This window comes from Lycium ferocissimum, chromosome 11 (assembly GCF_029784015.1).
Source record: "Lycium ferocissimum isolate CSIRO_LF1 chromosome 11, AGI_CSIRO_Lferr_CH_V1, whole genome shotgun sequence".
Taxonomy (NCBI): Eukaryota; Viridiplantae; Streptophyta; class Magnoliopsida; order Solanales; family Solanaceae; genus Lycium; species Lycium ferocissimum.
Genome location: NC_081352.1, coordinates 64,927,079 through 64,999,167, shown reverse-complemented (window position 1 = coordinate 64,999,167; position 72,089 = coordinate 64,927,079). Strand labels below are relative to the sequence as shown.

The 72,089-nt window shown below is 40.0% G+C and overlaps 2 protein-coding genes across 2 annotated transcripts; both read left to right on the top strand.

The window, feature by feature from the left end:
• Positions 1-34,211: 34,211 nt before the first annotated feature.
• On the top strand, positions 34,212-34,847 carry LOC132038578 (uncharacterized). The gene has a single exon (XM_059429231.1). It carries the CDS (start codon positions 34,212-34,214, stop codon positions 34,845-34,847), a length of 636 nt encoding a protein of 211 aa, XP_059285214.1.
• A 22,808-nt stretch (positions 34,848-57,655) lies between these two features.
• LOC132038577 (uncharacterized) lies at positions 57,656-59,195 on the top strand. Its single transcript, XM_059429230.1, has 3 exons — positions 57,656-57,874; positions 58,513-58,743; positions 58,896-59,195. Exons 1-3 carry the CDS (start codon positions 57,656-57,658, stop codon positions 59,193-59,195), a joined length of 750 nt encoding a protein of 249 aa, XP_059285213.1.
• Positions 59,196-72,089: the final 12,894 nt, after the last annotated feature.

Genomic DNA, 72,089 nt, shown 5'->3' with positions numbered 1-72,089 from the left:
CCCAGCTTTTAAAAAACCAGCCCGCGCAACAAACGCAAATGATTATCAAGCCCCTTGGGCAACAGGAGTTCCAGTGACCCATCCCGTACAACCAAATGTCACTTTTCAAGATCATGTCACCCATATTGACTCTTCGCCAGAATTGAAAAACATGGAAATGTTCTTCGAAGCAAGAATAGACAAAATAGAGAAGGAGATGGGGAAGAAAATTACCGAGCTGGAGCATGGCTCTAAGAAGAAAGAAGGGTTGAGGTACTCTGACCTGTGCATCCATCTAGACTTAGGTCTGCCTGAAGGCTTCAAAATTCCCAAATTTGATCACTTCAATGGGTCGGCAACCCGCAGCCCACTTAAGGGCTTACTGCGACCAGTTGGATGGAAGTGGCGAAAATGAAGCCCCGCTTATGAGTTTGTTTAGTCAAAATCTGTCAGGAACGACTATGGAATGGTTCATCTCTCAAGATATTAGCCGGTGGAAAACATGGGAAGAAATGGCAAGTTCATTTATGGAAAGATTCCGCTTCAATGTGAAAAATGTACCTGATCGCTTCTCATTAGAAAAAATTCATCAGAAATTGACTAAAACCTACCGAGAATATGCTAGTCACTGGAGAGATAAAGCGGCACATTTACAACCTCCTATGACCGAAGCTGAGCTGGTAGCCTCATTCATAAGGTACCAAGAAGCTGATTGCTTTGACAAGATGATAACTATGAAAGGGAGTTCCTTCGCAGATATAGTTGTTGTAGGGGAAGATATCGAAGATGGCCTTAAAAATGGCAGGATTGTTAGTGTACTAAATAGATCAGGTGCGTCTGGCACCATGAGTGGCAAAAAGAAAAGAGAAGACGTAGCCTATGTTTCTAAAACTTCTAGTCCAAAAATCCAAGGAAAAGAGATGACCTATAAAAATTCAGATAGCTACCAATCACCTCCACCAACCAACTACACAACCATCTCGCCCCAATATAGCCCAATGACTCTGTGCTACGCATAACTCGGCTACCAAGCTCCACAACCAAACTATTAAATACTAGCACCAAGCAACCAAACCTTACGACCAAATTATCGAATGCCAACACCTAATAACTAAGCTCCGCAAAACCAAACTTTCAAGAACCAGCCGCCACCAGCAAACTACGAGGCACCCCAAATGAAACCTATGAGAGCATTCACTCCTTTGCCAGAATCAAGGACAAGTCTATTTTCTAAACTAAGGGATGACGGGCGAATAAGCGCTGTCCCACGAAAACCTGCTAACCCCATTGATCGATAATACAGGCCAGATCTCACTTGCGCCTACCATTCTAACCAAGTTGGCCATGCCACTGAATATTGCATAAACCTAAGGCACAAATTACAAGACATGATTTACAATCGTGAGCTCATCTTAGAGCCAACACCTCCAAATATGGACACAAATCCGCTCCCAAAGCATGGAGGAAATCAAATTCACATGATAGAGAGAGGTGATGAATGGGAAGATAGCCCGGCGATAATTTGTCCAGATATTAAAGGGTTAGAGAGCACTGTCACCTCATTATCATTACAAGAGCAAGAAGAAGTGATAGACCCTTTGACAAAGGGATCTGAGATATTTGCCACAGCTAAAAGAGAGCCTTTTGTGCTCAAATACCCCTCAACAGCCACTCAAATTCACAACTAACCATTCATGCTCAAAGTATCAGGATCAATTGAGAATGAACCCTTTATGATCAAACCACTGCACCAAATGATAATCAATAAATATAAAGAAATAGCTGCTGTGGTTCAGGGTATGACCATGTCAGGGAGGTGTTACGCCCCAGAAGAACCTGTGCCCGAAGCACCTTGTCGCGAAAACCCTCAGAAGATACCGATAACTGAAAGTGAAGTTAAAAATTTCTAGAGGCAAATGCCAGTCAAGGATTATTCGATTGTTGAGCACCTGCATAAGACTCCTGCAAGGATATCGGTAATGTCACTACTACTCAGTTCATCCCAACATCGTTTGGCCTTGATGAAAGCCTTGGATGAAGTCCAAGTACCTGCCGGCACTACAAGTGAAACATTGGCCGAAATTGTGGGGTATGTCATGTGAGCTCATAGGCTGTCATTCTCTGATGATGAATTACCAAGGGAGGGGAAGTCCCACAATAAAGCCCTGCACATAACAGTCAAATATCGTGACAAAGTTATTCCACAAGTACTGATTGATGGGGGAGCTGGGTTGAATGTATGCCCTGTGACAACTCTGAAACAGCTCGGGTATGATATTGGCAAGATCCGCCAGAGTCGGACCAATGTAAAAGCTTATGATAGTGCAACCAGCGACCCGATTGGAGAAATAGATTTACACATACAAATGGGCCCCGCAGAGTTCGTAGTGGAGTTTGTCATCATGGACATCAAAACAAGCTATAACCTGTTGTTGGGCCGACCTTGGTTGCACGCTGCTGGAGTTGTAGCATCCTCGTTACATCAATCTCTCAAATTCATATGGGATGATCAGGAAGTCATGATTTACGGCAAAGAAAGTGTCCACAATTATCCAGATAACTCTCTACCAGTCATAGAGAGATCACTAGCGGGTGCTGATTTTCACATTATTGAGCTAGCCATGATAGAATGTAGGGGAGATGATGAAGATATCTATATGCCGCCGATCCACAAAATGGTTGCTACCACTATGATAAGGAATGGGTTCGAACTCGGGAAAGGTCTGGGAAAAAACTTGCAAGGAATCAAAGAACCAGTGGGTATCAAACATGGGAAATACCGGTTTGGGGTTAGATATAAGCCATGTTACGCAGAAGAAGAGGAAACAAAGTATGGGCCGAGAGGTCCCGTTGAAATGAGAAAGCCATTCCCTCATCTCTACCAATCCTTCACAACATGCCCATTAGGCCACAACGGCGAAGATCCAGAAGAGGGTTTAAGGACGCTGTTTTTGGAAGGAGAATGCGCGACCATCATTGAAGAATGCTTTGAAGTATTAGAGATTCTCCCTGCTGAACTAGGAGAGACAATATGTGGATGGACTTCTACCCCGTTGTTCACTCTGCGGTAGAAAGAATGCTCATTTTCAGGAAAAAATGGCGAAAGTCGGCTTTAAGGCCCGACTTATCACCTTTTCATTTACGTGTTGTTTAATAATGGAAATGGTTCGATGTCCCATTCCGAACCAGGACCGTCGTTTGCACTGATCTTTTTAAGATTTCAATGAAAACGCCTCAAAATTTGCAATAAAACAAAATCGTTTTACTTCACCTATATAAGTATATATAATTTTAATGTGACTGTATATTAATACATAATTGAGATTGCTTTTACATAATTAACAACCATGCTATGTTTTACAGTAATAATACATAGGCCACAAATAATGTCATGACATGTTACAAAGCAAGTGAAAATGACGATGAATAAAATGACGATCAAGGAGAAGTGACAATTGAACTGGAGGGGTTAATAGATGTCGAAGAAGAATATGAGAACAGACCCACACCAAACCTAGAGGAAACAGAAGCAGTTAATCTAGGAAGTGAGGAGGTGGTACGGGAGACTAGAAATAATGTGCACTTGACGGAAGCTGAGAAAGAAGGGTATCGGAGCCTGCTGAAAGAGTATGAGGATGTTTTAACTTGGTCATACACGGATATGACAGGTTTGAGTATGAATATTGTTGCCCATAGGTTGCCAATCCTCGAAGGATTCGCCCCAAGAAACAGAAAATCAGGCAGCCTAAGCCCGATGTCAGCATTCGAATTAAAGAAGAAGTAGAAAAACAGATTCAGTCGGGGGTCGTTGAGGTGACACCATACCCGACATGGTTAGCAAACATAGTTCTGGTACCAAAGAAAGATGGAAAAATAAGGATTTGTGTAGACTACCATGATCTCATCAGCGCTAGCCCAACGGATAATTTCCCGCTCCCAAATATTCACATACTCATTGATAATTGCGCCAAGCATGAGGTGCAATCTTTTATGGATTGTACGCAGGCTATCATCAGATATTGATTGATGAAGAAGATGCTCAAAAGACGGCATTCATCACACCATGGGGAGTATATCCTTACCGGGTAATGCCTTTTGGTCTCAAGAATGCCGGTGCTACTTATATGAGGGCAATGACCGCCGTCTTTCATGATATGATGCACAAAGAAATTGAGGTGTATGTGGACGACGTTGTCATCAAATCCCAGGTAGGTGAGGACCACCTTGAGCATTTACGAAGATTCTTTGACAGACTCCGCAAGTACGATTTGAAGTTGAATCCTACAAAATGTGCATTTGGAGTGCCTGCTGGAAAATTACTAGGGTTTATAGTCAGTCGTCGTGGTATCGAGTTAGATCCCACCAAGATCACAGCAATCCAAGAGCTTCCACCGCCTGGAACGAAGAAAGAGGTTATGAGCTTCTTAGGAAGGTTGAATTACATTGGACGCATAATCGTCCAGTCCACAGTGAACATAGAACCGATCCTCAAGCTCCTTAAGAAAGATGCTCCAACCAAATGGATGAAAGATTGCCGTAAAAGCCTTTGACACAATTAAAAGATACCTGTCAAATCCACTTATTTTGGTCCCACCAAGGCCGGGAAATCCTTTGCTACTATATATGTCGGTATCAAAAAATGCTTTTGGATATATGTTAGCACAAAACGACGAGACAGGCAAGAAGGAAAGAGTCATATATTACATCAGTAAAAAGTTCACACCTTGCGAATCCAGATACTCCTTGGTGGAAAAGACGTGTTGCGCTCTAACCTAGGTATCTCAGAATCTGAGACATTATATGGCTGCCTACATAACTCATCTGATTTCAAGAATAGATCCACTAAGATACATCTTTCGCCAACCCATGCCCATAGGGAAGTTGGCCAAATGGCAAATGCTTTTAAGTGAGTTCGACATTCAAGACGTCCCGCACGTGCATAAGCGGTCAAAGGGAAGGCATTGCGTACCTATTGGCCAGTAGCCCGGTAGATGACAATCCCGTACCTTTATGGACTTACGTACCCCGTATGAAGAAATAATGACAATTGAAGGTGAGGAAGGTGAAGACGAATCAAAGATGGAAAGTGTACTTTGATAGAGCAGTCAATTTTAAAGGATTAGGGATTGGATCCGTCTTGGTTTCAGATCAGGCCTATATTATCCAGTGGCGGCCAAGTTAAGTTTCAATTGCACTAACAACATGGCTGAATACGAAACCTGTGTCTTGGATCTATGTTTAGCTCTTGACATGAATGTGAAAGACCTTCAGGTAATTGGCAACTCAGATTTGCTAATCCATCAAGTTCGAGGTGTTACACTTCTCGTTTTTCGTCGTAGGGGAACCTATGGTTTCCTAGTCGGGTATGCCTCTGGAATAGAGATCCGAGCCTGAGTTTTGGAGGTAGAAAGTGTCTTACCCCATGTACAAAGGTAACAACAGGTACTCCTGGTGCAATTTACATGACTAGAAGTTGAACGAATCGAATCTATGCGATCTGAACTGAACCGGAGAAGTTTGCAGACACCAGTCATAGTCGATGGGGCCGTCGAAATATTGACGGGCTATTGTTAATACTGCATTGATGGGCTTCTGCAGCCCTGAATCTGTAGGTACAGGTCGTCGGAGCACGTTGACGGACCGTCGACACGTCGACGGGTCGTCGACTCGCTCGTCGAACCCCACCGCTGTAACTTTTTAACTTCCAAGTATAAATATATGACCCACGGCTTTATTTCTCATTTTCCTTTGTTCCAAATCAGAGAAACCCTAATATATATTCTCCTAACATTTCATATCATATTAGTGGAGATTTGGCAAGATCCGAACCCCGTAAACCCGAGCTTGTGAAGAAGAAGGTTGTTTCTAGGGTTTCTTCAAGTTGGAAAGCTTAGGAAGTTGGAGTTGAAGTTGATCCTTGGAATCTTAGGTCCGTCAAGGTATGCAAATGATTTCTACCCTTGTATTTAAGTTATTATCAGGAGTTTTAGTGATTTTAAGTAGAGAGAGGATACTTATGGAAGTGGCAAGTTGATGAAGGGTAAGATAGTGATTTGGGATTATTTTAAGAGATGATTGGAAATGGATTTAATTATATTTTGATATATATATGTGTTATCATTGTTGTTGTGGGTATTGTGGTTGATGTTAGATTTAATGGGTGGTTGAAGAGTTGTAAGCTTACAAGGAAATTATTGTCTACAATCGTTAAGCTCTATATGTATCTAAAGATGGTTATTAAGTGAGGTAAATAGTCTAATTAAGGCCTATGTTATTTTAATTGTAGACTTACAAGTTCAAGAGGTAGAATTTGGACGATTGGATATACTTCAAGGTATGTTCAGGCTATCTTTTCTTTCCTTTGGCATGATCCTATGATATGAGCCAACAAGCGAGTAAGCGAGCTTCCATATTACTCTACTCTTAGAAGCATTAGGAGTACCTCAGTCTTTGATGTTCATGTACCCCGTTTATGACTATTCCTTCTGTTCATGGGTCCAGTTTTATGTATCCAGCTCTATGTATACAGTTTATTCATGCATTACATTCATTATTTATCTATGTACATTGACCCGTGATTAGAAAGCGTTATATACGCGAATATTAGATATATGTGGGGTATGAGAAGAGGGATAGGCATTATACACGTATTACCACCTGATCAGCTGGTGCACTATGATGCTGATATAGGGATCGGGCTGCACGTACCACAGCCATGTATATGATGATGGCCGCAGAGAGGCCGATATGCTATGATGGGATGCCATAGAGGCTTGACAAGTGTTATACACGCACATATATCAGGCGTTATACACGTGCATATATATAGATGTATGACCTTCATTGATAGGCATGAGCATGCAGATTATGCACCCACAGTGGCATTGTCAGGTACACAGATTTATGCAGATACACGCAGATACGAGTTCATACAAGTACATGCAGATAGTTATTTCAGCTTATGAGTTCAGATCTTATTCATGATTCTTACATATATATGTTGTTCTTATGCCTTTCATACTCAGTACATTATCCGTACTGACGCCCCGTTGCTCAGGGGGCTACGTTCATGCCCACAGGTTCGGGTAGACCGACAGGTGGTCCAGCTTAGTAGGACTTCTATCTAGCAGTGGTCAGTGCGCTCCATTGTCAGGACCCGACTAGGGGACCATGACGGGTACCCGGTGCTGACTACCGAGCACCACTCATTATGCTAATCATCATACCCCACCTGAACACATATACTCTTCAAAGCAATATATATATATAGGCCCTTACGGTTGCAAAAACAATATGCAAGAATATATAATGTAGTCATCATAGGACATCTACTACCCACACATACGTATCTACGAGCCTGTACTAGAGTACTATGACATAAGGACGGGACAGGACCCCGTCGTGCCCATATGTATATATACAAAATAATGTATCAAAACAGGACCTCCGAAATAATGGAGTGCTCCTGTAAATCTGCTGATGACCTCCTATGAATCTGAGCCACCTCCTAGTTTACCTGTGGGCATGAACACATCATCCAAAAAGAAAGGACGTCGGTACGAAAAATGTACTGAGTATGTAAGGCATGAATAATACTAGCATAATAAAGAAATAATAAATCATGAGGTGAAGATATAACCTGCTTAACTTTTAAAGAAAACATACGTCATGCATATCAGATATACCGTCATCGTTAACCCGCGTCCGGGTAACTATTGCTGGCCGCCCACTAGTGGTGTCATGTCCGGCCCTCTAGGCACGGTGTAATCATAAGCAGCCCGCCTTAGCGGTGTCATGCCCAGCTATCTAGGCACGGTGTAATCATAAGCAGCCCGCCTTAGCGGTGTCATGTACGGCCATACAGGCACGGTGTAACCTCATTATCACGTACTTATCATAAAGCATACATTAGAACTCAAATACAAACTATAACCCCCGATTCCATTATGGAATAATCATAATCATCATGTCCCACCTTGAAGGAACTAGCACTATAAGGTGAGGGCATCAACAATGAATAGCGTCAAGGAATCATGTAAAGATCGTTAATATCATAATAGCATCATCTCATTATTGTGGAACATATCCCATCTATATCTCGTAGGAAACTTTTAATACTCTTTAGCTTTCATCCTTTTGAGATGTAAGAAGGTCGTGGAAATTATCGAAAGGAAGTCATAATAAATGAGTGAATCATGCCTTTGGAAAAGAAGGGACTAGCCTTACATACCTTTGTATCTCTTCAACTCTATCGTCTAATTGTGTGCCTCTCAAGCTTGCGATTCTACCTTCAAGGGAATTCGTACTACGATTAGATAATTGAAGACATACTTAGGCTAAATTCTAAAGATAACGAAAATTAGGTAACATCTCCTTTATTTCGATGACTTCCTCCACATAATAAAAAAACTCCCACAATATCTTAATCAATAACTTCATCAAGCTAGACATTATTAAATCCTCAACATTCCCTATCAAAGTCCTTCATTACTCTAGCTATGGCACTATACTGTATCCATCCTCATACAAGGCCTCTACAACATCTTTAATACTATTCATAGCAAAATTATACTCATTACATATCAAAAACTATGATTCAAGTCAATTCATGATTCAAGAATATTACTATTTTCATAATTGCACTCCATATTCTCCTCCCTTCCATAGTCTAAGTGTTTTAACCTCTCAGTACTCTCAATAACATGGAATAAATATAAAACTCACCTTAGTCACTTAGGAATAGGCCTTGAGTCAATCTACTCTGTTAGAATGAAATCCCCCACTTGAATACCCAAGAAATTCTTACTCTTCACAAATCCTAATAGGCTTCCTAGTACATGAATCTCTTAATATTGGCTTTTGATCTTGGTTTCTTGGTATAGATTTATTGTAGAAATAGAGGGAGGGTTTTGGATATTTCTAGAGAGATGTAGGATCTATTTTTGGGAGAATAATGGAATAAAAACATGGGATCTTATATTAATAATCAGGGCTGGAAAGTTCCAGATTCGCGGGTCGATGAGCAGGGTCGACGGTCCGTCGAACTGCCGCCTGAGATGTCTGATTGCGGAACCCTATCGACGGTGCTAGACGACGGCTTTTTGATGTGACGATGGCTCATCGACGTGTCGACGGTTGTCCTTTGGGCGGTCGACGCTGTCACACCCCGACCTCACTAGGGTGTGATGGGCACCCGACTCTCCTCAGAGTCGAGCGAACCCTTAAACATTCGCATAATAAAACCTGCCATTTCGAAAATTTTTAAGAAAACATGAAATTTTTCAAACAACAATCATTATCTGGAAATACAAACTCTTTTAACATTTACAATCTACTCGCACTTCCCGACGCACTATCCACAAAAGACACTGTCTGCAAAGTCTCTAACATATGCTAAAAATCATGACACGAACACTTGACTCGGCAACACTCCGAACTGAGGTGGAGCTCGCCAATTCCGCGGGAACAACTTCTAGCAAGTCTTCTCTTCATCTGGGTGTACCTGCGTGGCATGAAACGCAGCCCCCCGAAGAAGGAGGGTCAGTACGGAATATGTACTGAGTATGTAAAGCATTACTAAAGCGTAAATCAGGAAAAATACGACAAAAAGCAAGTTTAGGTCACCTGACATGAATTAGATATTTAAATAAAATAGTCCCTTCGGACGGCCGCTTCCGGCTAACAATAATAATGGTGGCCCTTGGGCATTGCCGCTTCCGGCATGATGATAATGATGATAATAATAATAATAATAATAATAATAATAATAATAATAATAATAATAATAATAATCCCCTTCGGGTGCGCCGGTCCAGCATACGTCTATCCTGGCCCCATCGGACATGCTGGTCCCGACGTAAAATGATGGCCCCTTCGGGCATGCCGGTCCGACATACGTCTATCCCGGCCCCATCGGACATGCTGGCCCCTAAGATAATCCTAGCCCCTTCGGGCATGTCACTCGCGGCATACGGCTACCCTGGCCCCATCGGGCATGCCACTCGCGACATAATACTAATCCTAGCCCCTTCGGGCATATTAATAATAGTAATAATAATAAAATATCGCACCCCCTTCGGAGTGGTTTTTAAAAATTTAAATAAAATACCACACTCCCCTTCGGAGTGGTTTTGTACGCACCCCTTCGGAGTGGTTTTAGAAAAGCCTTCGAAAATAATATATCACACCCCCCGGGGGTGGTTTAAGAAAGCTTTAGAAAATAATATATCACACCCCCTTCGGAGTGGTTTTGAAAAGTTTAAATAATAAAATGTCACACTCCCTTCGGAGTGGTTTTGAAAGATTTAAATAATAAAATATCATTTAATGGAGTCATCTATGAAGTTTCAAGACAATTCGATCACATCCCTGCAAGTTACGGGCGTTTGAACATTTTCCAACAAAATATAAAGATTCTAGTTCAATCGCACTGAATGAATAGTGCTCAATTTCAGAATCGACTTTCGATGGACAGAATAACCCCGAGGCTCAAATTCAAGCCTAGTATACCTAGGACATGCCAAAAGAAGGAGAGGGATAGCTTCACATACCTTTCGGACGTCTTATGCTCGTTCAATCTCGAATCCCGTTTCGCCCAGAATTTGCAAATGGTCATGTTTACCAATTTGTCAATAGTAGCCCTTTTTGCTTTCAACTCTTCCATTCTTCACTTGTCTACAAAAATTTGGGCAGCATCTCCTCTGTAAATACACCGTCCCGAGAATTATGGCTCGGCCCATATCAACGACAATCAAACCAACAACTACACCAACAATATCAATAAGCAATTCCAACTGCATTCTAACATTAATAACTCAATTCTACATAATTCGACGACGATCATGCATATTCAATTCAACTCCATATATTCAAACTCATATCAACAATCGCATTTCATTCCTTCCAAACTCATAGACTACATCGACAATCCGCATGTTTACAACATTCTTTCTATAAATTCAAGAAAGCATATTACGATCGCATTAGTTTCCAAACGGCTCATATGATTACAACTTTAATCTTGGATCATTAAGACTCCATTTTCCATCATAAAATTCACAATACCACAACAATTAAAATACTACATCAAATCAGCCCACCTTCGGCCATCACAACACCATATACGGCCACAACTTCAACATTATGCTACAACATTATATTTCATCCATGCAAATAAATTCTTGAGACATGCTTCCAACAAATTTCAATAATTTCAATCTAAACTAAAATCATTAAGCTTCCACTTCTCACCATCAATTTCGGTACAACAACAACCAAAACACAAGATAGAACTTGCTTACCATCCTTTTTACAATACAACACACACATGCACGGCCCTTCACACCACACACACCCCCACGGCTTCCACACAACTACACCCCATTTCCATGTTTTTCATGAATTTCACTCACTTCCACATTCTATAACATACACAAACACTAAATAAAATAATTACAACATAATTTCCACACACATATAGGCATGCACGGCTACACCTCTATAGTCTTGTTCTTGATGAATTTCATTCATTCTCATACTCTACAACCTCCACAACCATCCATAACATAAATAGAAAGGATGAATTCTTACCTTTTCCCTCCAACTTCTTCACTTCACCCAATTGTCCAAACGACGCAAAACGAACGACTTATCTTCCGAAATAATTATTCCACGTTGGAGAGGACCCTTGAATTAGTAGGAATACAACAAGAGAATAATTTTTGGGGACAAAGTTTGAAGAGGCAAAAGTTGAAGGCCATGGCCGAATGGCCATGGTTGTTGTCTTCTCTTTTTTTCTTTCTCCTTTCTCTCAAACTCTTGAAGTTTCTTGAATTGTTGAGTCAACATGGCCCTTCCTCTTTTTTTATTTACTCAATTTAGCCCCCCATGGGCCTTGGCCCAACCGGCCACCCTTGGGCCTCTTTTCATTTTCATTTTTTTTTTTGGCCCACTTTTATTTCATGACAATTTGTAACTCATGAAACTATTTTCCAAATTTCCAATTTTGCCCTTGGCCTTCCTCGATATTTCCACATCAATATTTTTCATGAACAACTTATGTAGTGAACACAATCAAAAAACATGGCCTCACTCTTAACTTCCCGCAATTATCTTGAATTCTCCAAATGCATAACATGCGGGATATAACAGACGCTGACTGGTTTCAGCAGTTTTTCTGAACTGCTCCGTCTTGCTCCGATTCGATTAGTTTCACTTCTAATTTCCTCGTAATGTCAAGAATGCATACTTACACTCCTGTACACATGCAAGTTAAAATATCTCATGTCCAAAACTCTGGTGCAGATTATCGAACCGAAGGTACACACAACCAATAAGCCAAAATCTCCTTACAACAAAGACGGAAGGTGTAACATTCTTCTCCCCTTAAGAACATTCGTCCTCGAATGTTAAGTTCTCGGGAATTCTACAGAAATTTCGCCAGAGTTTCCCCTGTAATAGGGCTCTACCATCTTGTCACAACAGCCCACAATAACAACGCCTCACAAGGCTACAACACAATAGCAAGCAATTATGGCTACACACGACCAAAAGCATGAAAGGAAAGCATACATACCTCATAACATTGATGTCTCATCTTGGATCTCTTCCGGGGGTTGAAATAAGTGCGAGTACTTGGATTTCACGTTTTCCTCTGCTTTCCAAGTCATTTTCTCTCGATTATTGTTCCACCACAAGACCTTAACTGAGGCTACCTCTTTATTTTTAAGCCTCCGTACTTGCCTATCTAGTATGGCTATATGCACCTCTTCATAAGCCAACTTTTCTGTAACTTGAATATCATTAACTGGCACGATTCTAGCTGGATCTCCAACACATTTGTGGAGCATTAACACATGAAAGACTAGGTGGACTGATTCAAGCTCTGGAGGTAAATCCAGTTCATAAGCTACTTGGCCCACCTTATGTACAATTTTATAAAGCTCAATATACCAGGGACTAAGTTTGCCCTTCTTGCCAAATCTCATCACACCTTTTATCGGTGACACTTTTAGAAGTACCCAATCATTAACTTGAAATTCTAAGTCTCACCTACGGTTGTCCGCATAAGATTTCTGGCTACTTTGGGCTGTCAATAATTGATCTCGCATAACCTTGATCTTTTCTAGTTCTTGTTGAATCAACTCCGAGCCTATTAATTGTATCTTTCCTACTTCAAACCACCCAATTGGGGATCTACACTTTATTTCATATAGAGCTTCATACGGAGCCATCTAAATACTAGAATGATAGTTGTTGTTATATGCGAACTCAATAAGAGGTAAGTGGTCATCCTAACTACCACCGAAATCTAGCACGCATGCCCGTAACATATCTTCCAGGGTTTGAATAGTGCGTTCGCCTTGCCCATCAATTTGTGGATGAAACGCTGTGCTAAGCCTTACCTGAGTACCCAAACCTTCTTGAAAGGATTTTTAGAATTTAGCTGTAAATTGTGCTCCTTTGCCAGTAATAATGGATTCCGGGACACCGTGAAGTCACACAATTTCTTTAAGATAAAACCGTGCATAATCTTTCGCCGAATATGTGGTTCTGACTGGAAGAAAATGAGCTGATTTCATGAGTCTGTCCACGATTACCCATATGGAGTCATACTTGCGTCGGGAACGAGATAACCCTACAATGTAATCCATGTTAATCACTTCCCATTTCCAAGTTCGAATTTCCATTGCTTGCAATAATCCTCCTAGCTTTTGATGCTCAGTTTTCACTTGTTGGCAATTTGGACATTGAGGTACAAATTGTGCTATGTCTTTCTTCATTCCATCCCACCAATACATTAACTTGAGATCGTGATACATCTTTATCGCTCCTGGGTGAATGGAATACCGAGAATAATGGGCTTCTTCTAGAATCCGACGATGTAGTTCTGCAACATTTGGAACACATAGCCTGTGTCGGTACCTAAGATCTCCATCTACAGAAATTTCAAATGGTGACTTCTCTTTTTCATGAAGTATATCTCTATAGTGACTCAACTGGGGATCTTCATATTGGTGCTCGCCCACCTCCATATCTAAGGATGAAACAGCTGGGTTGTGAATACCAATTCTTACAGCACCTGAATCAATTAGACGAACTCCGAGGCTGGCTAGTTGGTGGAGCTCATGAATTAATTCTTTCTTCTCCGAAGGAACCTCACATAGACTACCCATTGATTTGCGGCTAAGTTCATCAGCTACTACATTCGCTTTCCCGGGGTGGTATAAGATACTCACATCATAATCTTTCAGTAGCTCGAACCACCGCCTCTGTCGAAGATTCAACTCCTTCTGTTTAAAAATATATTGGATACTCTTGTGATCTGTATAAATATCAACATGAAAGCCATACAAATATTGTCTCCACATCATTAGTGCATGAATAACTGCAGCCTATTCGAGGTCATGAGTTGGGTAATTTTTCTCGTGTTTCTGCAACTGCCTTGAAGCGTAGGCAATGACTTTACCGTGTTACATCAACACACAGCCTAACCCAACACCAGAGGCATCACAATACACAACATAACCATCTGATCCTTCTGGAAGTGTCAGGTTCGGGGCTGAAGTTAATCTATCCTTCAATTCTTGGAAACTGCATTCACAAGCGTCAGTCCATTGAAATTTTGCTGATTTCTGAGTTAGCTTTGTCAATGGTGCTGAAATAGAGGAAAACCCTTCCATAAATCTTCTATAGTAACCTGCCAATCCCAGAAAGTTACGGACTTCTGTAGGCGTTGTAGGCCTCGGCCAAGTCTTCACAGCTTCTATTTTCTGATTATCAACTCGAACGCCGTCTGTTGAGACAATATGGCCCTGAAAAGTCACATAATTTAGCCAAAACTCGCATTTTGAAAATTTTGCATACAACTCTCGAGTCTAAAGAATTCCAAGGACAATACGCGAATGGTCTGTATGCTCCGCTTCTATTCGAGAGTATACTAGAATATTATCAATGAACACGATCACGAACAAATCTAAAAGAGGCCTGAATACATTATTCATCAAATTCATACACACCGTCGGAGCATTAGTCAACCCAAATGACATCACCCGAAATTCGTAGTGGCCATATTTCGTTCTGAAAGTTGTTTTGGGAATATCCTCTTCTCTAACTCTCACTTGGTGATACCCCGACCTTAGATCAATTTTGGAAAACCATTTGGCACCCTGCAATTGATCAAACAAATCATCGATTCTTGAAAGTGGATATCTATTCTTTATTGTCACCTTGTTCAACTGTCTATAGTCTATGCACATCCGTAGGGAACCATATTTCTTTCTCATAAATAGGATAGGTGCTCCCCACGGTGATGAATTGGGCCTAACAAATCCTTTCCCAAGCAAATCTTTCAATGGCGCCTTCAGCTCTTTCAACTCTGCAGGAGCCATTCGGTAAGGAGGAATAGATATATGCTTGGTGTCCGGCAATACATCGATAGCAAAATCAATCTCTCTTTTCGGAGAAAGGCCTAGAAGCTCATCGGGAAATACTTTTGAAAATTCATTCACTACCGGGATGGATTGAAAAGTCGGCGGCCTCGCTTCAGTGTCATGAACTCAGACTAGGTGATAAATATATCCCTTAGCTATCATCTTCCATGCCTTAAGGTAGGAAATAAACCTACCTTTTGGAGACACTGTATGACCTTTCCATTCAAGTACTGCTTCTCCTGGAAACTAAAATCGAACCATTTTTATTCTACAATCCACATTAGAATAACAAGAGGCCAACCAATCCATGCCCATAATTACATCAAAATCTAACATTTCCAGCTCAATTAAATCAGCAATAGTTTGACGATCGCATACCACAATTACACAATTTTTATACACTCGTCCAGTAACTACGGGATCACCAACCGGAGTAGATACCTCAAAAGGATTTATTGGCTCGGGTTGCACCCTAAATACGATCAGCAATATACAGAGTGATATAAGACAACGTGGAACTCGGATCAATCAGCGCATAAACATCATGAGAGAATATAGTCAATATACCTGTAACCACATCTGGGGATGACTCAAGATCCTGGCGTCCGGCTAAAATATAGATACGGGGCTGAGTACTCCCGGAACTGGATGCTCCCCCTCTGCCCCTACCATGACCTGCGGGAATCTGGGGAGTCTGCCCTGCGGGGCGCACAGACGAGGAAGAACCAGCTGCTGATCCTGTGGGCTGAGCCCCACCTCTACCGTACCTCGAGGGACAATCACGCATCAAGTGCCCAGTCTGTCCGCAAACATAACAAGCATCTGAACCTTGGCGACACGGGCCCGAATGTAACTTTCTGCATTGACTACATCGTAGAACCTGTGGTCTCTTCTGACTATAATCACCTCCAAACTGAGAAACCGAATCTCTCGAGCTCTGACCCTGTCCTGAATGAATGGGGCGGTCAAATCTCCCGCCCGCAAATCGAGGAGGTACACTAGTCGCCGACTGGCCTGAATATCTAGAATATGACTGCCTCGATCCCCCTCTGTAGTCGCTGCCGGCACCAACAGATCTGGCCCTCTTACTCTGCCTTCTATCAATATCGCGCTCCCTCTTTTGCGGATGTTGCTGATCTTCTATGTTCTGGGCGTGAGCCTGAATATGGGAAATATCTATCCCTTCTTGCAACGAAGCTGTCAAGAAGTCTTTGAACAAATGTGGCCCAAAGCCACTCACAAATCTGTGTACTCTATCTCCCATATCGGCCACTATAGTCGGAGCATATCTAGCCAATGAATTAAAGTGAAGGCTATCCTCCCGAGCACTCATATTCCCCTGCTTTAGATTTAAAAACCTGTCAGCACGGGCCCTTCGAACCTCAGGTGGCAAATATTAACGAAGGAAAGCATCTACAAATTCCTGCCAAACCGGGGGAGGTGCATTTTCCTTCCTCGAAGATGTCCAATTATTATACCATAGGACTGCTACATCCCGGAGTCTATAAGATGCCAACTCCACAGACTCAGTATCAGAGGCATGGATGATTCTCAACGTTCTCAGCATCTCATTAATAAAACCTTGTGGATCTTTATCCGACTTTGACCCGAAAAATTCTAGAGGATTTAAACTCATGAAATCACGGGCTCTAGCACTAGTCGCCCTGTCACCTGGTCGCAAACTCTACCGCTGAGCATGAGCGGCAACTAGCTGAGTAAATAACTGAATAGCTTCGGTCATTTGTTGACCCGAAGCACTCGGTGGAGGAGGAATTGGAGGCATAGGAGCCGGAGCTGAAGCCCCCTCTTGTTTTTCTTGAGTAGGCGGAGTGTGAGAAGTATTGGATGGAGCCTCATTATGAGATTCACCTTCTTCTATATTTATTGGTGGCTCCCTTTCCATCCGCCTTTCTGTCGTAGCCTTGCCCTTCTGGGCGGCGGTAGCTTTTCTCTTTACCGGCATCGCTAAAATCATAACACACAATTAAGGAAAAAGGAAATCTTATAACATGGCTCTATGGCACGATCTAATAAGAAGAAGAACGGTCATTTTTCCCTGCAGCCTCTCGTTTATAAGTGTGGCGCGCTTCACACCCATAAACAAGACTCCACTGGACACGGATCGTAGACACACCCTAGGACGGAACTGTTCTGATACCACTTTTGTCACGACCCGACTAGGGGACCATGACAGGTACCCCGAGCTGACTACCGAGCATCACTCATTATGCTAATCATCATACCCCACCTGAACACATATACTCTTCAAAGCAATATATATATATATATATATATATATATATATATATATATATATATATATATATATATATTGCAAAAACAATATGCAAGAACATACAATGTAGTCATCATGGGACATCTACCACCCACACATACGTATCTACGAGCCTTTACTAGAGTACCATGACATAAACGTATCTACGAGCCTCTACTAGAGTACCATGACATAAGGACGGGACAGGACCCCGTCGTGCCTATATGTATATACACAAAATAATGTATCAAAATGGCACCTCCGGAAAAATGGAGTTCTCCTGTAAATCTGCTGATGAACTCCTATGAATCTGAGCCACCTCCCTGTCTACCTGTTGGCATGAACACAGCGTCCAAAAAGAAAGGACGTCAGTACAAAAAATGTACTGAGTATGTAAGGCATGAATAATACTAGCATAATAAAGAAATAACATAGCATGAGGTGAAGATATAACCTGCTTAACTTTTAAAGAAAACACACGTCATGCATATCAGATATACCGTCATCGTTACCCCGCATCCGGGCAACTATCGCATGCCGCCTTAGCAGTGTAATCATAAGCAGCCCACCTTAGTGGTGTCATGTCCGGCCCACTAGGCACGGTGTAATCATAAGAAGCCCACCTTAGCAGTGTCATGTCCGGCCATCTAGGCACGGTATAATCATAAGCAGCCCGCCTTAGCGGTGTCATGTTCGGCTATCTCGGCACGGTGTAACCGTATGCAGCCCACCGTAGCGGTGTCATATCCGGCCATACAGGCACGGTGTAACCTCATTATTATGTACTTATCATAAAGCAGGCATTAGAACTCAAATACAAACTATAACTCTATCGGGTGACGTAAGGTCAAGAACCCCCAATTCCGTTATGGAATAATCATAATCATCATGTCCCACCATGAAGGAACAATCACTATAAGGTGAGGCCATCAACAATGAATAGCGTCAAGGAATTGTGTAAAGATCGTTAAAATCATAATAGCATCATCTCATTATTGTGGAACATATCCCATCTATATCTCGTAGGAAACTTTTAATACTCTTTACGTTTCATCCTTTTGGGATGTGAGAAGGTCATGGAAATTATTGAAAGGAAGTCACAATATATGAGAGAATCATGCCTTTGGAAAAGAAGGGACTAGCCTTATATAACTTTGTATCTCTTCAACTCTATCATCTAATTACGTGCCTCTCAAGCTTGCGATTCTACCGTCAAGGGAATTCGTACTAAGATTAGATAATTGAAGACATACTTAGGCTTAATGCTAAAGCTAACGAAAATTGGGTAACATCTCCTTTATTTCGATGACTTCCTCCACATAATAAACAACTCCCACAATATCTTAATCAATAACTTCATCAAGGTAGACATTATTAAATCCTCAACATTCCCTATCAAAATCCTTCATAACTCTAGCTATGGCACCATACCGTATCCATCCTCATACAAGGCCTCTACAACATCTTTAATACTATTCATAGCAAAATTATACTCATTACATATCAAGAACTATGATTCAAGTCAAGTCATGATTCAAGAATATTACTATTTTCGTATTTGCACTCCGTATTCTCCTCCCTTCCATAGTCTAAGTCTTTTAACCTCTCACTACTCTTAATAACATGGGATAAATGTAAAACTCACCTTAGTCACTTAGGAATAGGCCTTGATTCAATCTACTGTATTAGAATGAAATCCCCCACTTGAATACTAAAGAAATTCTTACTCTTCACAAACCCTAATAGGCTTCATAGTACATGAATCTCTTAAGCTTGGCTTTTGATCTTGGTTTCTTGTGTATAGATTTGTTGTAGAAATAGAGGGAGGGTTTTAGAGAGTTCTAGAGAGATGTAAGATTTGTTTTTGGGAGAATAATGGAATAAAAATGTGGGATCTTTTTATTTATAATCAGGGCTGGAAAGTTCCAGATCCGCGGGTCGACGAGCAAGGTCGACGGTCATCGACATGCCCCGTCGAACTGCCGCCTGAGATGTCTGATTGCGGAACTTTGTCGATGGTGCTAGACGACGGCTCGTCGAGGTGTCGACAGTCGTCCTTTGGGCCGTCGATGCTGAATGGTTTCAGCAGTTTTTCTAAACTACTCCGTCTTGCTCCGATTCGATTAGTTTCACTTCTAATTCCCTCGTAAGGTCAAGAATGCATACTTATTCGCTTGTATACATGCAAGGTAGAATATCTCATGTCCAAAACTCTGGTGCAAATTACTAACCGAAGGTACACGCCACCAACCCATGGGTAACCCGCGAAGTCTATGTACCAGTCACTCTTCACACAGCCCAGAGATGACTTCATTCCCACCTATACACCTCATATCAGTCATTCCACACACGGCCCAGAGATGACTCGATATACAATGTGTTTCAACACATTAGTATTTCCTTCTCACTTTCCATCCTCAGTACAATAACAATGCAATATCAATGTGTCATGGAAATGAGTATGAATACGATGCAATGTAATATGAATAACCAATTCAATCCCAAACAATACCGCATATGGAACACAAGTAATATCAATAATAATGCTACACAATAAGCCACAATGGAGTTACAATTCTCATCTCAATATCAAATCAAGTTAAGCACCGCAATATCATACTCATGATATATCACTAATCACCAATATCCGATGTCTCAATGTGGAAATGAGCGAATAAGTACATAGGACAAAATAAGTCAACAACGCAACGGGGTGTCTAGCCCCCAAATCATATAACAAGGCCCGACCTAAGACAATATTCAACCCAACTTCACACCCGAAGGTTTACATGCATTCTCCGACAATATCATCTAAACATTCGCTTCGCTAATGGAAGTCTCACCATAAGGTAAATCGCAACCTACTTGGAAAGCCGAACAGAAATGTCTCCAATAGTCAAACCTTAGTCTTTCCCTTCCTTTGAGCCTCGATATAAAGGAAATCTAATCACATTTGAATTATGAAATGAGAATCAAGAAGAAACATCATTCAATCCTTACTTCTATTCAAGACCCTAATCCCAACCTATGGAATGGGGTTTATGAAATAAAAAGATAAAATAAGGAATCTATAGGTCTCAACATGAAATTAATGTTCTAGGTGATCAATTCCCATCAATTATAAGCTAGAAGAACTAACAAATTATTTAGTTTCAGATTCTAGGCAAAACCCCAAAATTTTATGTATAAATCTTAACTTTCAATTCCCTAAATTAGCCACTAATTAGGAAGGAATCATGCAATAATAGTTTCTAAGAATAAATTCCATGCTTAATGAAGCTAACCCAATCAATAATTCAAGATGTAATAGCCTAGAATGAAGAACCCACAAAACCCTTTTTGAATCCACCATTTCTTAAGGGGACTAGCATTCTTAATGGATTCCTAAGGTGAATAATGTAACATGGAATGGAAAGGAAGGTGAAAGAACTTATCACAATTATTTTCTAGGAAGAACAACCTTGAATGCTCCCAAAAATCTCTAAAGTCGAAAAGGTATTGAATGAAAGACTTAGGGCTTTTAACACACATTTAATGAATCTAACTGCCCATCACCCGCTTCCGTGCTCACATTAGCACTTCCGCGGTCGCGTGACCGCTTCTGTGATCCATGTCGAAAGTACCAGACTGCTACAGCGGCAGGGTCACCGCTACCGCGGTCCTGCTGCCGCTAAATCGGGACACCGGACACCAGACACCAGAATTCCCCAAGTTTCACTAATTCAACCCAAAAATCCCGACTATCACCCAAGGCCATCTTCTTGCAAACCATATATGCAGACATACATAAAAATACGCTACAAATGCACTCGTGGCCTTGAAATTTCCAACGGAGGTCTCGTTGATCGAGTCAACCCCCGATACCTCAAAACTAACTTCCCAACCCAAGTCCCAAAATGCACCCGAATGCATTGGGAACCTGTCATGACCTAAACTAGCTAAGTCGCTTGGGCACTTACCTTTTCCACCTCGGTAGGAAAACCCTTATCCCAACAATATCAAAATACATGAATTAATAGATAAACAAGCAGAAGAGATAGAAATACGTAAGTCTGACATAATAATAGATAGAATACGCGGAATACATCAGACCTCCCTAGATATCTGTTGAATCATATAAGTGCAACTAACTAGATACTATAAGTCTGAAAATAACAAAATACATCAAATGTCTAAATGTGTCTTGGAATGTAAATAAGAAATAGAATAAGGACGAATCTCCAAGGCGGCGGACGTCCCCATGCTCACTCGGTAAGACTCTGAGCAGCAACTCTTGCACAAAAATCAGCCACGAGAAATAGAGGTCCATCCTACCTGGAACTTTTCATTCATAAAAGAATGCAGCAAGTGCAGGTCAGTACAAACAGCAAGTACTGGTAGGCATCACAGGTCGACTAAGTTTAGCTAACACATATCAAGTCAATAAGGCAAGATAAGCAGGTAATCAATCAAGGTATAAGTCAAACACAAGCCAGAAATCAAGTACACGTCATCACCTAGGTTATAGCATCTTAACCCAATTGTGTCAAGTCTCAAATACTCAGTCTAAATCTGTATATCACAAATACATCATAAGAATATTACAACAGAAGCCAAGTGCAATGCAATGCAATAATGTATGAAATGCATATGCAATGCATTGCTGTGTACATATGTACTTCGGATGGAAATATCGACCTCTCGGTAGCACAACCCGTGGGGAACCCACGGAGTCCATGTACTTCACGACTCCGGCACAAAACTCAGCAACCGCTACCCTATGATTTCGACAAAACCATGTGCAATCAATATGCAAAACCTCGATTGCGGGCATCGAATATCGATCCTTACGTCACTCTCATCCAACTGAGCCTAGCTCATCACAGTGTTTCCTCAGGTATCATCAGTGTGTCAACAGTATATCATGAAGGATGAGAATGCGTGTAATGTATGAGTTCAATGTCAATAATCAGATCAATATCACAAGTTCCAAGCATGGGTATGCAAACAATATCATGAAAAGGCTACACAAGCCATATAGAACACTATCCTCGTATCAAACGTCAACAAGTAAGATACTATAATATCATGATCAAGATATATCAATAGTCTCCAATATCTACTATCATCACGTGGAATCAAGCCAACAACAATAGAACAAATCAAATTACTACACAACGGGGTGGCTAGCCCCAATCACACAACAGGGCCCAACCTAAGACAATATCTAACCCAACTTCGCACCCGAAGGTTTACATGCTTTCTCTGACAATATCGTCTAAATATATGCTTCGCTAAATGAAGTCTCACCATAGGGTAAACCGTAACCTACCTGGAAGGCCGAATAACAATATCACCAACAATCACTCCTTAGCCTTTCCTTCCCTTTGAGCCTCCAGATCAAGAAAGTCTAAGCATATTCAAATCATGGAATTAGTATCAAGAATAATATCAAACAAACCCTACTTCTATTCAAGACCCAAATCCCCAACCTATGGAATAGGGTTTATGAACTAGAAGGGTGAAATTAAGAATCTAAAGGTCCCGACATGAAATTAAACCTCTAGGTGATCAATTCCTATCACTAGCAAGCTAGAATAATCAACAATTCACTCAATTTCGGATTCTAGGTAAAACCCCCAAATTTGGGTATAAGCCCTAATTTCTAATTTCACAAATTAGCCTCTAATTAGGAAGAAGTTATGAAATAAAGGATTCTAATCATCAATTCAATGCTTAAAGAAGCTAACCCAACCAACAAATCATGATTTAGAAGCCTAGAAAGAATATTCATTAAGCCCCTTCTTAATCTTCAATCACTTGATGAACTATCAAGATAAAGGGATTCTAAAATGATTAGGGATAATGGAATAGCAAAGGGATTAGAAGGACTTACCACCAAGAATCTTCTCCAAGAATACCCTGGTTTTGCTCCCAGTAGCTCAGATTTCGGAATAGTAATAAATGAGGGACTTTGGGCATTTAATCTATCATTTAATGAACTAACTGCCCGACACCCTCTTCCGCGATGAGCTTACCGCTCCAGCGGGCTAGCAGTCATGCCCAAATGGCACAGGCTGCTTCAGTGGCAGGGTGACCGCTATAGCGGTACCGCTGCTGCTGTGCTGGTGCCGCCAAAGCACGCACCAGACACTAGAATAATTCTAAGTTTTCAAAACTCAACCGAATTTTCGACTAGCTCCCGTGGCCATCTGCTCACAAACCACATACACAGACACATATAAAGACACGCTATGAACGCACTCGTGGCCTCAGAATTCCCAACGGAGGTCTCGTTGATCGAGTCAACCCCCGATACCTCAATTTCAACTTCTCAACCTAAGTCCCAAAATGCACCCGAGTGCATTGGGAACCGAACGTATATGCACACAAGTTCTAAATAACCATCCAGACCTCTCGAAATCGACGGATTTTCAAAAAATTTCTGTTTATCCAAAAGTAAACTTTGAGTCAATTTTTTCGCTTAAAGTCATTTTTAGCTAAAAAGTCACCAAAATCAACCCCGAATACCTCAGGAAGCGTGTCAACAGTCCTCTCAGGTCAAAAGTGAGCCAACCGAGCTTGGAGAAGGGTAAAAAGTGCTGAAAAGACTATAACGACCAAGCGGGTCATTACAGAATCGAACCGAATATACACCCGAGCTCCAAAAGATCATTCGAACCTCTTGAAATCAACAGATTCCCGAAAAAGGTCCATTTACCCAAAAGTCAACTTTGAGTTAACTCTTTTTTACTTTAACCCTAAATTTCCCACAAAGTCACCCAAATCATATCCAAAGATCTCGGGAAGCATGCCAACGGTACCCTCGGATAAAATGTGAGCTAAACAAGATCGGGAATGGTTCAAAAGCATCGAAAAGGCTATAACGACCAAACGGGCCGTTACATTGGGCCATCGCTAATCCTCGAGCGACGAAGTGAAAAGAGAGAAAAAGCACCTGAATCGGCAAATAACTGAGGGTATCGGCTGCACATGTCGGCCTCAGTCTCCCAAGTGGCCTCCTCAACTGGATGATGCTTCCATTGCACCTTCACATAAGCTATCTCCTTTGACCTCAACTTTCGAACCTGCCTATCCAAAATCGCAATAGGCTCCTCCTTGTAATTCAGATTCTCATCAAGCAACACCGAGTCCTAATGAAAAATATGAGTACCATCGGCATGATACTTCTTCAGCATGGATACATAGAAAACTGGATGAATGACTCGTAAACAACATCGCCCATACGATCAAGGACCTCAAATAGCCCAATATACCTCAGACTCAACTTACCTTTCTTACCAAATCTCATAACACCCTTAATGGGTGAAATCTTCAATAGAGCCTGATCATTAACGGCGAACTCTGAATCTCGGACCTTTCGATCCGCATACATCTTCTGTCGACTCTGAGCTGCCAAAAGCATAGCCTGAATCACCATCACCTTCTCAATAGACTCTCTCAATAGATACGTACCCTAAGGTCGAACCTTAAATGCATCAGACCAACCAACCAGAGATCTACATCTCCCATCATACAAAGCCTCAAAAGTCGCCATGTCGATACCCAAGTGATAATTGTTATACGCAAACTCTGCCAACGGCAAGAACTGATCCCAATGAACACCAAAGTCTATAAGGCAAGCCCTCAACATATCCTCAAGCACCTGAATGATCCACTCAGATGGCCCATTGGTCTAGGTGTGGAGAGTTGTACTAATATCCACTCGGGTATCCAACTCATCATAAAAAACTCTATAGAAATGGGAAGTGAAGAAGCACCCCAATCTGTTATGATAGAAATGGGAACCCCATGCAATCTCATAATGTCACAAATATACAACTTGGCTAACTTCTCCGCAGAATAAGAAACCTGAACTAGAATGAAATGAGCGAACTTAGTCAACCGATCAACTATCACCCAAATCGAATCAAACTTACGTAGGGTCTTTGAAAACCCACAATCAAATCCATGGTAATCCTTGTCACGACCCAAGCTAGATGGGCTGTGACGAGCGGCCGGAGCTAACTTATCGCGCACCTCAAAATGTACATCTCCTAGTCATATTTGAGTGGGCATAATACTGACTCATAGTGTTGTATAGGACACGAGCTCAGAGATAATATACATCGTCAAGCTGAAACCAAGTATAAAAGCTGGACTAGACTGTCACATACATCTTACTGTACATACAACCTACAAGCCTTTACTGGAGTACATGACATAACTTGGCCGTGACAGGGCCCCACCATACCCCTGCAAATGCATATGCAACCATGCTTACTCACAGAAAAACTCCGGAGCAAGTGGTGTGCCATGACACTGCCTGCAGAGCTGGTATCCTATTGAGAGATCCGTCAACCTATATCTCAAGACCTAAGGGCATGAAACGCAGCGCCCCCAGTAAAGGGATGTCAGTACGGATAATGTACTAAGTATGTAAAGCATGAAAAATAACATAATAGAGACATGAGAGCAGTATGAAACATGAGAGAGAAAATAAACCTGTACATTTGATCTATTTCTATTGATCAATGATATGCATAAATACTGTGCTTCTGAACTGCCTTTGAGGGTTAATGATATGCGTAAATATTGTGCATGCATGCATGAGGTCATATATATATGCGTATATAACGCCTGTCTAGTCACTGTGGGCATCCCATCGTATCGTATCGGCCGACATCATCATCATCATTGTATCGTCATCATCATATCATCATATGACCAGCTGATCAGGTGGTAGTGCGTATATAATGTCGTCACCTTCCCCATACCCTATATATATATATATATATATATATATATATATATATATATATATATATATATATATAAATGCAATGCATAAAACATGATAAGGGAACAAGTTTTCGAAGATAGCAATATGGAGCATGATTCAAATGGATCATTCCTAACTCTAAGAGTAGAGTCTTTATGGATTAACGTTACGTGTATGTCTGGTTCACAAGGATCATGCCAAAAAGAAAGAAAGGGATAGCCTTTACGTACCTCGTCTCCTTAACTACTCAACGCCTATTCTCCCGAGCTTGTAAATCTACATTTAAGATGATTTGTACTAAGGGTAAGTCATTGAAATGCCAACAATCCCATAATCGAAAGATTACATTCAAATTATACTCAATTCAACCCCAAAACTTCTTTTCATAATCAATCCATAACAACAACTTCAACACAACCCCTTATACACTTGTATACAACACTTCCTCAACATCATTATTATCCCTCATAACAAGATTATACTCATAACATGCTAACAATTATAGCTCAAGTTAATTTACAACTCAAAATATCATCAAATTCATATTTGAACTTTTTCTTCAATTTCTTCTCCTCATTCCTTAACATATTTACCCCATGAATTCATAAACATGAAATAAAATGAAATATTACCTCAAAAGTTCTAATTCCAAGATCACTTCACTTTGAAATATCATCCAAAGCTTTTACAAGAACAAGAAACAAGTTCCAACCACACTTTCAAGCCCTAGGCACTTTGATTTTTGATTCATGCTTGGTGAAGTGTTTGAATGGGTTTGGAGAGGTCTCTAGAGCTTTGTAGGATTTGGGGTTATGCCTAAAATGATTAAAATGAAGAGGGGTCATCATTCTAAAATTCTAGAAAATTCCACTGACATTGTATTATACTGGCCGTATTTCTTGGTCGTATAAATTATATGGTCCGTATCTCCGATCGTATAATTTTATATGGGCCGTAACTTTAGCCGTATTTCTCAGATTTGCAATCTGTCAGTTGCATTTGAAATAAGACTTTGTGAACTTGAATTTACATAGGTTATGCACCCAGTAACTCCTCATATGCTAAGATATATACCTCTCTCAATTTGGACAAAAAATCTAGTCCAAAATTCTGTCAAGTTTTTCCAAAGTTTCGAAAAACTTAATTTCTTCGATTCGCTCGATTCCGAAATCTTTAGATACTTTTTGAACACTTTTTAAAAGTTTTCCTTACCCTTATAAAGGTTCCAGGCCTCTACGGCTTACTCTAGTTTACCTCTGACACAACCAACGCGAAAATTTACGAGGTGTAACATCATATATATATATATATATATATATATATATATATATCCTTGGCCGTATAACATTATACGGCCAATATCCTGGCCATATTAAATCATACGATTCGTATAGTGGCCGTATAATGCCACCTCCAAAACTGCCTTCTCTGGAAATTTTTAAAATCCTTAAATACGGTCCATATCTCAATATATGGACCATATATCAATTATACGGTCCATATTCTATATTTTCAAAAAACAACTTGTAACACCCCGTAAAATTGAACTAGGTATGAATGTGTAAAAATCTAGTGTTAAGACGATATTATATGTATATGAATCCATTCTTGATGAATTCGGGTGGAAGATGGTCGTTTTGAAGTCAAACCAACTAGTGAAGTTCTTAAGGGCTCTTAAATTCGCCTAAGTTTTGGTAGGTCTGTCTTCTGGGCGATTTTCATAAAAATGTGTTGCGAATTTGGAAAAACTTCCTTGATGAAATTGTAGATCTTTGAAATAGCTTTCCAATGGTAGGTCGCCCAGCCCAAGAAAAGTTATGTACAAAAAGTTATGCCCGTTTTACTGAAGCCTGTCTTCGCTGAAAATTTGGCCTGTGTTACGGTGAGACGTTACGGACCGTAACACGGAAAAAAACACCAGAACTCTCTGGAAATTTCCACTAAAGGACGGTCCAAAGGACGGTCCGTAACACGAAGGATGATTCGTCCTTCGGGGGCGTCCTTTGGCCCGTTTTCACCAAAAAAATATAAATAAGACACTTGTTTTGTTTATTCCTCCACTTTCTAAACAACGCTAAGGACGAAAATCATTCCTCCAAGTCTCCAAATCAAAGGTAAGAACACCCCTAGCATTACTAATCCATTCTAACATCAAACCCATGATTCTTTTGACCAAAACCTAGGGTTTGCAACATAATTCTTCCCAAAGTGATTCAAGCTAAGGTTTGAGTGTTCTTCATTAGAAAAGTGAATTGTTAAACTTTGTTTAACATATTAAGGTATGTCACTCTTTTGAAAACTTATTTTGAATGAAAATCACTTTTGAAACTATTATTGGAAATATAAATTTTATTCAAGATTCTCTAATGAATGAAAGGAAAAGTAATCTTTTCATGCTTCTTGAACTCCAATTCATGTGTAAATGGTGGTTAATGTGTGTGAGGGGACAAACCCATATTAAACCTAGGTTGTAATAAAACCCTATATATGTATGTGATATTATATATGTATAAGATATTAGAATGATGGCTTCTCAAAACATGAATAATATGGCATAATGAACCGTAATGGTTGTTGTGTTTTGCCTTGCTATTCGGGAGGAAGAGTAGCCCTAGCTACTCGGGAGGGATCCTATGGAAGTGTATTAATTGCCTTTCCATTTGGGGGGAAGAGTGGCCACTTCTGGGTTCGCTACCCGGGGTGTATTAATTGCCTTGCTATTCGGGAGGAAGAGTAGCCACCGTGAATCCATATTCCGATGTATTGTGCAGTGTTGTTGATGTTGAGTTGGGCCTATATGGGCGATTGTGATATCCATCTTTATTATGGAACTGGTATTTATGCCTGATTGATTTAAAGCATAATTGAAACTGGGATTTTGAAACGGCTTTGTAAACTGTTTAACAAATCATATTAAGAAGCACAAAGTGGAATAACTGTTTTATACTATCTTTTCAGAACTGATCTCTTTATGTATTATTGTACTTTATTTTCATATTACTTATTGTCCCCGAGGCACTCACTGAGTACGAAGTACTCCGGCATACCATTGTTGTCTTTGATGGTATGTTAGGTAACGGAGAAGAGCAGGTTCTTGATACTCCGAACGTTTAGGAAGGACTTGTTGTTGCTGCTGATTTGGTGAGCCCACACTTTCATTCGTGGGAAACCCTATTTATTTAATTTCATTTATTTATATTAGTTTTCGGGTTGCGTCCCGATGAGTTCGACACTTATTCCTTATTCCTAGAAGCTCCTTAGTATACATTCGAATGTAGGTAGAAGAGTTGTGGTTATTACGTTTTGACTAAGTATTTAAATTATAAAGACTTCCGCCGATTTAATTCATATATTCATGATTTGTTACATTTATTTTATAAACTATTGGAGTTGTACATTGAACGCGTGTTCAAGTATTGTTATTTTGCATTGTTTAGGTTCTTCGATGTTGTCATGACGTCGGATGGGTCCACGTCTTATGGGTTTTGAGGCGTGACAAGCTTGGTATTAGAGCCTAGGTTTAATTACGTCCTAGGATTGTTGCCGGTGTCTGTGGAGATGTGTCTAGTGGAGTTTTCCTTGTGCAGCCTGATCACCTGCATGATCGAGAAACTCCCAGGACATTTATAGGTGTTTCTTATTCTTCTTGATTCTAGATTGTGTTGTAGAGCTTGAAATCTTTTTAGGATCATTCTAATGCGTTCGTTAATTCGTGCCTATTACAGAAATGGTTCTGATGCGATCCAAAAACGATAATCGGACACAGCCTGCGAAAACTAACCGAAATCTTAGGGGAGCGGATGCTGGTAATGGAAATGATGCTGGAAATCAAGCATCACCTCAAGCACCGCCTGCTCCTGCTGTTCCTGTTGCAGGTGTGCCAGAGATTGGTACTATACAAATGGCTATTCAACTATTGACTGCATTGGTTGCGGCTCAGCAACAGCGTGGAGGTGTGGGACCTCAAAGTGGAGGCAGACTTAAGCAATTCCTCGACTTGAAGTCACTAGAGTTCTTTGGGTCATGAGAGGTGGATGACCCCCAACACTTTTTAGATGAGACCTTTAAGGCATTGAGGGCAATGGATGCCCAGGACTCTGAAGCTGTAAGGCTCGCTTCGTATCAGTTGAAGGATGTTGCTCACGTATGGTTTGAGATGTGGGAATCTGAGAGCGGTGATGTCGCTTTAGCTCCGACGTGGGCTGAATTTGAAGAGGCGTTCATGGAAAGGTTCTTGTCTGATGAGGAAAGAATTGCTATGGCTACGAAGTTTGAAAAGCTAGAGCAGGGTAACAAGTCGGTTCGTGAGTATAGTTTAGAGTTCACCGTCTGTCAAAGTATGCTTTATACATGATTCCGACTGAAAAGCATAAGTTGACTCGTTTTGTGAAAGGCTTGGTACCACGTATCAAGTGCGTATCTTGATGTTGCTATGTCTCCTATTTGCACTTTTTCATCTCTAGTTGGGTTTATTGAACAACAAGAGAGTTGGAAAAATGAAGAGAGGGTGGATCGAGATCAGAACAAGAAGGCCCGAACGGCGGGTGGTTTCAGTGGTAATAATTATAAGGGAGGTCAGAGTAAAGGGTATTCAACACCTGCTCAGTCTGGTGTATATTCAAATGCTAGTGTACCTTCTGGTAGGCAAGGTCAGAAGAATAATAACCAAAGCAGGTTCTCCCAAGGTAGTAGTCGGTCCGCTGTATGGGAGGATCGTATCTGTCATCACTGTGGTATTAGGGGGCATCTTAAGAGGGACTGCAGAAAGTGGCTACGTGAGATGGCTGCTATGAATAACCAAAAGAATGATTCGCCTGCTTCTGCATCTGCTAAAAATCGCACCGCCTGTTGGTAATGCTAACAATAATTATCAAAATGCTCGTAATAACGGCAAAGGAAAGGAAGTTACTAATACTTCTGGTGGAGAGATAGCTCGACTTTATGGGCTGACTCGTAGGGAGGCAGCTGAGGCTTTTGACGCTGTGGTTACAGGTATCCTTACCATCTATTCTCATGATGCTTACTCATTGATTGATCCGGGTTCAAATTTATCCTATGTGACCCCTTATTTTGCTCTTGATATGGGTATGAAACCCGAACCTTTGTTGGAACCTTTTTGTTATTGATACACCTTCTGGTGTTCCTGCTATTGCTTCTAGAGTGTATAGAAATTGTGTTGTTGTGATTAAAGGTCGTGAGACCATGGCTAATTTGTATGAACTTGAGATGGTGGATTTTGATGTAATTATGGGGATGGACTGGTTGTTCGCGTGTTATGCTAATATGGATTGTCACCGTAAGTTAGTTCGTTTCACCTTTCCCGATGAGCATGTTATCGTGTCGGAGGGTGAAATCGCTAAGCTAAGGGGTAGATTTATTTCTTATCTTAAGGCTCATAAGATGATTACTAAGGGGTGTGTTTACCATTTGGTTGCTGTTAATGATACAAAAGCCGTAGTACCTGAATTTGCATTTGTTCCCACAATTAGTGATTATCCCAAAGTGTTTCCCGAAGATCTCCCTGGTATTCCTCCGGATAGAGTTATTGATTTTGGGATTGATGTTATTCCTAACAGCCAACCTATTTCTATTCCACCTTATCGTATGGCTCCAGCGGAGCTAAGGGAATTAAAGGATCAGTTAAAGGACTTGTTGGACAAGGGTTTCATCCGACCAAGTTCCTCACCTTGGGGTGCTCCAGTATTGTTTGTTAGAAAGAAAGATGGTTCCCTTAGGATGTGCGTTGATTACCGTCAACTTAATAAAGTGACCATTAAGAATAAATATCCTTTGCCTAGGATAGATGATCTATTTGACCAACTTCGTGGTGCTAAGTACTTTTCAAAAATTGACTCCGAGGTCTGGGTATCACCAATTGAAAATTAAGGAAAAGGATATCCCGAAAACTGCTTTCCGTACTCATTATGGGCACTTTGAGTTTCTAGTCATGTCCTTTGGGTTGACTAATGCACCTGCTGCATTCATGGATTTTATGAATCGTGTGTTTAAGCCTTATCTAGACCGCTTCATTATTGTGTTTATTGGTGATATTTTAGTGCATTCTAAAAGTCATGAGGATCATGCAAATCACTTGAGGATAACTTTGACGACACTTGAGGAGAACGAGCGTTATGCAAAATTCTCTAAGTGTGAATTCTGGCTTGAGTCTGTGGCTTTCTTGGGTCGTGGTGATCGGTGACGACATTAAAGTAGGCCTCGAAAATTTCAGCGGTTAAGGATTGGCCTAGACCAACTAGTGCGACTAAAATTCGTAGTTTCTTGGGTTTTGCAAATTATTACCGAAAGTTTGTGGAAGGCTTTTCGTCAATAGCCTCTCCATTGACTAAGTTGACGCGAGATCGCTAAGTTTCTAAGTTTCGGTGGTTCGACGCTTATGAAAAGAGTTTCCAAGAACTTAAGACAAAGTTGACTTTGACTCCTATTTTGACTTTACCTTCTGGGTCTAGTGGATATGTGGTGTACTGTGATGCTTCCAGAATTGGTTTGGGTTGTGTATTGATGTAGAACAGTAAGGTGATTGCTTATGCTTCGCGACAGTTGAAGAAGCATGAGAAGAATTACCCCACTCATGACTTGGAGTTAGCTGTCGTGGTATTTGCCTTGAAAATTTGGCGTCATTATTTGTATGGTGAGCATTATGATGTTTATACTGACCATAAAAGCTTGAAATACATCTTTAAGCAGCGAGAGTTGAATCTTAGACAGAGGAAGTGGTTGGAGTTGTTAAAAGATTATGATCTGAATATTTTGTATTATCCTGGTAAGGCTAATGTGGTTGCTAATGCTTTGGGTAGAAAATCTATCGGCACGTTGGCTTATTTGCGCATTCATGACATGCCCATGGGGAAGAAAATTCGAAGACTTGCTAGTCTTAGGGTCAGACTCTATGAAACTGAAGATGGAGAGTTATTGGGGATCACACAGTCACGGTCTGACATTGTGGAAAGGATTAAATCCAAGCAATATCATGAGAAACTTTTGGCAAACCTGAGAGATGGAGTGGAAAGGGGTAAGTACACTTCATTTACTGTTGGTACTGGTGATAGTGTTCTGCGGTTGCAAGGACGATTATGTGTCCCTGATGTTGATGGTCTTCGACAAGAATTAATAATGGAAGCTCATAGTTCCAAGTATTCGGTTCATTCGGGATCCACCAAAATGTATAAGGACTTGAAGCAGCACTATTGGTGGAGAAACATGAAGGTCAATATTTCTAATTTTGTGGCTAAGTGTTTGAATTGTCAACAGGTGAAGGCTGAACATCAAAGACATTATGGTCTGGCTCAGAATATAGAGATTCCGCAGTGGAAGTGGGAGGTGATCAATATGGATTTCGTTGTGGGTTTACCCCACAAGGGCCAAATTTGATTCAATTTGGGTGATCGTGGATAGACTCATAAAGTCTGCCCATTTACTCCCAGTGAAGACATCATATACTGCGGCGGAGTACTCCAAGTTATATCTAAAAGAAATAGTTAGATTGCATAGTGTTCCGACATCGATTATATCTGACAGAGGTACGTAATTTACTGCTCACTTCTGGAAATCATTTAAGGAAGGTTTGGGTACTAGAGTGAATTTGAGCACCGCTTTTCATCCTCAAACTGATGGGCAAGCAGAGAGGACTATTCAGACTTTGGAGGATATATTGCGTGCTTGTGTAATTGATTTTGGAGGAAGTTGGGATGAACACCTACCTCTGGTGGAATTTGCTTACAAAAATAGTTATTAAGCGAGTATTCAGATGGCTCCTTATGAGGCTCTTTATGGGAGGCGTTGCAGATCTCCAATTAGGTGGTTTGAACCCACCAAAGTAGAATTATTGGGTCCTGATTCAGTTCATAAGGTGATTGAAAAGGTAAATCTTATTATGCAACGACTGAAGACCGCTCAGAGTAGACAAAAGTCTTATAAGGACATGAGGCGTAGGGAATTGAAATTTGCTGTTGGTGACAAGGTTTTCCTGAAAGTGTCACCTATGAAGGGGGTAATGCATTTTGGCAGAAAGGGCAAGCTTAGTCCTCGCTATATTGGTCCTTGTGAGATCATTAGAAGAGTTGAGAAGGTAGCTTATGAGTTGAGAATACCGGCTAAGATGTCCATGGTTTATCCTGTGGTTCACATTTTGATGTTAAGATTGTATAAACCTGATCCTTCCCATGTGTTGAACTATGAAGAATTTGAGATTGATGAATCTTTGTCTTATGAAGAAAAACCAGTTCAGATTTTGGATCGCCAAGTTAGAAGGTTGAGAACAAAGGATGTTGCGTTGGTTAAAGTGTTATGGCAAAATCATAATACTGAGGAAGCTACTCGGGAAACGGAAGGGGACATGAAGAAGAGATATCCTCACTTGTTCCCTATTTCAGGTATGAGTTAATTTTTGAGCTATTCGTTCGCAAGGTGATTGTGTGGTTAAAATTCGTGGGGGTTAATAACCTTCCTAGAATACGATTTTAATTCGAGGACGAATGATCTTAAGAAGGGGATAATGTAACACCCCGTAAACTTGAACTAGGTGTGAATGTGTAAAAATCTAGTGTTAAGATGATATTATATCTATATGAATCCATTCTTGATGAATTCGGGTGGAAGATGGTCGTTTTGAAGTCAAACCAACAATTGAAGTTCTTAAGGGCTCTTAAATTCGCCTAAGTTTTGGTAGGTCTGTCTTATGGGTGATTTTATGAAGATGTGTTGCGAATTTGGAAAAATTTCCCGGATGAAAGTTGTATATCTTTGAAATAGTTTTCCAATGGTAGGTCGCCCAGCCCAAGAAAAGTTATGTACAAAAGGTTATGCCCGTTTTACAGAATCCTGTCTTTGCTGAAAATTTGGCCTGTGTTACGGTGAGACGTTACGGACCGTAACACGAAACTGTAACACCTCAAAAATCACTAGAACTCTCTGAAAATTTCCACTAAAGGACGGTCCGTAACACGAAGGATGGTTCGTCCTTCGGGGCGCCCTTTGGTCCGTTTTCACCAGAAAAATATAAATAAGACATTTGTTTTGTTTATTCCTCCACTTTCTGAACAACCCTAAGGACGAAAATCATTCCTCCAAGTCTCCAAATCAAAGATAAGAACATCCTTAACATTACTAATCCATTCTAACATCAAACCCATGATTTTTAACATGATTCTTGTGACCAAAACCTAGGGTTTGCAACATAATTCTTCCCAAAGTGATTCAAGCTAGGGTTTGGGTGTTCTTCATTAGAAAAACGAATTGTTAAACTTTGTTTATTATATTAAGGTATGTCTCTCTTTTGAAAACTTATTTTGAATGAAAATCACTTTTGAAACTATTGTTGGAAGTATAAATTTTATTCAAGATTCTTTAATGAATGAAAGGAAAAGTAATCTTTTCATGTTTCTTGAACTCCAATTCATGTCTAAATGGTGGTTAATGTGTGTGAGGGGACAAATCCACATTAAACCTAGATTGTAACAAACCTTATATATGTATAAGATATTACGAATGTTTTCCTCTATGAGAGCTGCTTAATAATGATGGTTAAGAGTTGGTGACGACATTCTCATTGATGAATTGGGACATGGAAATCTTTCGTAAAGAAGTTATACGTTTTCAAAACATTGATTGGAATGACTTATTCTTTCGATATGGCATAATGAACCATAATGACAATTGATGATGTGACTACATTACAAATGAGTTATGAATTGGCTTCTATGCTATGAGAATTTGTTGTTGTGTTTTGCCTAGCTACTCGAGAGGAAGAGTAGCCACTATGGATCCTAGTGTATTAATTGCCTTGCTATTCGGGGGGAAGAATGGTCACTTCCGAGTTCGCTACCTGGGGTGTATTAATTGCCTTGCTATTCGGGAGGAAGAGTAGCCACCGTGAATCCATATTTCGATGTATTTAAAGCGTTGTTGATATTGAGTTGGGCCTATATGGGCGATTGTGATATCCATCTTTATTATGGAACTGGTATTTATGCCTGATTGATTTAAAGCATAATTGAAACTGGGATTTTGAAACGGCTTTGTAAACTGTTTAACAAATCATATTAAGAAGCACAAAGTGAAATAACTGTTTTATACTATCTTTTCAGAACTGATTTCTTTATGTATTATTGTACTTTATTTTCATATTACTTATTGTCCCCGAAGCACTCATTTAGTACGAAGTACTTAGGCATATCATTGTTGTCATTGATGGTATGTTAGGTAACGGAGAAGAGCAGGTTCTTGATACTCCGGGCGTTTAGGAAGGACTTGCTGTTGCTGCTGCTTTGGTGAGCCCACACATTCATTCGTGGGACACCCTATTTATTTGTTTATTCCATTTATTTATATTAGTTTTCAGGCTGCGTCCCGATGAGTCAAATTATTATTCCTTTATCTTAGAAGCTCCTTAGTATACATTCGAATGTGGGTAGAAGAGTTATTGATTAACTCTTTCGTGCACTACTATGTTTTGGTTGAATTATTTAAATTATAAAGACTTCCACTGATTTAATTCATATATTCATGATTTGTTACATTCATGATTTGTTACATTTATTTTATAAACTGTTGGAGGCGAATATTGAACCTGCCTGGTTCAAGTGTTATTATTGTGTCGTTTAGGCTCTTCCGATGTTGTTCATGACGTCGGATGCCGGTCACGTCTAGGGTGGGTTTTAGGGTGTGACAGTATCATATCACAATACCAACAGTGGTATGGCAACAGTATATCAATATCACAAGTACCAGCAACAGGTACGCCAAAAATGTATCATAGTTCAAATACTAACAACGGTATATCAATCCTATCTCAGTCAAGACAATAACACAGATTCTGATATCTACCAACTACACATGGCATCAAACCAACACAATGGAACAATCAAACGCACATAACGGGGTGGCTAGTCCCAACACACAATAGGCCTAACCTAAGGCAATATCCAACCCGACTTCATACCCGAAGGTTCACATGCTGTCTCCGACATCATAATCTAAATATTTGCTTCGCTATACAAAATCTCACAAAAGGTAAGCCATAACCTACCTGGACTGCCGAACTGCAACACCAACAACTCACTCATTTTTCTTGCCCTTCCGCTGAACCTCGAAATCAAAGTAGTCTAAGCATAATCAAATTCTGTGTTAGAAATCATGAAGAATGATACTAATATTGCTACTATTTCAATTCGGTCCATTTTAACCCTAGAAATTGGGGAAACGGGCCCATAAGGGCAAAACGGGAAATTTACGGGCAAAATACCAAATTAAGTACTAGGCAATCATAATACAACCATTAATTGTTGATTTAGCCCAAGGATTTGCCTAATTTCTGATTTCAAGCAAAACCTCCAATTTGGGTATAAACCCTAAGTGTTCAATTCCGAAATTCAATGTTAAAAGTGAAAGATATATGATTAATAAGCTTAGATTGGTCAATATCTAACATAAACATCACCAATTTTATCAATAATAATCTTAGGAATAACGTTCTTCCAAACCCTCTTTGAACTCTTATCACCAAGGGTTTATTAAGGGAATAGGGGAATCTTACATGATAATGGGTTAAAGGAAGAATGAAGAAATGATTAGGAATTACCTCCAAGATTTTCCTCCAAATATCCTTAAGAGCAGTTTCTTCAAGCTCAATTATCAAAATGGGACAAAATGAGGGTCTAGGGCTGTTTAACACTTCATTAATATTATTATCTGTCCGTCACCCGCTTTAGCGGTACAGGGACCGCCCCAGCGGTCAGCTGACCACTTCAGCGTTCAAGCCTAAATGGCTCGGACCGCTTCAGCGACAGGGCTACCGCTCCAGCGGAACGGGCACCAGACACCAGAAACTTAGCCTAAGTTTCACCTTTCGATCCAATTTTCCGACTAATTCCCGAGCCCATCTGCTCACATACTAAACACATAGTCCCACATAAAAACGTGCTATGAACGGGCCTGTGGCCTCAAAATTCCCAACGGAGGTCTCGTTGACCGAGTCAACCCCCAATGCCTTAATTCTAATTTTCCATCCCAAGTTCACAATGCATCCAAGTGCATTGGAAACCGAACCAAATACACATACAAGTCCTAAATGACCATGCAGACCTCTCGGAATCAACGGAATTTCGAAAAAGGTTCGTTTGCCCAAAAGTCAACTTTGGGTCAACTATTTTTCACTTTAAGCCTATATTTTCACAAAAGTTGCCCGAATCCGATCTAGATACCTTGGAAAGCATGTCAACAGTCCCTTCGGGTCACAAGTGAGATAATCAATGCTCGGGAACAAGCGAAAATGTCAAAAAGACTATAACATCGAAACAGGTCGTTACAACAGATACCAATTAGACCGTCGCTCGTCCTCGAGCGAAGAAAAGAAACGAAACAGGGAAAATACCTGAATCAGTAAACAGCTGAGGATATCGGCTATGCATGTCGGACTCGGTCTCCCAAGTAGCCTCCTCAACAGGACGGTGCTTCCATTGCCCCTTCACAGAAGCAATCTCTTTTGACCTCAACTTCCGAACCTGCATCCAAGATCGCGATAGGCTCCTCCTCATAAGTCAAATTCTCATCAAGCAATATAGAATCCCAATGGATAATGTAGGTACCGATGGTATGGTATTTCTTCAGCATCGAAACATGAAAGACCGGATGAAATCCCGCCAAGCCTGTCAGCAATGCTAACTCATAAGCTACATCACCGATACAATCCCCAATCTCGAACGGACGATGTGCACGGGGCTCAAATTTCCCCTCTTGCCAAACCTCATAACACCCTTCATAGGTGAAACCTTCAATAGAACCTTGTCACCAATAGCAAACTTCAAATCCCGGACTTTTCGGTCCGCATATATCTTTTACCGACTCTGAGCTGCCACAACCTTGGCCTAAATAACTCTAACTCTATTAAGGGACTCTCTCAATAGATCCGTGCTCCAAGGTTGAGCCTCGAACCCATCAAACCAACCTTTTGGAGATTTATATCTCCTACCATATAAGTCTCAAAAGGCGCCATACCAATACTCGAATGATAGCTGTTATTGTACGCAAACTCTACCAAGGGCAAATTTTGATCCCAATGACCACCAAAATCAATAACTCACGCTCTCAATATGTCCTCGAGCACCTGAATGGTCCGCTCAGACTGGCCATCGGTCTGGGGATGAAAAGCTGTACTGAGATCCAATCGGGTACCCAACTCCACATGAAATGCCCTCCAGAATCGGGAAATGAAAATAGTACCCGATCGGATATGACAGAAATAGGAACCCCATGTAATATCACAATATCCCAAATGTACATCTTGGCTAATTTCTCCGCGGTATAGGAAACCTGAACTGGAACAAAGTGAGCGGACTTAGTCAACCGATCCACTATCACCCAAATAGAATCAAACTTGCCAAGGGTCTTTGGAATACCCATGAGAAAATCCATGGTAATCCTCTCCCACTTCCACTCGGGAATGGGCATCCTCTGAAGCACCCCACTGAGTCGCTGGTGCTCATACTTTACCTGTTGACAATTTTCACACAGCCACAAAGTCAACTATATCTCTCTTCATTCGACGCCACCAATAGTGCTGTCTCAAGTCACAGTACATCTTAGTTGCCCCCGGATGAATGGAATAGCAAGAGCTATGAGGCTCAGACAAGATCAACTGAACCAAATCACCAACACGAGGAACGCACACGCGTCCTTTAATCCTCAAAATGCCCTCAGAATCAATCACGACCTCCTTGGCCTCACCTTTCGAAACCTTATCTTGGATCTTGCTCAACTGAGCATCCTCAAACTGGTGAGCCCTGATCCGATCCAATAAAGATGACCTCGCCTCTATACAAGCCAAAATCCTACCCGGAGCTGAAATATCAAGACGAACGGAACTGTTGGCCAGAGTTTGAACCTCCATGGCCAACGGACGCTCGGTAACAATCCATCGAGCTAAACTCCTCATACTCACTTCCTTGCGACTCAAGGCATCAGCCACTACATTGGCCTTTCCGGGATGATATAGAATAGAGATGTCATAGTCCTTCAGGAACTTCACCCATCGGCGCTTCCTGGAATTAAGATCTCTCTGGGTAAACACATGCTGAAGGCTATGGTGACCAGTAAAAAACCTCACAATGGACATCGTACGAGTAGTGCCTCCAAAGCTTCAAGGCGAAGACTACGGTCAACAACTTCAAATCATGGGTAGGGTAATTCTTCTCATGAACTTTTAACTTACGGGAAGCATAAGCTATCACTCTACCCTCCTGCATCAACACCGCACCCAAACCCATACAGGAAGCGCCGCAATAGACAGCAAAATCCTTAACTCCCATAAGAAAGGCTAGGATCGGGGCTGTAGTCAAAAGAAGCTTGCTCTTTTGAAAGCTCTTCTCACAATCATCCTTCCACTGGAAGTGAACATTCTTTTTAGTCAATCGGGTCAAGGATGAAGCAATGGCAGCGAAACCCTTCACAAAGCGACGATAATAACTGGCCAAACCCACAAAGCTACGAATCTCAGTAACAGTAGTGGGCCTCGCCCAATCTCTCACAACCTCAATCTTCGGTGGATCAACCATAATTCTTTCCTTAGACACCACATGGCCTAAGAATGCTACAGATGCCAACCAAAACTCGCACTTAGAAAATTTAGCGAACAAGCTATATTTCTTCAACAACGAAACGGTATAGAGATGGCTCTCATGCTCCACTCTACTCTTGGAATACACCAAGATATCATCGATATCACAAAGGAATCAAGGAACGGCGTGAAGATGCCATTCATCAAAGTCATAAATGCAGTCGGGGCATTGGTAAGCCCAAAAGACATCACTAAAGACTCATAGTGGCCATATCTCGTCCGGAATCTTTGTATTCGGAATATCCTCCGCCCTAATCTTCAATTGGTGATAGCCAGAACGCAAATCAATCTTCGAAAACACCGAAGCACCCTGAAATTGGTCAAACAGATCATCATTACAAGGCATAGGGCAATTGTTCCCAATAGTGACCTTGTTCAACAGGCGGTAATCACTACACATCCTCATGGTCCCATCTTTCTTCTTCACAAATAACACAGGAGCACCCGAAGGGGGGAGCTCAGTCTAATGAACCCCTTGCTCAATAAATCCTACAATTGTTCCTGAAGCTCTCTCAACGCGGAAGGTGCCATCCGATATGGTGGGATGGAAATGGGATGAGTGCCCGGGTTCACGCCGATACAGAAATCAATTCGCGATCAGGTGGCATACCCGGCAAATTCGACGGAAATACCTCGGCGAACTCGCTCACAATAGGGATAGACTCAAGGGGTGGAGATGCAACAGTCGTATCACGAATATGCGCCAAATACGCTAAACACCCCTTACTTACTAACTTCTTCGCCCGAAGGAAGGAAATGATCTTCTTCGGAGCGGGACTAGGAATAGCTCTCTACTCAAGTCTAGGAATGCCAGGCATGGCTAAGGTGACTGTCTTGGCGTGACAATCCAAGATCGCTTGATAAGGAGAAAGCCAGGACATACCCAATATAATATCAAAGTCCACCATATCAAGAATCATCAAATCTACCCAAGTCTATAAAATTAACCAAACAAGACCGGTAGACTCTATTGACAACCACAGAATCTCCGACCTGAGTAGACACATGAACAGGTATATCTATGCTGTCACAAGGCAAATCTCAAACAACGGCATGAAATGCAAACACATACGAGTAAGTGAATCCAGGATCAAATAACACTGATACTGCTCTATGACAGACATAAATGGTACCTGAGATCACAACATCTGAGGCCTCTGCCTCGGGCCTACCAGAAAATGAGTAACAATGGGCTCCACCACGCCCAGTCTTGGATCCCCCTCGTACTCTGAGTACCCCATCAAGCTAGCTGGGACCCGCCTCTAGATCTATGTGAATTACCGCGGCACCGAGCGAGCTCGCCTCTGAAGAGGTCAGTCCGCGCGACCACGGATGATACGAAGTCCTCGGCGGCGATAATCCGCCTAGGTCCGGGACATCTCTCTGGCCGCGCCCGACCTCTCTGCGAGTAACGAGTAAGAGGAGTCGAGTGCTGCGGCCACGAAGCGAAGGCCGTGTGCGAATGTACAGGATGATCGGAATAGGGCTGAGGTGGTCTCGAAAACTGACCGGTGCCTCTCGTACCAGAGCCCCAAAAACTGCCAGTCTGACGTGGCCTCTTGTCACCACCACCAAAAGAACGGGCCTTAGCGCCCTCAACCATAGAAGCATGCTCGATAATGGACTGGAAGGAAGCCCCCATTGACTCTATCTGAAGCTAAGGAATCTATAGAGAGCCCACTAGTCCTCCAACAAAGCGCCTGATCTTATCGACCTCAGTAGGGATTAACAGAGTAGAATAACGGGCGAAATAGAGGAAACGGGTCACATAGGACTCCAAGGACATGCCCTTCTGCTCACGGTGTAAAAATTGCTCCCTAAGCGCCTCTCTCAAAGACCGGGGCACATACTTCTAATGGAAGGCTCGACAAAACTGAGTCCAAGTTAAAGGAGGAGAACCCTCAGGTCTGCACGCTACAAAATACCTCCACCACGTCTTCGCGTCACCGCGAAACTGGTAGGACACATAATCAATGTCGTGGGTCTCCACTATCCTCATACGGTGCAGCAACTCATGCATATCAAGAATAAACTCATAGGCATCCTTAGACGAGGTACCAGCAAACCTCGGCCGCTTTAACTTCCGGAACCTCCCAACAGAACCTGGTCAGAAGCAGTCATAACAGTGCCCTCCATGGGCCTAATCTCATCACCGGGAGTGGGTATCATATCCATGCAACAAGCCATAGTAGGCAGCGGGATGTACTACCCTCGTAGGTCTCTGCTCAGGGGTCTGCACCCCATCCCTAGTCTGTGAACCCTCTCCGGGTGTAGTAACACCGCCTGCTGGGCATCAAGATGAAGAAATACTCTAGCCATAGTATCATGCATGGCCTGATCAGAAGTAACCTCAGGCTGTGTCCGAGCTGGAGCCACATCCTCGGGCTCGAGGGATGGAGTTCTCTCTCGGTGCTGTCCTACCGCAGGAGCTTTACCCCTGGCTAGGGCAGCCCCGCGGCCTTTCTCTCTGCCGCGCCCTCTGGCTGTCGCTCACCCTCGGGTGCTAGCCGTAGCCGCGGGCTCTGGTACCTAACCTCGGGCCATAGTAGCTCGAGTCCTCACCATATATGAGAGAAGAGATAAGAGTCAGATACTGTTGATCTTTCCAGATACCAATTTGAATAAAGCAGCACAACGGAAAGAAAGAAAGCGAGATTTTCGAAATGTCCCATAGCCTCCCGCAGATTAGTACGGAGCTCATCGTATCGATCCGCGAGACTCTACTAGACACGCTCTTGTATTAAAGATCGGGTAACCTAGGGCTACGATACCAACTTGTCCACGATCCGTTTAGCCCTTGGCCATGGGCACTTACCTTCCCGCCTTGGTAGCGAACCCTCGTCCCGACAATGAACGATACATAAATTGAAGAAAGTTAAGTAGCGGAAATCAACAAATATGTAAGTCCCACGATATATATATATATATATATATATATATATATAGATAGATAGATAGTAGTAAAAATGCGGAATATAGTAATACCCCCAGGGTCTAGTCTGAATAAGACAAGAGCATCTAAGGTGAATAGTACAGTCTAGAATACTAATACATAAATGTCTATGTCTCTGAAATTAAAGAAAGACATATGATAGGAAAGTCTTCAAGGTCAACGGACGCCATGCTCACCACAAACTCGAGAGGAAGGGGAAGAGTCGATCGACGGGGGGTCGAAAAAAGTAGATCGACCTGGTACTACTGCGCATTCATATAAAAGAATGCAGCAAGTGCGGGTCGGTACAAACAACGATCTTGGTAGGCATCGTCGGCCGACTAAGCATAGTTAACACAATTCAGAAAATAAAGCAGATAAGCAAGGAATCTAATAAGTATAAGACAATATGATCTGACCAAGTATCGTCATCCCCTTTATGTAAAGCATCTAAACCCAAATACGTCAAGTCTAAATATATCCGATCCAATCCAATCATCACAATCCAATCACCAAGAATCTCAATCAAGTCATAATGCAATGCAATGCAATGATGGAATGAATGCAATGTAATGCCATGCAGATGAGGTGTACATATGTACTCCGAACGAAAATATAAACGTCTCGGTAGCACAACCCAGCGTGACTCGCGAAGTCTAAGTGCCACCAGTCCCGGATCTTTGCCCAACAGACAGACGGGACCCTGGCTAATTGCTCACAGGGGAAGTCTCACCGGCACCACCCTGGGGGACCCGCGGAGTCCATGCACTAACAACGACTCCGGGATATCATCGGAATCATCCATGCATCAACGATGCCGGAATTGATCATCGGACATCGGCCATCTCACAATCACTCAAGTAAAAGAGTCTTCCAAATATAAATCTCACACAATCAACGATTCCGGAATTGATCTTCAGACATCGGTTTTTTCATAATCACTCAAGTAAAACAGTTTATCAAATATAAGTTTCATACAATCAACGATTCCAGAATTGATCTTCGTACATCGGCCTTTTCATAATCACTCAAGTAAAAAAGTTTATCAAATATCAGTTTCATACAATCAACGATACTGGATCATCACTGGTATCGGTCATGCATCATAAATGTGTGAGATTGCATGCAATGCGTATATAAATTATCCACAATCAAATTCAATATCACAAGTACCAACGAAAGGGTACGCCAACAATGTATCATATCATAGTACCAACAGTGATATGCCAACAGTATATCAATATCACAAGTACTGACAATGGCACGCCAACAATGTATCATAGTTCAAATACCAATAACGGTAGATCAATCCTATCTCAGTCAAGATAATAACACAGATTTCTGGCATCAAACCATCACAATGGAACAATCAAACGCACATAACGGGGTGGCTAGTCCCAACACACAACAGGGCCCAACCTAAGGCAATATCCAACCCGAATTCATACCCGAAGGTTCAGATGTTGTCTCCGACATCATAATCTAAATATGTGCTTCGCTATATGAAGTCTCACCAAAGGTAAGGCATAACCTACTGCAGATGCCGAACATGACATGACACCAACTACTCACTCCTTTGCTTTGCCCTTCCCTTTGAGACTCGAAGCCAAAGTAGTCTAAGTATAATCGAATTATATATTAGAAATCATGAAGAATGATACTAATATTGCTACTTTTTCAATTTGGTCCATTTTAACCCTAGAAAATGGGGAAACGGGCCCACAAGGGCAAAACGGGAAATTTGCGGGCAAAATACCAAATTAAGTACTAGGCAATCATAATACAACCATTAATTGTTTATTTAGCCTAACGATTAGCCTAATTTCTGATTTCAAGCAAAACCCCCTATTTGGGTATAAACCCTAAGTGTTCAATTCCGAAATTCAATGTTAAAAGTGAAAGATATATGATTAATAAGCTTAGATTGGTCAATATCTAACATAAACATCACCAATTTTATCATTAATAATCTTAGGAACAATGTTCTTCCAAACTCTCTTTGAACTCTTGTCACCAAGGGTTTATTAAGGGAATAGGGGAATCTAACATGATAATGGGTTAAAGGAAGAATGAAGAAATGAGTAGGAATTACCTCCAAGATTTTCTTCCAAATATCCTTAAGAGCAATTTCTTCAAGCTCAAATATCGAAATGGGACAAAATAAGGGTCTAGTGTTTTTTTAACATTTCATTAATACTATTAACTGCCTGTCACCCGCTTTAGCGGTACAAGGACCGCCCCAGCGGTCAAGCCTAAATGGCTTGGATCGCTTTAGCGGCAGGGCTACCGCTCCAGCGGTGCCGCTGCTACGGTGCTGGAGCTGCCAAAACGAGCAATAAACACCAGAAACATAGCCTAAGTTTCACCTTTCGATCCAATTTTTTGACTAATTCCCGAGGCCATCTGCTCGCATACCAAACACGTAGTCCCACATAAAAATTCGCTAAGAACGCGCTTGTGGCCTCGAAATTTCCAATGGAAGTCTCGTTGACCGAGTAACCCCCAATGCCTTAATTCCAATTTCCCATCCCAAGTCCCGAAATGCATCTAAGTGCATTTGGAACCAAACTAAATACACATAGAAGTTCTAAACGACCATCCAGACCTCTCAGAATAGACGGAATTCTGAAAAAGGTTTGTTTTCCCAAAAGTCAACTTTGCGTCAATCATTTTTCACTTTAAGCCTATATTTTAACAAAAGTTGCCCGAATCCGATCTAGACACCTCGAGAAGCATGTCAATGGTCCTTTCGGGTCACAAGTGAGCTATTCGATGCTCGGGAACGGGCGAATATGCCGAAAAGACTATAAAGACAAAACGGGTCGTTACATGCAACTCATGCATATCAAGAATAAACTGATTGGCATCCTCAAACGAAGTGCCAGGGAACTTCGGTGGCTCTAACTTCCTGAATCTCCCAACAAGGTCCTGATCAGAAACGGTCACAACGACGCCCTCCATTGGCCTAATCTCCTCACCAGGAGTGGGTATCACATCAATGCGAGGAGCTATAGCTGCAGCGGGATGTGCTACCCGCGTAGGTCCCTACCCAGGCGTACGTGCCCCCCGGACAGTGATCTATGAACCCCCACCGGTGTGGTAACCCGAGGGCGCCGCCTTAGGTATCAAGGTGAAGTAACACTCTGGCCATGGTGTCATGCATGGCCTGATCAGAGGTAACCTCAGGCTGTGTCTGAGCTGGAGCCATATCTCTCGGCGTTGTCCTACTACTGGAGCTCTACCCCTGGCTGGGGCAGCCCCGCGGCCTCTCACTCTACCGCTCCCTTTGGTTGTCGCCCCACCTCGGGTGCCAGCCGTAGCTGCAAGCTTTGGCACCTGACCGCGAGCCATAGTAGCTCGATTCCTCGCCATCTGTGAGAGAAGAGATAAGAGTCAGATACCAATTTGATCTTTCCAGATACCAATTAGAATAAAGTAGCACGAAGGAAGGAAAGAGTGAGATTTCCTAAATGTCCTATAGCCTCCCGCAGACAAGTACGGAGCTCATCGTACCGATCCAAGAGACTCTACTAGACACGCTCTTGTATTAAAGACTGGGTAACCTAGGGCTCAGCTACCAACTTGTCACGACCAATTTTGCCTAAGTAGTGCGGGCACTTACCTTTCCACCTCGGTAAGCGAACCCTCAACCCAACAATGAATAAATACATAAAAGTATAAAATTAAGCAATGGAATAAAATAAATACGTAAGTCTCACGACATATATATATATATATAAGTAGTAGAAAAGTGCGGAATGACGATAAACACCCCTAGGGTCTAGTCTGAATAACACAGGAGCATCTAAGGAGAAATAATACAATCTAGAATACTAATACATAAAGTGTCTATGTCTCCGAATAGAATAAGACATAAAGATAGAAAGTCTTCAAGGCAGCGGACGGCCATGTTCACCCTGGAAACTCAAGAAAAAGCTGAGTGACGATCAACCACGTGCCACGGAAGTGGATCTGACCTGATACTCGGCATTCATAAAAGAATGCAGCAAGTGCAGGTCAGTACAAATAACAGTACTGGTAGGCGTCATCGACCGACTAAGCATAGCTAACACAATTAAGATAATAAAGCAGATAAACAAATAAACTAGCAAGTATAAGACAATGCTATCAATTCCAATTATCCGTCATCACCTATGTAAAGCATCTAATCCCAAATGTTCCAAGTCTGAATATATCCAATCCAATATCACAATACAACACCAAATATCTCACAATGCAATAATGATATGAATGCAATGCAGTGCCATGCAAATGCGGTGTACACATGTACTCCGGACGAAAATATCGACGTCCCAATAGCACAACCCGGTGTGACTCGCGAAGTCTAAGTGCCACCCGTCTCGAATCTTTGCCCAATAGACAGACGGGACCCCGGATCTTTGCCCACGGAGGGTTCTCATCGGCACCACTCTCGGGGACCCGCGGAGTCTATGCACTCACTCAATCCATGATTTCGGAATGAACATCGGACATCGGACTCTCACGTCACTCAAGTAAAAGAGTTTCATCAAGTATCAATTCACTCAATCCACAATTCCGGTACAAACATCGGATATCGGACTCTCACGTGACTCAAGTAAAACTGAGCCCAGCTCATCAAGTATCATCAATATCTCAACAGTGCATCATGAAAATTAGAGTGCGTGCAATGCATGAATCACATCAATAATCGTGCTCAATATAACCAATACCAATCAATGGGTACACCAATAATATAACTGAATACAAATACCAACAATGGGTATGTCAATAATATAATCGAATCACAAGTACCAACAGTAGGTTCGCCAACAATATGTTCGAGTACAAATACCAACAGTGGGTATGCCAACTACATCATAATCAAGATGATAAAACATAATCCAATATCTGTGAATGACTCATGCCATCAGGCCGGCACAATCGAATAATCAAATCACGCGTAACGGGATGGCTAGCCCCAACCTAAGGCGATCACCAACCCGACTTCATACCTGAAGGTTCACATGCTATCTCCAACAATATAATCTAAATATGTGCTTCGCTATACAAAGTCTAACCAAAGGTAAGCCATAACCTATCTGGATAGCCGAACCACAACACCAACAACTCACTCATTTGCTTTGCCTTTCCGCTGAACCTCAGAACCAAAGTAGTCTAAGAATAATCGAATTCTATATTAGAAATCATGAAGAATGATACTAATATTGCTACTATTCAAATTAGGTCAATTCTAGCCACTAGAAATTGGGCAAATGGAGGCCTGAGGGCAAAACGAAAATTTTGGCAGCAAAATGTCAAATTAAGTAGTAGGTGATCATAACCCAACCACTAATTGTTGATTTAACTCAAGTATTAACCTAATTTCTAATTTCAAGCAAAACCCCCAAATTGGGTATAAACCGTAATTCCTTGATTCCGAAATTCAACACAAGGAGTGGAAGATATATGATTAATAAGCTTAGATTTATCAAAATCTAACATAAACATCATCAATTTCCTTATTAATGATCCTAAGGAAAAGTTCATCAAAACCCTCTTTCAACTTCCATCACTAAGGGGTTATTAAAGGGAATGGGGAATCCAAGATGATTATGATTTAAGGAAGAGTAAAGGAATAAGCAAGATTTACCTCCAAGAATCTCCTCCAAATATCTCTAAGAACAGTTCCCTCAAGCTCAAATAGAGATGGGAAATAATTAGGGTCTAAGGGCTTTTAACACTTTATTAATTTAACAAACTGCCCGTCACCCTCTTTAGCGGCACTGGGACCGCCCCAGCGGCGCCGCTTCAGCAGTCACTTGACCGCTTCAGTGGTCAAGCCTAAAATGCTTGGGCCGCTACAGCGGCAGGGTTACCGCTCCAGCGGTACCGCTGCCGCGGTGCTGGTGCCGCCAAAGCGGGCACCAGACACCAGAAAACTTCCCAAGTTTCACAATTTGATCCAATTTTCCGACTAGTTTTCGAGGCCATCTGCTCACATACCATACACATAGACACACATAAAAACGCTCTACGGACGCGCCTGTGGCCTCAAAATTCCCAACGGATATCTCGTTGACCGAGTCAACCCCGATGCCTTAATTCAAATTTCCCAACCCAAGTCCCGAAATACATCCGAGGGCATTAGGAATCGAACCAAATACACACCCAAGTTCTAAACGACCATCCAGACCTTTTGGAATTGACGGAATTCCGAAAAGGTTCGTTTACCCAAAAGTCATCTTCAGGTCAACCATTTTTCACTTTGAACCTATATTTCACAATGGTTGCCCGAATCTAGTCTAGACACCTCGAGAAGCATGCCAACAGTCCCCTCGGGTCAACAATGAGCTAATCAATGCTTGGGAATGGACGAAAATGCCGAAAAGACTATAACGACTCGTTACATAAATCGATTTTTCAATTATTGAAGTCAAATTAAACCAATTAAGCCTATTTTTCATCGCTTTGATTTTTGTTGTTTGTGGGTTTTTTCTTATATATGTGAAAAATATACTTCCAGGCACATATTAGAGTGATTATGTTCCAGCATAACACTACCAAGTCATTTACTCTTTAAGAAAATAATGAACTTTATATGTATTCAAGTTATATAAATAGCTTTCTCCAAAAAAAAATATGCATTATCCAAGAATTTAACCGTTTCTAAGGAACTCAATAGGCGTTTAGCCATAGAAATCAATAGTTTTCACTTTATTTGGAATTTTTGAAGTTGTGGTTAAAGATGAAGTTGTGTTTGGTTATGCTTTCTGCAAAGAATATTTGGTTGTTGAATGTACTTCTTAAAAAAATGAAATATGATTTATAACCTCAATTTCTAAATACTAGCAAAACCACCCCACTTGATTAATTTACTTGAAACATATAACTAAATCTACTCTAAAAGAGTAACATCTCATAATTCATAATCACATAATGTCATAAATTGGATCCTATATTTTTTTTAAGTGCACTGATTCAAATATCATAATTAATGTATTTTTTACTCTTTGTTTAATCTATCTAATAAATAAAAATTCAATTAAAATATCCGACTCGACCCGGCCCGCAACCCAAACTAGTGGCACACTTGATCAAGTTGAAATGGCGTCGTTTTCATAAAAATAAAAATTTAGGGCAAATTTGGAAAACAAAAATAAAAGATTGAGATGGAAAAAAGTGAAAACATGCTTTGAGGTGTTTTCCAAATTTCAAATACAACTTCAACTTGTATTTGAATTTTCAGGGCCAAACACTGATTTTCAAATAAAGTGAAAAAAATTAAAAAAAAGTGAATAATTCTCATGGACAAAAAACTCCATAATTAATAAAAATTCTTACAATGAATTTTCTTTTTACTTTGCAAAAGATTAAATAGAACTCAAAAGTCAACATAATATTTTAAAGGAAAGCAATCTCAAACTTTCATGTTTATAAGTCCGCGTGTCAGCTATCTAAAGTTGCATTGTTAATTACTTGAGCAAAGACTAATGGAGCAGAGCCGAACCCTCATCTTAAACTCTTGAATTAGACCTATTCTGATTCATAGTTCTTTGTCGCTACACTGTTAGTAAGCAGGGGCGGACCCACCTGTATCTAAGGGGTGTCATCCGACACCGCTTCATCGGAATTATTTATTTATTTATATATGTATAATACTATGCAGCAGAAAGTATTTGAACAAATATTGAAGATATGACACCACTTAGCACTACAACATTGGTAGGTCACTGTTGTGGCACTTCAACTGTCCCCTTAAGGTCTTGTGTTCAATCCCGATGATTAGCATATTTTTATAAGATTTTTAGGCTTATTCTAAGGAGCCGTTTGGAGATGGTTTGAAACCGTGGTTTCAAATCATGGTTTGAAATCATGTTTGGATATGCAATTTGGATATCTTAAGTTGTATTTTCTTTTATAGACATAAAAACCACACAAGTTGTGAAAACTATCAAAAGTTTCCCAATTCTTATACAATCTTACAAATGAGCAAGTCATAGTTGATAACAAAATTAATACACTACTAGAAGGCCTTTCTAAAAAATACAACATCAATTTTAGTTCAATAAAAAGGAAAATTTAATATGAATAGTAATGCAACTACTCTTTAATATAATCCTCCCACATGGTACGAACATAAATAACGGTTAATAGAAGTTAATGAGGTTGGTAAATGATTGATGGAAGTAATTGTTAAAAACATCTCCCAACTTATGGGTCTTTTTTTTACAAAATATAAACTTATGTGTCAAATTTTATATTTAAAAAATTTGAAACCATGATTTCAAACCCCAAATCATGCTTTTTTGGATGATTAATTGGGGTTTGAAACCATGAGATGAAATGCATGTCCAAAGTCGGATTTCATCTCATGATTTCAAACCATGATTTGAAACCGCATGTCCAAACGCCTACTAAGAATAAAGAAGCCACAAGGATTTGAACTCTTGACGGCTTGCTAAGAAGAGCTAAACTTATTCAACTGAGCCTATTTCATTCTATTCAAAGTGTTGCCAATATGAGATTTATAACCTCTACTCTTTACTTAATCAGCTATATCTATCATTGTAGCAGTCAATAAACAATTTAATATTATTGTGAAATAGGATTACTCAAGCAATTTAAACCCTAACTTTACAAAAAACTACTCACTTTTCTTTTATAATTTTCAATTGGAGATTAAAGTTGCTTTGCAATTTTTGGTGTTGTGTGTTGCTCTTTCACATGTAAGTTTTTAAATATTTTTTTCATTTTTTCTTTCTAGTTGGAATTTTCTAAAAACATTCATCGTTTTCTTTTGATGAGTTGGATTCTATAAAATTATCTAAGATTTATCTGAATTGATATTTAAATTTCTAATTTAGCTTGAATTTATTTTTCTAAAATATGATGTCACTATAGTAATTAATTTATTTTTCACTTCTTTAAATGTCGTCACCGCTTACAAAAAATCCTGCGTACGCCACTGTTAGCAAAGATTAGCAAAATTGAAATAGTGAAATTCTTGTACCACCTTAATGGTTCAGAAACGACATTCGTGTTTCTCTATATCATCATAGCATACATAGACATGCATATCCACTCAGAAATTATAATCTCTTGATATGTGACTTAGATCCGGATGAAATAAAAAGAGTTATTCTAACAATTGTTGGTTCTCTGTTCCATGATAGTTTGGAATAATGCTCCATTCTTATCCTGGCTACCAAAGGGATAATAAAGAATTCCAAAACATCCAATTGAAAGGAAAAGGCATAAATTCTATAGTAAATTTCTAAGTGAAAGAAAAAACGATCAACTAAAACTTTTCTTATGCCCATAATGACCTTAAAGCAAGCCTTCATATATGGGAAGTAGCTCTTGTTAGAACTTATTCATATTACTTAACACAGAGAGGATAGCATAAAAAATGCCTTGGAGAGGTGCAAGTCTTCCATTTTCTGACGAGCAACTAAAGGGAATTATCAAGAAATATGACAAGAATGGAGATGGAAAAATCAGCAAACAAGAGCTCAAACTAGCATTTAAAGAAATTGGATTAAGCTTCTCTGGATGGAGAGCTGGCAGAGCCTTTCGACATGCAGACATCAATGAAGATGGATACATCAACGAAGAAGAGATGAGTGAGCTCGTCACATATGCTTCTAGGTGGGGTATTAGGATATATTAGGTCTACTGTAAAATTTGTATGCTCATATATATCTTTCCTCTTGACTTATGTGTCTTGTATTGTGATGAACCAAAGACCCTAGTAATCTTTGAAAGAAAGGGCTTTGGTTGTATGACCCCTACTATGTAGCTGCATTATAATAAATGTATAGTTAAGGAATCTTATGGGATATGATGTTGCCTTTGTTAGGGGGTGCTTTATTAATGTGGATTTTTTCGTCATAAATTTAAATTTAGTCAAGCTCTATAATACGGATATCGAACACTGAGTGATGCGGTTAGGTATTAACCTTAAACTTCATTATTCCTCAAATTATATGTCATGAAGAAAAATTTAAGATCAGTCTAGGGTTTGACAGAGAAGTGAGCGGTTTCATTTTCACTAGAAAGCATAAGAATGTATCGTACAGATTTGGATTTGAAAGGAAATTCAAAGGGATTTTTACGCTATATACCTAACCTTAAAATATGGGCTATTTTTCAAAGGCATAATACATACCTAGGCCCTCAAACTTGGCCTAAGCCGGCAAGTTTGCCCTCCTACTTTGGTATGCTTAAGTAGGCACCTTAACTTGTATAAAGTTGAACACGTAAATACAAATGCCGATGTGACACATAAATTTTGAAGATGTCTAGATGATCATTTTGGAATTTAGAGTCTTCAACTGACAAAGTGAAGACAAGTTGAGGTGCCTACTTGTGCACACCCAACATTGAGGGTATATATACTTTCTAGCTGAAGCCAAGTTTGAGGGCCTGTTTATGTATTTGCCTTTTAAAAAATATACATCTTTTGAAAATATTTACGTCATGTACCCCAATATACAAAATTATACATGGGGGAAAGCATTATACATAATGTATCAACTTTGTATAAAGGAGTATAAAAGGCGTTGTTTATACATAAATATGTTGAAAATTAGGCGTCTATACACAAAATATGGGCTAAGTGGCGTAACTATTTTCAAAAATATACATACAGTGTACTTTTCCCTAAATATCCATTTTTACCCATTTTTGGAAATAACTATACCAATTAAAAGTTAATATGTATGTTAGTTAGGGTAGCAATGCTACCAAAATTAACCCACGTTTTTAAATCTTACAAAAAATGACTCACTCCCTCCTCCTCCTGCTCTCTCTCTCTCTCTCTCTCTCTCTCTCTCTCTCTCGCCGCACTCCTTCTCCTCCCCTCTCTTGCACGCGCACTCTCTCTTCCACGCTTGCTCTCTCCCTTTGCCGCACCTCTTCTCTCTTAATTTCTCCAACGACGACGACTTTTCATCCATCATCGACTGCCTACGGTGGCTCAGATCTGGCTGCCTTCTTTGCTGCAGTGGCTCAGATTTGGCCATAATCTCTCTTGCTCTCTCTCTCTCTCTCTCTCTCTCTCTCTCTCTCTCTCTCTCTCTCTCTCTCTCAGATCTGGTGGTGGTGGCTGGTGGTTTTCGCCTGAGTTAACAGAACTCCGACGATGGCTGGTGGCTGCTGCTGCTCCATCGTTCGTAGTGTTGGAGTTAGATTTTGTATAATATTGTATAATAGTAGTATATGGGTGTATGCACACCTCTTATACACTATTATACATTTTTATACGTATATACATAATGTATTTGTCTTGTATAAAAGTCCAATTCTTATTCAAAACCAGTCCAGATCTATGTTTATCCCACTTATACAATATTGTATAATTGTGTATAAATGTGTATAAGTGCATATTTTTGTGTCTAATGTTGTATAATTATATTTTTAGTGTACGTACCTACACATTATACACTTTCAAACACCTATGTGCATAATGTAGCCGTCTTTTGTATATAAGTGTATAAGATTGTATAAAAGTGTTTTTGGGCCAAAGCTTTGCAATGTAAGTTCTGGGATATTTTTTTTGCAATGTAATTGACCAAATTATATATTTCTGAAATTTCACTTGTCACAACCCAACCCGTGAGTCATGCAGCCACCCACACTATCCTCCTGGTGGGCGAACCTTCCCTTAAGCATATTAATAAAAAAGTATTTCCGAACAAAAAAGAAATTTTACTAAGTCAACAAATATATATATATATATATGAACTACCATCCGTATTCAAAAGTGCGAAAATAACAACTACCATCCCAAAACCTGGTCTGGACTCGTACAAGAGCACTAATACTGTACAACATCCGAAAACTGAATATAGTCTAGAAAAACATAAATAAGTCTGCTTGTGAAGTCAAATTTGGCTTTTATACTCTCTAGTCGAAATCCTAACCCTAGCTGAAACCCTAACTATTTCCCATACTTTTCCCGGCCATTATGGCCACTGGACAGCCTCCATCGGAGGTTGTCCAACCTTCTTTGACACCATTAACATCCAATACACCACCAATGCTACCAATATCCTATTCCAATACCCTAAAACCACCGCAACTTAAAACTACAATGCCTATTATACCTCAAAAACCTGTTACGTATCTGCATGGAGAGCCTAGGGTCTTGTGGGATAAAGAAGAGATAGAGCAGATGATTTTACGTGAAAATCTACAATATGCTATAGTTGGAAAGTTTTCCTATGGCTGGCCTGACATTAAAGAACTTAGGAAAATTATTCCAAAGCAATGTCAATTGAAAGGAGAATGTCCTATTGGATTATTGAGGAATAGATATGTTTTGCTTCGTCCAACTTCGGTAGAAGATTCTGTTAACCTCTTGTCAAAACTAGCATTCTATATTAATCACATGAATTGGTGGTGCCCTATGAGAACATTGAAATAGGATCCATGGTTTGATCCTGATGAAGAAACTACAATAGCAATTGCATGGATTTCCTTTCCTTATCTGCCACCAAACTATTTTGTTAAGGAAGCAGTTTTTTCATTGGCTTCAGCAGTTGGTAAGCCACTACAAGTTGACATGGCTACAAAAAATCAAACCAGACCGAGCTGTGCAAGGGTAAAGGTTGAAGTTGATCTGCTTAGTGATTTCCCTTAGAGAATCAACATTGGCATAAAGAAGAAAGGCACTGGTGAGATAATTGATAAATGGATAAAGATTAATTATGATCATCTGCCTAAGTATTGTAAAAGGTGTAAGTTACAAGGTCACAATGAGGTCGATTGTTTTATTATTCATCCCGAATCGTCTCCCAAAGAAGAAGAACATGAACCAGAGAAGGAACAAGGTGTTGCTGCAAAAGATAGTCAGTCCAAAAAGGTTTTGGAGGCTAAAGCTGAAGGTAAAATGGGGAAACTCCCTAGTGCAAATGAGATTGTTGCTGCTAAAGGTAAACATGAGGAGAAAACGAATCAGAAGAGAAGATATAGGGGTGGATACAACAAGCCTATACAAGGATGGAAAGCCAAGGAAGATCAACATAAAGTTGATAATTCTCAATGCAAGGATAAAGGAACTAATAAAGAGGTAGCAACTGCTAACATGTTTGATGCTCTAATGAACAATGAGGATGAGAGTGAGGAACTGCAGACTGATGGATTGAAGAATAATGATGACAAGGGTGAATCTTTACAAGTTGAGAAGCTACCTAGTGAACAAACAAGAAAGAAATCAACAAAGGTGAAAGATGATCCAAAAGAGAATTCTAACAATAATAACAACCAACAAGTACAGGTATTAGCACAGGAGAAAGAGAAGGAATCTGCAAAAGCATGGGTGGCATCTTATTTTGGAAAGATATCATCCAATGGTAAAGATTACGGAAAAGAATTAGCAAAGAGAGGACTCTCGAGGATAATGCTCTCAATGCTAGTATGGTTCGAGAATTTGAAGCAGCTTGGTAGTTCGTAGATGATTATATTTCATTACTCAACATGTAAGAAAGGAATAATTGAGGAAGATGTGAAAGTCGCACCGAACCTTGTTGATTTCACTAATTGGCACTCGACACTTTGAATATTGTTGAGCCTGAAAATGTTGGGAAAGGTGATGCAGAAGTTATAAGTAAAAGTAAAGCTCCAGATAAAGAGAAGGACCCAGACAAAGGATGAGTATGCTATCATGGATCCAGGAATCCAAATTTTGCAAGCTATTAATTCAAGTTCAGATACAGTAGAGAGAGATAGCTCTTTACTTCATATCAGGGATTTGCAGGAGGAAGAAACTATGGATCAGAACATCAATCAAGTTGCTAGAGATGGGGATTTATCACCTAAACACATTTATACATTAAAGAGTGGTGGAAAGAAAACTAGGCAGAACAATGTGGTTCCACTACAAGTAACAACAAGGAGTAGTAAATCTAAACCCTCCAATAATCAATGATTGATAAAGTACTATTTTGGAATATAAGATCAGTCAACACTCAAAATTCTTTTGAGAGGTTAAGCGAGCTTAATAAGAGGCATCACTACTCACTCATAGCACTTATGAACCTTTCCATGGGTCTACGGAAGTTGAAAGTTATAGGAAGGTTAGGAATCCATAATTCAATGGTTAATATGTGTAGAAGATTTGGATTTTTTGGACCCGATGATTGGCAAGCTCGGGTTATTATGGATTCGATGCGGCATGTGACTCTTAAAAATGACTTCATGTCAACTTGCAAAGCAGTTAAGTTTTTGTCACCGTTGTCTATGCTAAAATGCATCGCTATAGAAAGGTTGGAGTTGTGGGATTCAATTGCCCAAGCTACACTGAACATTTAAGGACCATGGATAGTAGGGGGAGACTTTAATGTAATTCTAAAACTAGGGGGTCTTCCTGTTCATCTGTCTGAAACTGCTGACTTTGCTCACTTTGTTAATAACTGTGGTCTAATGGAATTGAAATACTCTGGTAGTAGATATACTTAGTGGAATGGCAGAACTGAAGAGGATTGCATTTTCAAAAGACTTGACAGAGTATTTGGAAATCAGGAGTTCATGGATCTTTTCCCATCATCTGAAGTCTCACATATTATAAGGCATGGATCTGATCATGCCCCTCTCCATGTTGTGTGTGATACACAAGAGGAGGTGGTTGTTAAGCCTTTTAAGTTCCTAAATTTTTTGTCTCAACATCCAAAATTTTTGGACTTGGTTCAAGACAACTGGTGCTTGGATTTTGCAGCAAATCCTTTCTTTGAATTTCAAGCTACAATGAAAAAGGTGAAAATGGCTTTGGCAAAATGGAGTAAGGATACATATGGCAATATTTTTCAGCAAATCTCAACCATAGAAGATACTATCTAGGTGAAGGAAGCTAGATTTGAATTAAATCCTTCCATGTTGAATAGAAACAGGACTTACATAAAGCTTAGGCTGAGTTAAATAGCTACTTGCACCTTGAAGAAGAACATTGGAAGCAGAAGTCTGGTATGAGGTGGTTCAAGGATGGTGATAAAAATACTAAGTTCTTTCACTCCTATGTCAAAGGAAGGAGGAAGAAATTGGCATTGCAGAGGATCCAAAATAGTCAAGGGGATTGGATTTCTTCTAATGATGATATAGGGGAGGAAGCAGTTACATTTTATCAGGATCAGTTTAGAGAGCTGGCTACAAGCACTGATTATGAGATGTTGAAGAAGATTCCTGCTCTAATCTCTACAGAACAAAAATGAGTCACTTATTCTCCCTAGTAATGAAGAGGTCAAGCTGAGCGGGGCAACTATGGTCCGAATGGTGACGATGCAAGTGGTCCCGATGGTTTTTCGAGTGCCATTTTTCCCGTGTCCGTTGGCATATTATAGGGGAAGATGTCACTAAAATGGTTAGAGCATTCTTTTGTGGGCAAGAGTTTCCTATATTCATAACTCACACCAATCTTGTCCTAATTCCTAAGAAGGAAGTGGTCAATACATTTACGGACTTGAGACCAATAAGCCTTAGCACTTTTGCTAACAAGATCATCTCCAGAGTCTTGCATGAAAGGATTGTGACAGTACTGCCTGGCATTATTTCTAGCACTCAAACTAGTTTTGTAAAAGGTAGGAGCATTGTGGAGAATGTGTTGTTAGCACAAGAGATTATTAGAGACATAAACAAGAGAAACAAACTGCACAATGTGGTGGTGAAGCTTGAAATGGCTAAGGCTTATGATAGAGTCTCATGGATCTTTCTAACAAAGGTTTTGAGGCAATTTGGCTTCTCAGAGGTGATTGTAGACATGGTATGGAGATTGGTATCAAACAATTGGTACTCAGTTCTAGTAAATGGTCAATCTCATGGATTTTTTCACTCTACTAGAGGCTTGAAGCAGGGTGACCCCTTGTCACCAACTCTTTTCATCATAGCTGAAGTCTTACGAAACCTGAATAGTCTACATGAAGATGATGCTTTCAAAGGATATGGCATGCCAAAATGGACACCTCATATTAACCATTTATCATATGCTGATGATACCATACTTTTTTGCTCAGCTGATCCTGTGTCATTGAAGAAGATGATGAAGATTTTGAGGGACTATGAGAAGACATTTGGTCAGCTGGTTAACAATGATAAAAGCTCCTTCTATGTCCATGAGAAAGCACCAGCAGCTGTGGTTAGCAGAGTTAAAAGGAAAACTGGTATGCGAAAAGGCTCTTTTCCTTTTACATGTCTGGATGTCCTATATTCTATGGTAGAAGGAAATTGTCTATTATGAAAATCTGATAAAGAAAGTGATGAATAGAGTGACGTCTTGGCAAAACAGGTTGCTATATTTTGATGGAAGGTACATATTGATTGCACATGTTCTACAGACAATGCCAGTCTATTTATTATCTGCAATGAATCCACTAAAAAGTGTTATAGACCAATTACATAAGATCTTTTCCAAGTTCTTTTGGAGTAATACTACAGGTGTTAAAGGCAAGTCTTTTGGGTGGCTTGGGATAAAATGTGTTTGCCAAAGTGTGAAGGTGGTCTTGACTTTGAATCCAGCTGCCATGATATATCCAAAGCCTTTTTTGCAAAACTTTGGTGGAATTTTAGAACTAACATTTCTTTATGGGGAGCTTTCATGGGTAACAAGTATTGCAAGAAGTTGCATCCAGTTATAGCACAGGCCAAAGGAGCATCAAATGTGTGGAAGAAACTGGTGGCAGTGAGAGATGATGTAGAACATCAGATATGGTGGCAATTGAAAGGAGGTACTTCTAGCTTCTGGTTTGATAACTGGACAAAACAAGGTGCTTTGTACTTTGTTGATAATGAGTTGGCCATTGATGAGGAGATAGAGGTAAAGGAATTTATATCTGATGGGGAGTGGAATTTGCCAAAATTACAGGAATTTGTTATTGAAGAAACTGTGGAATACATACAAGATACCATTAATCCAAAGCTGATTCAAGCTGATAATGATAAAGCTTAGTGGATGGGTAAAACAAATGGAAAATTTACAGTCAAAAGTGCATGGGAGGAAATTAGACTAAAGCAAGATAGTCTTGAAGCTTATAGATATATATAGTTGAAGGGACTGCCCATTAAAATAAGCTTTTTTTTATGGAGTGTTTGGAAGAGGTGCATAGCAACTGATGATAACCTTAAGAGAATGCATATCAATATTGTCTCAAGATACTGGTGCTGTCAAGAGCATAAGCAGGAAACTATGTCCTATCTTTTTCTAACTTCTCTAATAGCTTTCAAGCTTTGGAAACAGTTTGCTTCTTGTGCAGGTTTTAATATAGAAGGTCTTCATTTGCAGCCGATCATTATTTTATGGTGGAAAGCCAGTGCACCTTGAAAGTTACAAGGGATATTTCAAGCCAAGCCAACTATCATTATGTGGGAGATCTGGAAAAGAAGAAACTCAATCAAACATGGCAAAAATACATCATATAGCGAGAATGGTATACCGTGTTCAACAAAACGACATCATCCGATCGAGTGAAGTATTCTTGGCTGTAGAATTCCACCTTTGACCGGCTTTGTCATAGACATGTTGAGCAACTACAAGCCAAAACTGCATTACTGCAAGGGTATATGGAAAATTCCACAGTATGGATTGAAGTGTAATACAGATGGAGCTTCTCATGGTAATCCAGGAATCAGCTCATATGGATTTTGCATCAGAAATGACAGAGGAAATCTTGTTTATGCTCAGGCCAAGCAGATTGGCTTGGCCTCAAACATGATGGCAGAAACAATAGCTATCCAGAAAGCTATGAAATATTGTTTAGCTAATAACATGCAGAATGTTACATTGGAAACTGACTCATTGTTATTGAAAAACATACTGCAAGATGTTTGGAAGATCCCTTGGCAAATTGTGGAAAAAGTAGAGCAGATTCAAAAAATAATGGAACAGCTGCATATACAAGTTTTGCACACATTTAGAGAAGGAAATCAGCTGGCAGATTTCCTAGCAAATGCAGCATTTGAAGTAGAGAATCAGCTAGAATACACTAGCTTTGAATCACTGCCAGTACTAGGAAGGAAGATACTAAATTTAGACAAGGCACAAATTCCATCGTCGAGGATCAAAACAAGGAAGATTCAGCCTGCTTGAATATGGAGCAGTTCACTTGTTATTTTCTGATTACAAAGTGTAAAACTATCTTTGAGTATGTATACTCAAAGATGGTGAGCATCATTTATTTTATTTTCTGCTTTTGCTGTTGAACTTGATCATTATTAATAAAACATCAGGGGGCCATGTCTCCTGATAAATTTGTTTTAAAAAAAATAAGTCTACCTGTGAAATCGAAAGAAAAAATAGCAATGGAGGGAAATCCGGGCTGCAGGATCCAGCCAATGGCTCACCTTAAATCTCCGACAAGAAGGCCTCGAGATCACTCGCGAGGTCGCGAATGGAACCCTAGACTAACTTTGTACTCAACAAAAAGTGCAGCAAGAGTAGTATGAGTACAACACTAGTACTCGTAGGTATCATAGGTTGACAACGATTAGTTCACGCATATAAATAAACATAAATGAACAAGTAGAGAAGATAAGCAGTCAAGCACAGATACAATCATTATTAAAGTAAATCTCACAGTAATGATGAACACAATTGATCTGAATAACCTCAAGTTGAAAGCCTAGGTGATGTCACTAGTCTACAAGCTCGTCAAATGATTAAGCAAATCCTCGCAAACAGGCAACAACTGAATAATCATCAATCCAAGAAATCAATAAGGAAATGTACCATGCGATGATGTGGAATGAGATGCAATGCCCCCCCTGCCCCCACCCTAGGCCTCTTCTCCATACCGTGCACACATGCTAAGGACAATGTCTCATAGAGATGACCCATGGGGGACCCGTAAAGTCTATGTACCACTCTCACCTGAATATACCTCGGATCACGAGCACTCTCTCTGCTCCGGTAACAACCTCAGATCACGACCACTCTCTCGCTCCGAAAATGACCTCGGATCACGATCACTCTCTCTCTCTTTTACACTCTCCGACAAAGATCTCAGAGGCTCTACTCTCTCACTAATCATCATTTCAATAGCAATCATATCAATTCAAAGTCGCATCAAATATGGAATGCATGCCATGCATGAAACAACCTCATCAATATCACATATTGTAGGATCCATAAGGAATTTCCATGAATACAATTCAAACATAAGTCATCCATAGTATCCTTACTTATTTCATAAGATAAGTGAGATATCAGGTGACAGAGATAACCACATCAAACACATGAATACCACAAATATGGTGACAAGCCCACATAACAGCTGACAAACCAACCTAATTGGAATACAACTCCACACCATGCCCGAAGGCCTATCATGCTTTCCCTGTCAATAACTACAGTAAATATACGATTTGCTAACCGATGTTCACAGACATAAGTAAGCCTTAACCTACCTCGAATGCCGAAGAGGTGCCACGAACTAATCCTCTAGAGCCTTTCCCTTTAGAATAGCTTTCGAACGATCAAAGTCTAACAATTTGTTAATCAACATTAGATTACGAAGCTAAAGATGCCCATAAGTCCTTATGATAATATACTTGGTCCCCCAGCTCTAAATGAACAATTCATCACCCGGAATAAATGCACAACATCCCGAATATCACCAATGGTCACCCGAACTGTCTCCAAACCTTCATGAAACCAATCACAGTCCTTTCACACTTCTGTGGCGACCGATTCTAATCCATTTCTCATAACCAAACAATCGTGAGACCCCATAAATTACATACTAAGCCTTCCATACATCTACGATAACCTCTTCTATCTCTTTTCTCATGAATAATCGACCCTGTGGCGTCACCTCGACTCCAAAGACTGAATTCTATCCAAGTCATCAACTTAGTACCGAAGAACTATACCTTATGATTACAATATTCATGTTTCTCATGTTTCACTCGATACACAAATTTGATAGAATCCCATGAACCCTAAATACATCAAATTCTCCTCATGCTTCCTCTTAAATTGCCCACTTCTTCGACCATCTCGGCACAAAACCTGCAGCCTCATTTGATACACCCTTAACCATCGAATCTCCAATTGTAACACCTTGATATGCCCTTAACTGTTTCAAAAATATCAAATCTTGCAATCTCTGCACTAAACCTCGCGCACTACTCCCAAGTCTTTAATATCTGAAATACTCCACCATGCTATCTAGTTAGTAACACTTACAATATAATCCATTACCATGAATACGGTCTCACCTCGAAAATATAACTCTAGCTTTCAAATTATAGAGATTCCCATGATTCCTTCTCGTTAGACAACTCTAGCTCGCCCATTGAAGAGTGCTACGAAATTACCCATCTTGGTACAACGCAAGACGCCTTTCCATAAATCTTAACATGTCGGTCACCTAAAATTTGCTTCTCACTAGAAATTACAAACCAATCCTGGTTATTCCAACAAGAATCAATCATTCTCGATACAATTCACCAAACCACCACCTCTTGCCTCAATTGCCGAACCAGAATACCTCTAACAAATCGTGCGATTATCCCTCTCGTCCGATCAAATACAGCGAGTCGTAACACCAGAATTGCAGGAACTAGCCGAGTCTTACACCAGATATAATGTCCACACCCTTTGTGCAAGATTAGATGCGATGCCCTATAACCCCCTGAGTACTAAAACTTCACACTTGCCCATCACTAGAGTCATTTTTATTAGTCAACCACTAGCCCCCATTAGCCTATGACATAACCGAACATACCAACCCATCTATGAGCCCTTACATCCACTCTACATTATAATCGACCTTCCAGACCTATTGAAACCGACAAAAATCCCAAAAAGACTCATTTACTCAAAAGTCAACTAATGCAACACTTTTTCACGTATTCAACTTACAAGTTTCTAAATCCCTCAAAATCAATATAAATTCACCTGATTACCTCGGGAACTAAGCTACCCATCCCCACGAGTCAAATACACTCTAAAGAGACTAGGAAAAAGGTCAACAAGGGTAAAATCACCTAAACAACCAAACGGATTGTTACATCAGATACCAATTAAACAATCGTTCGTCCTCGAATAATAAAGAAGAGTACGAAAGCTGACGGTAACCAAAGAATCTCTGTTATAAGCCTCATGAAGCCTCCATAGGCAAGGAAATACGCTGATAGTATCTCTTTTTGACTTTATCAGTTAAAACTACTTTTAACTTAGCTCAAGACTCAATTTATATTTGTTCATAACCGAAATTCCTTTCACAGCTGATCCTCGAATATAAGAACTGAATCCGCTGAAATTTCCTGATTTGTTTATAACCCTACCTATATACGCAATCGATTGGTTCCACACATATCACCCTGAACGACACAATCCTTTAGATGTAGCCACAAACCATTGCCCATTCTGTACCGGTAAAATATTCTTATTCTACTAATCTTTCTTCCACGCCATCAAAGGCTGTCCTTCGCACCAAGATTCCTTAGAAACACATAGATACACGCCACAAGCCCAAATCATGACTTCCTTTTCGCAGAAAAAAATCCTTGCTTTATCTAAGAAATTTCCAAGCAATCCCATCATGGCAGATCTTATCCACATCCAATTGTGCTACTTCCAATTCCGTTAGTTCTGTTTCATCAAGTTGAAGCTACTGAGCTGACTCCCAATCGCTCCATTGCTCATAATCTTCAACCAACATACTATGCGCATCACCCTAGTGATTACCTTGCCTTGCCAAATCTGGAAAAAAATCAACTGATCACCCCCAAGGACTTCTCATACCCATTTGTACATCCTCAAAACATCACAAAGTATCTGCGTAGACCATTATAACTGGGAAATTTCAAAAAAAGTACAACTCAGAAAAGTATATTTCATTTACATAGCCAAATTAAAAAAATTACAATCTTGTACCTTACAAAATATAGCCCAAATGCCCAAAACGTAGATTTGTTCAGCAAATCTACAGAGTCACCATCTGTCCAAAGTTCCAATCTCTCCCATTTCACCTACGCTCAAACTAGTATTGATGATATTTTTCTTATTTTATTTTGTTTTTTCGTTTTTCATTCCTAAATCGGATTGCTTTTTTTGTTTCATTATTTTTCTTTCATTTTCTTACTTTTCATACTTATTTGTTCTGAAATTCACCAAAAAGGAAAAAAAATACTATTATTTGAACTTAAGAAACTCATATACATTCTTGTACACTAAAATATACATTCTTATACACTAGTGTATATATACAGAGTCATACACAATTATACATACTTATATATAATTATACAAATTTATACACCTGTATATATAACGTTTAAACAATGTATCTATATTGTATAAGTGTGTAAGTGTGTATAAGCATGTTTATACATACTTATACATAACTATACAAATTTATACACCTGTATATATAATATTTAAACAATGTATCTACATTGTATAAGTGTGTATAAACATGGATTATACACATTTACACTAGAAAAAAACTGTTATCTACCATTAAATCTCCATTCAATACAAAATTCACCGCACCCAAGAAGAAGAAGAAGAAGAGGAAGAAGAAGAAATGCTTTCCATTTTAGATTTCAGATCTAAAAGTTTATTGACAAATCTAACAAAAACAGATTTTCCGATGATATTGCTTCTTTTCTCCGACGCTAGTGTTGGATCTGGCTGGAAATAGTTCCCTTCGACGATGTTCTTGTTTCTTCCAGATCTGGCCTTTTCTCCGAAGCCAGTGATGGATTTGGCCAAAAACATTTTCTCTGGTGATGTTCTCTTTTCTTCCAGATCTGGCCATCCGAATATGAGTGTGAAGATGAAACTCTTCTGATCTTGGATGATTTAGAGAGGGGGAAGAGAGAAGGGGAGGAGAGAGAAACAAGCATTGAGTATGGAGAGAGAAACAAGCATTGAGTATGAGAAAAATTTGGGCCTCTTCATGTAAAAAACAAAGATGGGCTAAAATGGGTAATAATTTTGTACAAATAGACATACTGTGTTATTTTCCCTTAAAAGTAATTACCCAACACCAATCAATTCGATCATTCAGCATGGATTCATTTAAAGCAGTGGATACAATTTCAATCCGAAGAAAAACAATTAAAACTCCATGCTTATGAGTTCAAAGTTCCTGATTTGATTTTCTTGTGTGTTTAAAGTGTTTTACTATTGGAATTCGTTGCGTATTATTCTATGATGTATAGATCGTGGTATTAATGTTGATTTCCTGAGGCTTATTGTATAAAAAATCAAATCCTTGAAGGACCTTGAAGCTTGCAACAACAACATACCCAGTGTGATCCCATTGAAAGGGTCTGGATTGAAGGACCTTAAAGCTTGAAACTCATAAATTGAGTTTGTAATTATTTTGATCTGATTGTAAGTGGGATTTAGATGAAATATTTATTGGAGGCTGTGGTTAAATTTTGAGTCAATTTCGTGGAGATTCCATAGTTGATTTGTGAAATTTGGGTCAAACATTTTAAGGAAAATTCACGGAAGGTTGATGTGGAACAAGGAATCATTTTTACTACTATGATGACCAAAAAATACAATACCATTTGGTATTTTGTATACCATTTTGGTATACTCACTAATATGATAGAAAAATAATGAAACTGAAAGCTAATATATATTGTGTACCATTTTTTTATACTAACTAATATGATAGGAAAATTTGAAATAAGTAAACTAACCACTAATATACCATTTTATTATACTGCTATACAATTTGTTATACAATATAACTGACATAGAAAAAAGACTACAGGTATAATCTATTGGTTGATCTTAATCACTAATATAAAAAAATAGAAAAATAGAAAAAGGTATTTATAAAATATTTTTTCACTAGGACAGAAAAATAAATAAGTAAAGCAACAAAAAGTAAATAAAATCAATTATGAAGGAAAACGATTTTGAGGAAAAACAAATGATAGGTGCATCATGCTGCACCGGAGTATGAGTAGATGGTCTATATTCTGTTTGAGCACAGAAAATGCTTGGAGGCGCCATATACCTCTAAGTTGTGAGAAACTCTTGGAAGAAACCCGGAATAAGAAGCAAAATATCATGTAGCACTGGTGTAGAAACAATCCTATTTGGAGCTTGAACTGGACAATGTGAAACTTCTAGAACTACAAGGTGGATCAACTGACACAGAGTTAGTAGCATGACCTTGGCCATGAGTACCCAAACATTCCCTAGCCCTAGTTTGAGTCATAGTGCGAGCCTTGTCTTGTGCCTTGGATCGTCCTCTAGCCCTACCTCTACCCATAATACTAGCCTTAGTATGGAGCAAAGCCTCTGCTCAGCGACTATGATGAGTGTGTCCTCACCATCTATGAGAGAATAAAACGGGATAATTTAGACTCGGCGAAAGAAAAAAGACGCATGATAAAGAAAGAAATAAACAAAGGAAATTTCTCAAATTCCCTTGTAGTTGTCACGCCCGACACGGGCACTGGACGTAACGCAACACTAAGTGCATGTTGCGTGTGACCGAGAGAACCACATGGCTTCACGAGATCAACATGGAACATGTGCGGTGCGAATATAATTTAAAACATGAATAGTACGAATAAAACATATGATGTCATAATGATACGAAAATACTTTTCAAAACATAAGTGCGTAAAAATAGTATGAAACATAGGTGTAGCCTACTAGAGCTGCGAACGTGACATCGACTAGTCTATGAAACCTGTGACATTAGTCTGAAATATTGAACTGTTGTTAGGACAAGGCCCTTAGCATACGTGACAGTCTGACTTAACATGACTACTGAAAAATAAATGATAACACCCCGTATTTAGTGGGGCTCACCAACTAGCTGATATGGTGGAGTCCTAGCGAGTAGATCCGTCGTCCTGAAAATCTGCACCTGCATCGTGAAATGCATGCCCTGCAAAAAAGGGACATAAGTATATTGGAATAATACTTGTATGTAACGCAAATGAATGAAAGAACTGCAAGTGGGGTGATCGGGGAATGGGCAGCCAAATGAATAACATGGATACATAAGCTATCTGAAAGCGTAATTGTAAGCTATAAGTTTGTAACTAAATACTATAAAATTTTGTAATTGTAAGTGAAACTTTGGACATGATCCTAATGCATGCATGATCAAGTACATAACATGAGTAAAACATTTTTATGCATTAGTAAAACTGTAACGACCTGTTTGGTCGTTTAGACATTTTACCCAGTAACCCCTGTTGAGCCTTCTCCTAGCTTCGTTAGAGTGTGTTTGGCTTGTGGGGATGGGTAGCGCGGTTCCTGAGATGATCGGGTGGGTTTTGGTTGATTTTGAGGAATTTAGAAGCTTTTAAGTTGAATAAGTGAAGAAGTGTTGACCAACAGTTGGCTTTCGAGTAAATGAGTCTTTTTGGGATTTTTCCCGGTTCCATTAGGTCAGGAAGGTAGATTATATCTTGGTAGGATGATTGTTTCAGTTCTCGAGGTACTTAGGGGTGTTTTGGTCCATTAGTCTGAAACCTTATCTTTGGGTGTTTGGGGGTTGATTGGGTCAAGATGACCTCTTTTGAAAATTCTGAGGGCACAGGTGAATTCATACAGTGCTTTTATAGTGGATTGCATGTTTGGTTTATATCCGAGAGGCCTCAGATAAGTCTCGGGTTTGGGGTGGAAATTGGCGAAAAACCAGATTTTTCTAGTTTTTGGTACCTCTCTCTACGGACATGGGGCCGCACTGTGTCCGCCTCGATGAGGTATGGTGCGGTGCGAGGAAGTGGGGTAGGAGGCACATCTACGGAATCCTCCCCGCATACGCAAAAATTGGACTATTATGTGAGGCCGCATACACGTACATTACTCGCGGATGCGAGGCGCATACATGCGAAGAATTATGCGCAAGTGTGGACATCGCTGAAGCGGAATCATTAAATTTCCTAATTTGAGTTTAGTCCTTTTAATTCTCAAACTTTGACCTAGAGAGCTTGGTAGGGCGATTTTGTGGAAGATTCTGAGACTTATCTTTAGGGTAAGCTTCCTACACTCTTTTTATGCTTATATCATCATTAAATTAAGGAATCTATGGTAGGAAATCATGGGTTTAGTTGAGGGTTTTGGGTTATGAGCCCTAAGTTGATTTTTGAATCCTTCTTCAATCTATTACGGTTTTGTTGAGAAATTTCCTAGATTCTAAGTATTTAATCAATAGGTAATTAGTCATTAAGTCTGAATCTCCCTTTTTACTCAAGAAATCTTGATGTGGAAATTGAGGGTTTTCTCCAAAAATGGGGGTTTTTATTTATTGATGAAATTAAAGCTCTTTTTGGGTTTGAATTGCTTGAAACTTGAGACTGTGACTATTTAGTCTTTGGGTAAACTAATTTTCCTTTAAATTTCCGATTTTCCCTGTGTGGGCCCGGGGTCATTTTTCTAAGGTCATTTTTGAGTCGTTTAAGAAGTATTTTGATATTGGTGTGCTTAGATTCGTAATCTAATGTAGAGTTAATATTTGATAGAATTTGACAATTCCGAGGCGATCTGTAAGGGGAAAGCTCAAGTGGATTAGTTCGTGGCTCCGGTTCGGCACCGAGGTAGGTTACGACTTACTTATGTCTAGACTCCGATTAGCGAAACGTATGTAGATAGTAGTTGTTGACGGGAAAGCATGATAGCCTTCGGGCATGGTTGTGGTGCTAAATCCATTAGTTTGGTATGGATGTTGTTATTGTAGCAGGTCGTATTTTTTTCGATTCGCATTTGCACCTGCCTCATTTAAAAAGGAAAGTGTCCCGGGGAAGTACGGTTGTCAATCGTACCGAGAAAAAGGAAAAAAATATACTTCTACGTGGATGGTGCTCTAAATGAACTTTATTTTAGAGTCGCCACCTAATTTTAGGAAATTAGAAAAATCGGTTGAAAAAGGGTTCATTCAAAACGGTTAAATTTTTAAAAAATCCTAATCTAACCAAAGTATGGGTAAGGGTTCTGGTGATCCCCCGAGGAAGGTGTTAGGCACCCCGGTATTAAAGATCCGTAAAATACGGTTGATATACGGGTTCTAATAGTATGCCTTTGTAGATATAATTTGTTTATAGTGAAAAAAACTGTTTTGGTTTATATTTCCACAACAAAGAGTTAGTCATTCATGCAAAATATATCACATTTCAAGAAAACGAAAGTGGTAGAGTTTTGCCCAAAAATTGGGCATTTGGGTGTCGGACTAGAACACTTAGGCTAACACCCGAAGGCTCTTAACCTAAGTAAGACTCGACGTAAGTCCACCCAAAATAATTTTGAAAAAATATTTTTTAAGTATAGAAAGTAGTTTTAGGAAAATAGTTTTAGGCATACTATTATAGTCGAGTATACTAATCGTATTCTACGTATATGTTCCATTTTTATTCCATTTTTTGTCAAGTTTTAGTCAAGTTTTGTTTTTAGTCTAAGTACGAATAGTCACAATCGGTCCCACAAGTTCTAAATATCGGTACGAGATCGGTCCATATGTCACGAGTCCATAGGTTTCATAAATGTCCAATTTAGTCCTTAATTCGTAGAAAATTCATTTTTTGGCGACTTTAAAATACGTGATAATCTTAAAAGGGTTCCAATTGACATAATAATTGCGCAAATAATAATTTAAAGTACATAATTAATGGAGATAGAGAGTTTGGGCCGACCAAGCCCAAAAGGAAAGTATTTATGCAATCGGGTTCGCCTTAAATCCAACGTATGCTCCATTTTGCTCCAAATTTGGGTTGATTCGATCTAGGTGAGTTGGTGGGCCTCGTTGGACCCACCAACGAATGGGAGGTTACAAATAAAGGGTATAAATACATTAGTATCTAACTTAAGGACATAAATTAAATTACAATGCCAAAACTTAAATTACAACAGAATTGGGCTAGGCCCGTAATTATTAAACAAAAAGGGAGGGACAGTGCAAAAGGGAATATTTCTCTCAAATACACGGCTGAAACAGTAGACAAGCCTAGCTGGCCCAGTTACCAAATAGGCATAAATCTTCTAAGTGCCAAAACATGGTATACATGGTATACTAGATGATATACTCTCATACGGAGAGCAAAACCCATTGAAGGGCATACCCTCCATATACAACCAACATACACTATATACCTTTTTTTTTAATATTCACTCTATATATACCTCATTT

Bases quoted from the DNA above. Each gene is read 5' to 3' on its own strand.
- LOC132038577 (XM_059429230.1), top strand. From the start codon at position 57,656: ATGGATCCAGGAATCCAAATTTTGCAAGCTATTAATTCAAGTTCAGAT. The intron at 57,875-58,512 runs GTAACAACAAGG...TTTGGAAATCAG, and splicing joins ACAATGTGGTTCCACTACAA to GAGTTCATGGATCTTTTCCC. The intron at 58,744-58,895 runs GTGAAAATGGCT...CATAAAGCTTAG, and splicing joins TTCAAGCTACAATGAAAAAG to GCTGAGTTAAATAGCTACTT.
- LOC132038578 (XM_059429231.1), top strand. From the start codon at position 34,212: ATGGCTCCTTATGAGGCTCTTTATGGGAGGCGTTGCAGATCTCCAATT.